Genomic DNA, 72,089 nt, shown 5'->3' with positions numbered 1-72,089 from the left:
GCCCACCACCTTTAAATTCATGGCCTCCAATAAGGTGGGAAGTCCTACCTTAATTGTAGGCCATACCATTCAGTCGGCTGGGCCCTTAGAGGAGAAAGTGAGCTTAGCAGTCATTGCTCTCTGCTTCCTAATTGACTACAAATGCAATGTGACAAGCTGCCTCAACCTTCTGCCACCATCAAGACATCCTCACCAAGTCAAGGCTTTTGTCCGGAGACAAGTAAGTACCAATAAACCATCAACCCATCACTAAGAACAAAGGCAAGTAGCCATACATATTGTTTCTACCTCGCCATGTCTTCAAATAGAAGTCAAACAGAATCTCCTGATTTGTGAAGTCCATGCATTATCTAATGTGGTTTAGTCCTGGTGACAACATCATATACAGAAACATTGAAAGTTTCCCCTAACAACTCTACTGAGGTCGGACTCCTTTCTCTCTCTCTCTCTCCTTTTCCTTTCTTGATTTCACGCAGTGAGAATTGCCAATGAAAATCCATGCTGTGGAAGGGGATAACGTGCGAGAAGACAAGAAGCACTTAATCTCTTAATAAAATGATTGTCTTTCCAAGAAAGTGAGAGGGAATTCGATAGAAGTGGGTGCAGAGAGGAGACAGGTGTGTAAGGTAGCTTGTTGGAAAACCTTTGAAAACATGTCTCTTTGATCTGTGTAGGATCCTTTTGAAGCCTCTGGTCTAACTCAATATGGTTCCTTTCTGGTACTCTAAAGGAAGCTAGCTGATTACACCTGAACATCAACCTCAATGTCAGAAGACGACCATGTATCTGTGGACCATTATTCATAAGTTAGAGTCACATTTTCATTTCTGTACTTCTAGCTGAAATGATAGCCCCCATTCCATCACCCACCTGGGTACCTGAGTTCCCTCTGCTGCTTATGTTGCCAAAATTCATTTCTTGCCTAGAGTCCAGCCTTTTTTCTAGGAAGACAAACACTGCATTCGGAGACTTTTGTCCATCACCTTGTCTACCATGTATTCTTTCTTTCTTGAATTTGATCCAAAATCCTAAAATATGATGGAAACTGCAATTAGACAAGGTTTCTCTAAGTTCTGCCCACCCCCATTCTGTATAAAGAATGAACTACTTGAGCTTAGGCATGTTGCATTGTCATGGTGAATTCAACACAGGTCAGTTTTCTATCTTGTGTTGACAGAACATTTTGTTTGAGTTTTGTGTTGGATAAACAGCTAGCTTGTGTCTTACATCTAAACATCCCTGTTATTTTTTAATATGACCTTGCACATTTGAATTCCTACAAACTAAATATCATCACATTGTCCCTAGAACCTATCAAGGGTTTTGAAGATACCTATATAAGCACTTGGAATTATAATTATGGCAAAAAAAAACTAGATCACTGTATACTGCCAGTGATGTCATGCCACAAGGAGACAGTAGAGTTTGGGAACATTTTATACCTTGGGTAGCTTTCACTTCTCTGAATTTCTTTGTTCTTTGTTTGATAAAACAAGTCATGTTCTGTCACTGAGTGTTAGCTCATGCTACTCCATCTACAGAAATACTCTTAAAGTTATTGGTTCTTTATCTGCATTGAGAAAATTTATGTTCCCTTGAATTTATGAAGGTTGGGTTTATGTGTAAGATATAAATTTGAATAGATAACACTTTACAGAGGAACCAGAATCCAGAAGAGTTCATATTCAAGGGAGAATCCCAAATATGCCCACCCTTTTAACTCTAAAGAGGTGCCACTGGAGATATCACAAACTCTCTGAGCCTGTGTAGGTGGGAAGGATGAAATACTTGCCTCTCTAGTTCTGAATGTGCATGAAGATTAGCAACATAGGAAAGCATTTTTTTGTGAAATGAGTGAACTTACTAAAATGGTGTAAATTTATATTATGAATATTTGAACCTTTATGATTTTAGGACACTGTTTTGAACTATTTATTGATATCTCATATATGAGCAACTTGGTTTTTAATTAGAAAGAAGAAATCATTGCACTTTTAGAAAAAAATCACTTAGAGCAAAAATATCAGCTAACTGCATTTGACAGTATTAAATTAATTAGCTTCTTGTAAACACAAAAGAGAAGGGAAATCAATGTAGAAAAAAGAAATTTAAAATAATTGCAGCATACAAGCTAGCTGTAAGTGCTGTTAAGGAGAGTTGATGTGTTTAATATACAAATTTGGACAAGGCCTACTAGTTCAAAAAGAATATATATGGCATACCTTTTGTAGACTTCAGGATTTGGCTAGCAAATTCTACATAACACATAACATGTAATGTTCCTCATGAACTTTTGGTTCACAAAGATGGTCAGTTGCATGGGGGAATGTGTCAGTCGATCCACATGCTTTGTTGGTAGGTTACTTTCCCAAGTCATGGATTATCTCTCTGACCTTGGGTTTGCCCTGAAGAGCTATTGGGGTGTCATACTATCTCATCAATGGACTGGGTATGTACTGACTCTTCAAGAGTCTGTTGGAGATAGGGAACCACTTGGTCCATTTACTTCAGAGTCTTTCTTAATGGCTGAGAACATTGTCCAGGATTACACACAGAACAGAACCCTGAGGAACTTTTTGTCATTTCTTTTCACTTCATACATATACCAAGTGCCCAGAGAAGATCTTTGTCTAAGGTCACATAATAAATCTGTTAAAGTTTGGCTTCCAGGCTCTGACCAGCTGTGAGTCTATAGAAAAACAAATTGAAAATGAAAGCTAAAGGTGGGACAGCCATGTTCTGTTTCACTGGCCACTTTGGTCCCATTAGCTGTGAACTTGCCAAGTTTTCAGTTTATCCTCATCTGTGAGAGAAACCTATGACATTTACCCTCGAAATGAACTTCTATTGAGTAAAATTGCGTTAAAGTTTACCCTATTTTATTATAGCAACAAAAATAGAATTCTGGAAGTCAGAAAGGTCAGCAATATTGCAACCACCCAAAAGCAAAGTCGAGAGGAGATTACTTTTTCTAACTTGAAATTATGTCAGTTTAGCAGGGAGGAACTGCCATTAAATCATCTCCCAGGATGATTTTCAGTCTGAAGGGGACACCCAAAGTCAGGGTAGTTTGAAATGTACTTAACATTCTTCGATACTCTTTCTTTCCATGGATAGGTTCTCATTTTCATCTTCTGTATCTTGACTTAGTGTCTTGCAAAAGAAAAGAACAAAAGCAATAGTCAAGTACTTTGGGAACTCAGTCATGGAAAAGGGTGTACTCTTCCTTCCTTACCAATGCATTTCTTGTGGTTTCATCTGGATGAACTGTATTTCCAAACTGTGAAGTTATTCAAGCAGCACACACATGAAGATCTTGTGACAAGAAACTAAGACACACAACTGATGGCCATTTAAATGTGCCACATTAGAAGCAGATCCTGTGGCCCCTGTTAGATGACTGCAGAGCTTCTTGATACCTGGCTTCCATTTGGCACATCACCCAGGGTGATCAAGCTTATGTGATTTGACTGAATGTCTGAATGTTATACTGAAAACCCAAGTTCAAAGAATTCTCTCAGTTCAGGCACATTTAGCTTGCCATTTTAATCTTTCCCAACATCCAGAAAGTGTGATGTAAGTGCTTCATTAAACTAGTAAGTCTAAGGCTAACATCATACATAGGAATAGTTCTAGAGTTATGGTTTACTCAAAACAAACAAGGAATCATCTACGTTAAGGTGGTGCGTGTCCACAATATAAGAACTTGGCATCAGAATTCTGTGTGCCTGTTAGGCTTCCACTTGACTCCTAGATGCTGATGTAAGAGAAATGATTCAAAAAGTCCTGCTATTAACATCCATTTTTCAAGCTGGTAGAAACAATGTGTTGAATATAATTTGCTGTGAAAGGGCTGCTTTTGATAACAGGATTACAATTACCCCTGGTTTCAGTCTTTCCGACTTTATGGGGGGAACAGACGATGATGCAGTGACAGAGCAGATGGATGAGATCAGTGATTGCTTTCAGAGGATGGATAACAGGTCAGCAAACATGCAGCAGCCTCATTTGGGGATGTATCTAGTGTTGTGCGGTGGTGGGAGCAGAAGAAAACAGTTGAAAGTATGTTGGTCACAAGGTCTCTGCATATTTACCCTTTCCTGTAAAGTTGCATCGACATTGGAAAGCCCAACTAATCTGCTACATATCCAAGCAATTATAACTAGAGTCTGGCAGTTTTTGAAGAGAGATGAGCACAAGGAAGACAAATTGAGGAGGCAAAGAACAGTCAGAATGAGAAAAGTGTTCGCAGCTCCAAGAGAATGACAAACATGAATAATGAACACGCCCCCTTCCCAGTTTACACATCGCTGCCAAGAAACACGATTATACAAATAACATGTCCATCACAGAGTCGGGGCATACCACAGTGAAATGATTAGGGGTGGCAATGCATCCCGGGAAGGATGGAATGTAGCAGAAGCAACAGATGGAAGCTAGTGGAAGAAAAAGAAAGGGAGGTGCTGAGAGCTTGCCGCTAATGTAAACAGAGCAGGAAGTCAAGGCATAGACGGAGGGCAAAGAAGTGAATCTTAAATAGCAAATTTTCTCTCTCTGATGCACACATTTACTTGGCGTAGGTTTGATTAGTTTCAATTCAGTTAAACTTAATTCAACTCAATTGAACATTATTAACTCTGTAACACACTCCATTTAAGCATCAACGTTACTCGGGAATGAATAAAATCGTACTCTGAGATTGTGAGAAACGTATAATCTAGAGTGCGGGGTGCCAGAGTAAACAGATACACACGAAAGTGTGTGGTGATTGTAACGGTCTATACTGGGAGGCGCCGTGCTTGCCATCCTCGGTGTCCTAAAAGATGTTTCATGGGATCTTCTCATTGAGTGAAGGCTAAGCATTCTGTGGATCTATCCCAACTGTTCACCTGCAAAATTCTCGCTGTTTTGTTACAGTTGATACTGAGTTGTTGCCTCAGATTTTCTAAATCACAGCTCTTTATTTCTTCAGAGAGAAATAACAGGAGAGTTTATTGGACGAAAACCACCTAGAGAAAAATACTTCTTTATGATATCAGTTATCTAAATGATAGCAGGTATTTATAAACATAAAGTTTTCGCTAATCCACATGATACTTATATGGAGTAGCTATTATTCTCCACAGTTTTGAGCTAATGAGAAGAGGCTGGGGCAATTTAAAGGAAGTAGCTGCCCAAGGTCACGCAGCAGTGATGGGTAAGCCTGTGACTATAGCCCAGGTTTCTCTAATCCCATTAGCATGCCTTGTTAAAATCCCTTCAGCTGACTTTTGAGGTAGCACAGAAAGAAAGGAATAAGGGCTAAGCCTATGTACAAATAAGCTGTAGGCATTCAAATTAAGAGACAATTATTTCTGACCTGGGGTTATTCAGTCTAAAGGCGTGGTGGCAAGTGAATGGGGTTTTGAAGAGAGATGAATTATAATAAAGAGCTGCCATTTGGAGATCAGCAGGAGCAAAAACATTAAGACACAAGCTAAGGGTATTTTGAAGTTGTGAATAACATAACATAATATCGAGTTATATTGAAGACTAAGGATATGATGGTTGACTGAGGTTCCTGTCCTGTCTAATCCCACAGTCGTTCAGTCCCAAAGAAACACAAAGATGTCTACGTTAATTATGAACTGCTTAGCCTATTAGCTCAGGCTTCTTATTAACTAATTCTTACATCTTACAGTAACCCATAATTCTTGTCTGTGTTACCTCTATCAGTGAAGCATTCTAATCTTGTGTCCTCTGTGTCTGGGTGATGACAGTAGACTCAGCTTTTCTTCCCAGAATTCTCCTATTCTCATCGGCCTCCCTATACTTCCTGCGGCTATTTAAAATAATAAAAGTTTGGGTTTGTATTTTGTATACAAAAAGGAGCCCATATAGTTGTTGAGAAGAGAAATGAAATGACTTTGGTTGATAGAAAATGGGGATGTGACATGTTAGTCTGGTTTATATCTTTTTTTTAAATTTGTTTTTATTGAGCTTTATATTTCCCCCCTCCCCGTTCACCTTCTACCCTCTCCCATAATTCATACACTCCCAATTTACTCAGGATAGCTTGTCTTTTTCTACTTCCCATGTAGATTAGATCCATGTATGTCTGTCTTAGGGTCCTGTTTGTTGGCTAGGTTCTCCGGGGTTGTGAATTGTAAGGTGGTTTTTCTTTATGTCTAGAAGCCACTTATGTGTGAGTACATACTGTATTTGTTTTTCTGGGTCTGAGTTACCTCACTCAAATAATGTGTTTTCTAGATTCATCCATTTGTCTGCAAATTTCAAGATGTGATTTTTTTTTTCCACTGTGAAGTACTCCCTTGTGTCTTAACATCTCGACAAAATACCTGACAGAAGCAACTTAAAAGAGAAAGGACTTAGCTTGTGGTTCCAGAGGGACTTTAAAAATGTGAGAAGGGGCAGGGATGGCAGAATTCTTTCTAACCAAAGTGTGGGGCAGAAGCATTGTCACTTGCTGGTTGACTACGACAAAGAGGAAGCAAGGTGGAAGCGAGAGCAGCAGAAAAGGATGGAAGCTGACGCTGATTGTGTAGCTGCACGCACGGTCGAGGACTGATTGTGTTATTCAACAGCTCAGAGAAGCAGCCTTCTGCAGAATTCAGCTTTAAAACTCTGAAATCTAGCAACCAGGAAACTGTATTGTAGAACCAGAGAGAAAGGTGGAGGGGAGAGGGAGAGAAGGGCAGAAGGAATGCGCATGAGGAGAGGATTAAAACTTGGCATTTGGATGGGCACATTTGGATGGGGATGAATATTGGGTGAGTTGGAAGATCATTCTAGTTTATATATAAGAAACTACAGGTGAAAACAGAACATTGACCTCCTATGATTATCATCTGAATTAAAAATACTGATCTGCAACAACATTTTAGGGCAAAAAGGCACAGACTCTGGTCATTATAATGAGCCTATATCCAAAGAAGAAGGGAAAAACATCTAGAAATAGTCTATACAGTTTTCTAGATACCTCATAAAATTAAATGAACACACATAGTAGGTGTTTTGGAGATGTGAAGGTCTATATTAAGACAAACGCTAAGCTTTGCAGGAAAAGGCTACAGATAGTTAGCCTAAAGGTCTATATTTGTAGCTGGCATTTTTTGATGACTCATCATTTCCTCTTTACTTATATGAAGACTGATTTTAGTATAAATACATTCTTTCTGAAATTTTGATGTTGTTCTCCATATAAAAAATTTATAAGTAGAAACAGCGTGTACTGCAAATCGAGAATATGTTTTATCTTTCATGTTAACTAAAGATATTTGGAGCTATCGTTTGGAAACAATCATTTTCATGTCACTTGGGTAGCATATTATTACATTATTTTAGCAACACTAGAACCATTTCTTTAACCATCATACTATTAGGTGACAAGAATAATTGTAATTAAAGTATGTTCTGAGCAAGTTTAAATGGGTGAGTGCTATTTTATGGCAAGAGAAAATATTCTTTTTATTATAGCTGTCTGTAGTATAACTTTGAACTTTTAATTTCTGAAGTATGGATATTAGAAATTTCTTCCCTTAGTGTCTAGATGTCCTTCTAATTACAAAAGTTCCAGAACCTAGCCTCTGTAGTTGTGGACAGCCAGGAGACAATCCAAACAATTCATCCTTTCTCTTGCCTGTCGCCTAGATGATTTCCTCATCTGTCTGAGGACACTTTTGGCTCTAGAGATGCAGCAGAGGTGTCTGTGGGATCTAGCTGCCTCAAGGATGGATGATTCATTCCAGAATGTCAGTGTCTTTGCAACAGAAGTAAAAGGAGAAATATCTTCTAGATTGCTTTAATGGGACCAAGCCTAACTTTCCAAAGCCATGTATTCATTTCTGTTTAAAATTGCAGTAGTAGAGCTCTCGCTATCACCAACCTGTTCACAGGACAGGGTTCACAGGATGCCTGGAAGTGCACATCTGTACCTCCCAGGAAGTGAGTGCTCTTGAGAGAGTAGTGGACCATGATGAGTGCAGTCTCTATTTTGTTCATGCTGAGTTGAAGGTTCGCTGGGCTTAGTTACTATGCCTACATGGTAAGAAGGCTGAACAGTTTGTGTGGTCACACCTGCCACCTTGAGTCAGTGATTTCTATGGGGTTACTCATCCTAGAAGAGTAAATTCTTCTCCAAAAATCATATAATATTTTAGTGACTCTTAAGCAAGACCTAAAGTCTTTAAAGCAATGTGTTTAGTATGAAAGCTATTAAAGTACCCTGAGCATGAGATCTCGTCTCATGAGAATAATTAAACCATAAGATTTCCAAGGAAACAAAAGCAAGAGCACTTGAGTTTGGACTTTTATGTCACACAGTGCTGACTTGAGGGCAGTTCTGCCATTTGCCAAGGGGAAAAACCTGGTCAAATCAACTGCAGAAATCCCCAATTCTCATAGTAACATAGTTACATCATAGAGTTGTAAGATCAAATGAGATACTGCATGGAAAGTCTAAGCATAAAAACTGAGTCTATGCGAGGTTTGCATCCGGACTATTCATTGTCTATGGGAATATTTGTGCATGGCAGAGGGCACATTCACATTATGGTGAGTAAACTTGGACTAAGGGAGCGTAGTGGTGTGAGGCAAGTGATATTCTGCATCCTCCCACTTCAGCGAAGATGGGGTCAGTATACATATAGAGAGATGTTCAGCTGCTCATTTACAAGTGTTGAGGGTAGGAATGTAGTTTTGTAAAGATGTATAGCTAACATAACATAACATTCCAGGGAAAAGAATAATTAAAAAGCTATTATTCAGCTCTCTCTCTCTCTCTCTCTTTCTCTCTTTCTCTCCACACACACACACACACACAGAGAGAGAGAGAGAGAGAGAGAGAGAGAGAGAGAGAGAGAGAGAACAAACCATGGTGAGACCAGGATATTGAAGAAGTTACACCTTCAACAAGGCAGACTAGGGTAGACCAATTTCAACACTGGCAGCGAGGAAACCTCCTGCCATACGGTTTGGGCTCTATGGGGTTCTCATTTGTTTACCAGGGGTTTCTAAGTAAAATTATCTGGATAGACACACAAATAGCTCACAGGCTTATCCAGAAGCTGTGTAATTGCCTTGGGTAGCCTAATAGGACAGGCCATCTTATGTTGTCCTAAGGACTGCAGTGTTAATGGCAGATCTGAGACAAGGGAAAGAACAGTCAAGAGTCCATTAGAAGACGAGGCTTATTCACAACTCCAACAGCTGCCTGGAGGATGAACTTAGGCGCCCGCATCCTTCAGTCTCTGGCATTGAGAAGGACCTGAGCTACTGAACAATTACATTGATCCCAGAAGCTCAAGGAACCTATCAGGTGGTGCATGCGATAGCCATTCTGTTTCCTTATTCTTTGCTGCATCTTCTGGCAGTTTCATAGGCTTCCCAACATAAAACTCCCACTTGTCATATCTTATTTGGAAATGCTGACTCATGGGTGCCTGAATCCATAGCTTCCAAATTTTAATGACTAAGATCCAAAAATAAAGTACCTTTTCCTTCTGTATTCTGTGATACTCTTGTTGTTGTTGTGCTTTTGTTGCTTCTGGTTTAAATTTTCTCTTTCTCCTTCCTTCCTTCCTTCCTTCCTTCCTTCCTTCCTTCCTTCCTTCCTTCCTTCCTTCCTTCGCTGTACCCAGAGTATTGTGAACTCTGGCTAAGTGTTCTTGCCATGTGTCCACCAAGCCAAGTTCCCAGACCACCAGAAAAATGAAGCACCTTTTTCAGTTTTATTTCACACTGTCTGAGTTTATATGGATTGACGTCTGCACTTGGCTTCTTCCTCCCTTAGACATACCTTCAACTATTTTATTATTTATTAATGCAATGAATATTTGGGAGTTATTAGTTGTACCCCAGAAGCTCTCCTAGATGCTGGGAAAATGCCAATGAGTAATGCTTCGTTCTCATAATATTATGCTTGTGGCTAGGAGAGAGGGTGGGTACTAGACAATCCAGAGACATATTAAAAATCAATAAATTTTCCAGAGAGATATGTACTTTGACAAATCCTTAAAGTTTGTGAAGAGTCAGTGATTGAAGAGAGACAGCTGAGGGAACAAGCCATGGTTAGCCATGGTAGTCAGGAAAGTTCTCTGTACACAGACAAGTTGGAGAAGGGAGGAAATAGAGGGAAAAAAGTGAGACTACCGGAGAGGTAATCACTGTGGAACCATGTCCCTGCCTCGGAGAGTAGAGATGAGCCGTGGCATGCCATAAAAGACACACAGAGGTGCCTGCATTCTCAAAAGTACAGCTGTGTTTGTGTCTCACTGTTTTTCTTCTAACTCAAAACAAATAAAGTCAGATGAATTTAGTAACATTTATCCCCTCTCCCAACTCCCTTCATTTCCTCCTAGCGGAGTGTATTGTTGGAGAAGTCAAATTAAGTAGAAAAGCAGAAACTGACAACATGGAACTCTGATTCTCCTGCACACACAGCCCTGATTATTACGAAATCTGCCTGTGACAGGTCTAATATGTCTCTCTTTGCTGGTAAATTATCATTCATCCTGCAAGGACTGGAAACACAATCCTTTGTATTTAAGGGTCTCAGAATCTGAGTACTGCAATAATCAGCCCATTTTGGTAGATTTTCTTAAAATGCGCCGGTGTACCTTTGCTTAGTGCTTAGGTTAACTCTGCTGACTGTGCCCATTTTTGTTATGTTTTCTTATTGGGAGCAGCCTTGATGTTGCTAATGTTTGAGACAGAGGTTTGTTGCTTGGTACCTCAATAAAGCACAGGCAAGTATTTCACTTACACTATTTCCCCAACTTTGACTTTCTTCACAGTTAGTATAAAATGTGGGAGAGAATAGAGATGTTTGAAGTCAGATCAATTTGAATTCTCACCATGTTGCCCAAAAATTATTCTCACTGTCCATCATTTTATGTATTTATTAGTTTATCTGGTGGAATTCGAAAAATCTTTATTGTGCAGAACAACTTTTTTTCTTAAAGAACATTTTTGAAAAGAAGTAAATCATGAGTGTATGAATAAATGGATATAAGTTAGCTCATAAGAAAACACTACACTTAACTCGCTACTTAATGAGGCCACCAGTAAGCTATTAGAGCTGCTTCAAAGGAATATTCAAAGTAGTTTCTACATATATATGATAGCAGTGGTCACCACTTCTAGGCAATCAGAAATGGCATGACTTCTCGACAAAATCTACATATGTATGGACAAGAATCATTTACATGGACTCTGTAAATCCCTCAACTGTAAAAGAACAGTAGGTCAATGAAATACAGATATAATCTGGAAGGTGGCTGGAGACAGGATGCTGGAATTCTTTTCTCTGTTTCCAAGTCCTGACAATGCCCTGGCAACTTACCCTGATGATGCACAGAAGGATTATTTTCACAATATTTATTTTGTTCATCAACTACAGGCATAGACTAAACAAAGACGTATACTTTCTTCCTTGCAGCCATTTTTGTTTCTCTTCCTCTGCCATCTAACAAGCTACTCAAGCCTAATTCAAGCCAGGTGGTGGTGGCACACACCCTTAATCCCCACACTCAGGAGGCAGAGACAGGTCGAGCTATGTGAGTTCAAAATCAGGAATGTCTACAGAGCAAGTTCCAGGACAGCCAGAGTTATGTAGTGAGACCCTGTCTCAAAAAGAGAGTGCTAATTCAAAGAAAATGGCTGTCAAGTGTTCTCATTTTATTCGGCTCACAAGTGAGGTACCACATTTGTGAACTGCAAAGATTTAACTGTTCTGCAGTGTATATACATTTCAAAACATGTTGTTGTACACAATGAGGATATAGAATTGCAATCTGTCAGCTTACTCCAAAGGAAAACAGAGCTGTTACCCTAAGGGGCTGCTGTCTTGTCTCCTTTACTTCTAGAAGATCTGCACTGGATGACTTTAGTCTCTGAGCAGCCTTCACACAATCTACAAATCAGAGTCAAGTAATATGGGTAAAAAGAGATGGTGGCTTAGGTTTGTCATTATTTTCAGAATCTCTATCTTCTTCAGTATCAGAATATACTCCTGAAATAAAAGGTAGGTATGAGTCAACAGCATTGAATCTAGGAGAGAGTAAGGGAGATAGGAGTCCCTTGAAATATTTTCTAATTATAAGCTTCATTGAAAAGATAAAAAATATTTTTCTCAATTAGTGAGGTTAAAAATGAAAGGTAATTTAATTGTCTTTCATACAATGTTAAAGGCAATGCTTCTCAATCTGTTTATCATTATTTTAGCCCATCATGTAAAACTGTATTTCTCAAAGTGGGGTCCATGATTCAACTCATTGTGGGGGTTTGAAAACAAGTTTGAAACTGGGATTTTGGGTAACACCACCAAAATCAGAATCTCTGGGGTGTGAATTTTTATAGAAGGCAATAGTTTTCTTTTTCAAATGATTGATGTTTAATTGGCACCAAGCTTATGTTGTTTTTCTTAGGTGCTTATGTGAAGCCAGCTTAAGCTTATTCAGTGGTGGTTCCTGATATTCACTATGCCATGTTTGAAGTCCAGTATTCAGTGACTGGATGGTGTTTTAGACTTTGTTGGGGATCGCTGAGTGGACACATGGGGCATCTGCATACTTTCAGATCGCTCTGTGACTTCAGTTCCTCCTGAAATTGCTTCTGTCACAGCTTCTCCAGCCATGCTCTGCTCTTCCCTGTCTCCTTTCTCATCATCTCTGTAGAAGCAGAGGTCAGCACATGCTATGCCTGTTCTTGGAAGAGGTTCCCGTACGTGTGCATAACTTTCCAGGTGGTTATCCGCAGTGCAATGTCAGATAAACTGCATTCCTTGGTGGAGCGTGGAACAGTAATGCTCACACGAGAGACAAGAGAATCTGTGCTATATGAGCAATCACATGGGGTGATGTAGGATGACTCTATGCAAGGCTGGCTGGTGCCCTGTTTTGGGGTTAGTCACTGGCAAGTGTGACATCGACCAGGACACTGCCTGGTAAAGGATCTGGTCAGGAAAAGGCCCATGAGTGGAGCTGCAAGCAGACTGTGACAGCAGCAGGTTTCAGCATGGCCTGCAGCTTGGATTCCTACAGGATAAGACACTGGTCTCAGGAAGACTTTGAGTGGATCCAGTGGCAGGAATGTCTGACCTATACCCCTTTCAAATGATTACACAGATGCTACCACTTCCCTTCTGTAGATAGACAGTTGCCAGGGAAGGCCAGGTTGCTGTCTCCTCAATGTGTTCTTGTTATAATACAAGGAAAGTGAAACCACCCTTTTTTCATTTGTTGGGCATTGAGGACTCTGGACACTAAGTTTCCCTTTAAGTTATGATGGAATCTAGAGCAATTGATACTGGAATCCCTCTCTTGGTGGTGCAGAGGGGCATAGAGGGTATTTATGTTTGCTATAGTATGAGAAACCTGTGACAGAAAATACATTTTTTTTTTAAAATCTCCAATAGAATTGTCATGGAAGTCCTACTAACATGGCCAACAGCTGTGTACCCCAACAGAAAGAGCAACTGCTGCTAAGGACAGGAGGGTGTATTTAGTACTGTCACAAACTAGAAGGTCAGTTTAATGGCCCTGCATTTCTTTCAGGTAGAGTATTGAAATAAATAGTCTCTGTGTATCTTCCAATCCTAAATGGGGTTGACTCTGCCTGTGTATGCAGAAGGTGAAACTTTTCTTCCAACAATAGCGCATTTGGAGAGCACCACACCGTTCTTTGAGTCCTCGCTAACAAGTCAATCACCCTGACAACAGATTGCTCCAGAGAAAGGCACCATGCGAGGTTCACTAATATTATTTCATGACCCATTAATTATCTTTGTTGTATTCATGGGGTCGATTTGTATGTTTCCTTTCGTTTAGATGTGTTTCCATTCTTTTCTCCTGAAAGGACCACAGCCAAAGATTACTTTTGAATTTCCTTCCCTGCAGGTACAGTGCACCTGAAAACTATAAGAGCATTAAATAAGAATGCGGGCACTAGGCATTATGAACAATAAAAGCCCCATTGTTCTTTCTGAAATAGACTGAATGGCCATGCTCGCCTCCCTTCTACTAGAGCTCAATTAATTTGGTTAGACTAATTTTTCTTCCTTTATTAACTGTCCTCTGTGTTTAATGGGACCAAATGAGAGATGGAAAGATGGAGTGCTTGGGTGTCTGAAGGACTCATTTTAGCATCAGGCCTGGTTGTGAGAGACTCAGAGCCAGGTGCACTTCAGCCTTAATGAGGTGGTCCCTTCTGGAGACTTTTGACCTTGCCCATTGTAGGTGGGAATTTGCGGGAACCATTTAGACAGCTTAAAGTACAGTTGACAGAACTGTCCGCATCATTCACCCTTGCTCATTTGAGTTCCAGCGGCACAGGCCAAATGCTATTCCCTGTGAGGAGTGAAAAACCTACATTTATTCCGCCATGGGATAGACACAAATGTGAGCTGACACCTCCTCTTGGCTTCCCTATCCAACAAGAGATCAGCATTAATAAATCTAAAACTGTCCCAGTTCTGTTTAGGAGTCTTACAGCAAATTGATAGGTTTCTCATGCACCACCAAGGAAGGGTAGCCAATGCCCGACTCCAGAAAATGTGTGGTAAAAGCCATTGAATGAGGCTGTATGTGTAGGGCAGGCTCTTTCTGGTCTCCCCTCACTATGTTCCCTTCTTTCCTCTTCACGAAGAAGCATTGATGTAATGCAGCTCAATATGAGAATCTCTTTGTTGTCCCAGGCTTTGTGCAGGAGAGACAGAAGATAGGCTGGGTTCTCTCATGACCTCATGGCCTTTGGGTTAGGAGCACCTCTCTAGCACAGCGTTGCTGTTAAAGCCTTGGTAGAGCCAGTGTAGTAGCGGCCCGTGTGCACCCGGTATAACAGATACATATTAGTGAGATGGTTCTCCAGTTTGAACAAAAAGACTACTCTTTTCTGCACCAATGTATTATGACGCATGAGCATGCAAATGCAAAGAGACAGAGATGGATGAAAAGGGAAAAAGCAACCGTAGCAAGGAATCACAGGGAATTTTCCAATACACGCCTTAAACAGCTCAAAGTAGGCTTGAATAAATATACAGTAATATTCAGCACTGACCTTTTTGATAGGACCCTAGAAATATTGAGGCTATATAAAAATGAGACTAAGTATAGGTAATTATAGGATTTTAGTAATGATTGATGGCACATAATACCACGACTACTAAGTTAGCAGTCCTCCAGCAAGGTAAGATTGGGAATTAAAGCAGAACTATACCTGTGTTTTATACTTATTAGGGCAGAAGCTCTCATGCCTGCCTTTTAAAAAATGGAATCATTTATTTTCATAGCATAACTGTCTCCTTGAAAATTGACTATCAGTAGAACAGAATTGGCCAAATTTGAGGAGCTCCAACTAATATGTGTACAAGAGATATTAACCTTGGCAAACTACAAAACTCACTGCAAGACCGTTAAGACCCAGTTGGACTTGGAAACAAGTGCCAGAAAAGCTAGAGAAGAGTTTGGTGGATACCCTAAGGTGTGACATAAAGTTTTCTTAATAAAACCAAGTATATGTCACAGCAGAGATCTTAGAGTGCAGTTTGTTTATCCTCTACCTGGTACCATCATGAGATAATAGCAATTCTATTTCTTCGAAAACACAAAAAGATACATCCGTATCTAGGTTTATCTTCTGGCTACCACGTAAGATAGTATTTGCCTGCTAACTCTTTCTTGCTATCGTAATTTTTTTACGTGATTTTCTGGTTTGTTAATTTCTCCCATGGGTGCTCATCTTTCTTCATTCAGTGATGGCCCATGCCTCCCATGCTCTTACTCTTACGGACTCTGGGTATTGAATAAGGGGATAAATTCCCTGATCCGCAGGAAACAAACAGAACAGAGGACGCAGAAATCTCATGTCATCTATTTCTGTGGATGAAAGATGCATGTCAGTATAAACTGACCAGGGGGTAATGAGATGGCGGAAATGAGACAGATTCTCTATCAGTCATCACAGCCATGTGGATGAAGTGTCTCAGCGGTGCTTCATCTGACACCTGAAATGTCATGGAAATGGGGCCATGTGTACCGGGACAAGAACATTTCAAGAAGAGCAATATGCCCCATGAGCTGACCCAGAGTTGGCAAGTTCACAAAATCAATAGAAAGCAAGATGACCCAGGTAGCTGGAGGAAGGTTGGCTGCAATGTGGTTTAGCAGTCTCAGTCTCTGGCTAAGTATGCAGAGATCTTAGCATGGATGCTAAGTATCCATGTGGGATTCCCCAGATACTTGTTTACTGCACACTGCACAATCTCATCTTTACCTCTGCTCTGACCTCTTAATTATTATCTATGACAATGTCTGCAGTTCTAACTGTGTGGACTCTACCAACCCTGTGCACTGCGAAAGTTGCCTCAGACTATATATGCTTAGACAATTTTCTCGTCCTTGTTTCCTGAACTACACAGTGCAGCTGTCATTTACATTGCACCAAATAGCAACTAGTTTATGGGATGATGTGCATAGGTTATGTGAAAACGATGAACAGCTATGGAAGGGACTTGACCGTCCACGGGATTTGGTGTCTGAGGTGGGTTCCTGCAGCCAGTGCTGCATAGACATTAGAGGATGTCTGTATTTCTGACCCCTTTATGCTGAAATATTTCCAAACAACTCTTTTTTTTTTTTTTTTTTTTTTTTGTCACTGGAGATTTCCAGGTTGATCTTCTCAGGATTTCATCCAAAATGTGAAGGAGACATGGATGAGAAACAACACACACTATGTGTGACAGAAAAGAGAACAACCATGGCTGAAATAACCATGCGTTAAAAAACACCACACACAAGGTAGCAAATGACCAGGGTGACTCTGTACCTCATACGACTGGTGTACCCAGAAATGAGTCTGGTAGAGGCAGACCTCTGGGAAATCCCCATGTGGGAGAGGGAGGATGGATGTGGATGCCGTGAAAGTCGCTCGCCCAATCTCCAAAGGCGAGCAGAGGACAAGAGGGCTATTTTAGAGGGACACAAGTTTTACTTTACTTTTCTTAGCAACAATACAAACTGAACCCCAATTCATCATTCAGACAGTTGTTTGTCGTACAAGCAAATCACAAAGAATTCTAAAACTCAGTGCACACTAGCCACACTGAGGGTTGTTCATCCTGGCTGGACATCTCTGCTGCCCTGACGACTGCGACCCTACCTATGACATTTTCCGAGGAGCCTGTCAGCTCGCTTCGTGGAGGTCTTTGTTAATTTTACATGTCACCAAAGCCCTCATTGAACTTCACGCTCAGGGTGAACAGGGAATTCCACAAGATTGTTTGCTTTGGAGGATTTGTTTTTAATCTTTTAACTTTTCTCCATCCCCTAACATCCATCATGTTGCCCACACCAGCTCTCTGAGGAGAACTGGGAGGCCATGAGGTTCTCAGGTTTTTTCCTAGAGGAAAACCCCAGTGGAGATGTCTGTGTAAGATCTCCGCTATTAATAATATTCATCTTGGAAAAGAATTTATATCACCACAGTAGCTAGGGGCTCTACAAATTGTTTAAGAAGAAACAATGAGGCTATAGAAAATAAAAGTAATGTTAGCATCATTAAGTACATTACAAAAATTGCCTTAAAACAGTAATTGACTAATAGGCTAATTACTAATGTTATTTTATTATTAACGTCTCTTCAGAAAAATGTAATCACAGGAATTTCCATACCGAGACTGTAGGCACCAACCTCCTTTCTCTGGCCTGTCACTTGATAATTTATGTCTAAGGTAGGAAAAACAGTTAGCAAACCCTGTAGGGGATCAACTATTCGAATTGTCCTTTAAATCTAAATGTGTGAGTTTAACTACAGCTCAAAGTGAGAGTCCTGGGGGTGTAGCCACTGAGAGAACTATGCAGCAATCCCTCCTATCCTCTTTTGCATATCCCATGTTACTGTCTTCTAACTATATTATGTACTTCTCTAGGGAGATTCTCATAGGCATAAAGGAAGAATTAATAATAATAATACCTACTCATATTATTTTCTGGCAATACTTTATTCTAACCCGCTGGGTGGGTCCATAGTAACAATGAATGGGAGACAGCAGGAGACAGTCCTGAGTAGGAAGAAAGTAGCTGCTCGTCAGAATCCCTGGGACGTGATCTAGCAGGGCTACAAATGTGGAGAAATGGTTTATCCAAATCGTCTGTCTCCCCTAAAAGGGTGGTTTCTGTAGCTTCAGGGAGAACAGCTTTGGTTTGCTGCATTCACAGGAGTGGCTAGCCACTTAACCACAGCTACAGAAAGGAGCCAAGGCAAACAGAGAGTGAGTACATTCTAAAGAACTTTATTTTGGATTTTCTAACGGGAAATGGGATCAATCTGACTTTTGTTCTGAAATACCCTGGCAATCATATGAAGGGCGTAAGTGTAGTGCTATGGCAAAAGTGATCTAGGAGACATGGGAAGCTTACTGAACTTTGTAACAGGACCAATGTGGTAGTAGTTGCCTGTAATGCAAGCATTCAGGAGACAAAGGTAAGAGGACTATAAGTTTGAGGAAGCTTTGGCTACATGGCAGGACCTTGTCTTAAAGAAAGCAAAACCAGGCCCCATTCCTAGATGTAGAGCTATAGGCAATTAATGGTTGCCGAGAGAGGGAAAATGAGTCAGAGAATCCATGTTCTTTAAGGAAAAGCCCCTTCACAGGTTCTCCAACCCCCAAATCTCAGCCCTAAACACATATGAATAATGCTAAATGATTGAGTAGGTTGTATTATATACTTACAGTTTATTCTGCAAATTTAATTGTGAGTTTAAATGCAAATTAAAGAAAAGAGGTCGTAAATTTGAAGAATGTTTGTGTGTTGGGGGAATAGGAGAAGATGGCGAGAAGAGAGAGGGTAGATGGTGTAAATACAGTGTCATAGATGAAATTCTTAAATATCAGTAAAAAATACTTAAATTGATAAAGCAGGCATGCAAAACATTTAAATCTTTACTTAGAATTTGATGAAATAATTCTACTACATAGATATTTACCCCTAATATTAGAAACATCCATGAGTATATCTGCACAAAGATATTTAAAGTAAAATATCCTCATTCATAACAGGGAAAAATCTGGAAATAATCTCAAATGTCCCATGACTGAATCTTGAATGAAACAATCAGAATGTGGGCTATTAGTACAATGGAACACTATTGGGAAAAAAAAAAGTAAAGCTACTGATGCATGCATTTAAAAAAAAAAGAAAGAAAACTAAAACTAAAAACAAATAAAAAAAAACATATGCACACAATGTAAATTGCGGGAGAATACCAGAAGTTAGAGGAGAAGTGATTTAAGGACTTTATATATGAGGAGAACTGTCAGGATGAACTGATCCCTGAGATAGAAAAAACCAAGGGCAGGAACACATTAGTGAGGCTCAGTTCTGTAAGAATGTAGGTCCTGTTGGTGACACGGGACATGCTAATTAGTCTAGGGTATGCTGTGTCAACAAGCAAGCTGCAATTCATAGAGACTTCACACAGCCAATATTTTTTGTTCATTTTATTCTGGCTTGTGGCCTAGGCACCATAGTCACTGTCCTAATTAGGTTTCTATTGTGATAAAGACCATGACCTAAAGCAACTTGGGGAAGAAAGGGTTTGGTTTTGATAACCTAATTCACACAGTCAATTGGTGGAAGCCAAGGCAGGAACCTGGAAGGATGGACTGAAGCAAAGACTGTTGAGGATTGCACTTACTGGTTTGCTAAGTTGTATGGTTATATATCCCAGGACCACCTACCTGCCTAATGTTGGCACCATCCACGGTAGGCTAGATCCTCCCACAACAATTATTAATCAAGGAAATGAACCACAGACTTGCCTATGGGCTAGTATAACGGAGGCAATTTCTCACCTGAGATTCTCGCTTCCCAGATATCTCTCTAGCTTGAGTCAAGTTGACAAAAAACTAACTAGGAGAGTCAGTAGGGGTTGCAGATTGAGAAGTTGCCACAATGTCACTGTTCCAATGCTTCCCTTTACATACTGAATCTGAGGAAGAGATAGGTCATGGAAATAAAAACACACAGGAAACTGCTAATATTTCATTATTGGCCAGAAGCATTACAAAGCCATCCTTGTTAGTAATGGATGAGAGGTATAACTTCCCATTGCCTGAAACTAAAAGGGAGCTAGATGTGGGTGAGAATGAGTGATGTTTCCCACCACTGCAGGAACAGGAGGAGAAGCAGGCAGGCATGGTCGTGACTGTCCTGATGGAAGAGATCCTGTAACTGGCATCAGATTGTTCAAGCAATATAGAAAGAAGAGAGTTACATTGTATACTGTGTTGGAGTTCACTTGTGAAACTATACCTATTCAACTTCCAGATAAAAAGTTAGGTACTTAATCGCTATACAGCCCAGGAGAAAGACCTAGGAGGTGATGGCAATTTCACGTCATCAAGTGTTAGGTTGCTTATAGTGGTGGAACTATACAGAAGCTTATAAGAATAGTGCATCAAGGGTGGGAGGAATTCAAACAGGAACGGGACTTCAGAGAGCTCCAACAGTTAGAGCTAGATAAAAAAGAACAAGATAATAACAATAATGACAAGTCAAACTCAGACAAATGGTTACTGGTCATGTGGGATGTGTAAAATATATGATTCGATTTTTAAAAAGAGAACATAGAAAAATATGCAATTATGTATTTGCCTGGGTAAAAAAAAAGACTTAAACCATAATTCTTCTTTGGATTCCTACAAACACGCCACACTCCGGTACACAGAGTCCCTCACTGTAACCTTGAAGCAGTTCCTTCTGTCAGCAGCAGAGTAGAGCTGGAAGAAATTAAATGGCTCACACAGTGAGGAGGCAATCTTGTTAAGCCAGTTTCCAAGTGACCCCTGACTGACATATCTCAAACGTGGGAAGTCTTTGACTTTCACAGTGTGGAGATTGAGTTTTAAAAAGTGGTTTGTCTTTTTGGAGTAATGATTACAGGACACACATACCACACGGACACCCCCCATACACACACCGGAAACTTCCAAAATGAAGCCTGAAACTGCTCAAAGTGACCCTTGGTGTTGTTAAAAAGGCAGTTACCCTGATGGCTAGGGGTGGCATGAGGGGTCGTGTGACTATTTTTGGTGGAGCCAAAGTTTTTATATTCAGGAGCACATAGAGCAGTGGTTCTTAACCTTTTAAATGCTGTGAGCCTTTAATACAGTTTCTCATGTTGTGGTGAGCCCCGGCCGTGTAATTATTTTTGTTACTACTCCATAATTGTAATTTTCCTACTGTTATGAACTGTAATGCAAATATCTATGTTTTTAGTAGTCTTAGGTGATCCCTGTGAAAGGGTCATCTAACCTCCCCAAAGGGGTCAAGACCTCCAGGTTGAGTACCACTGAGATCGAGCTGGGAAGCTTGGAAAAATTGGGTATCATTAGCAAAGTAGCATGTTTGTGATTTCTGAACTAGGACTTATTACAAATGCCATCAGCTCTGTGATAGGCAGCCTGATGGATTCTAGAAGGACCCATTCAAGGCAGAAAGCTTTGCTGTTCCTTCCCATCAGTATGCTTCTTAGGGCCTCAGAGACACTGACTTGCCATTCCTTTGGTTGGAAGTGGCTTGCTAATATTTTGCAGGTGATGAAAGCATAGTGGCAGGATGATAAGGACAGAAAGAAGAGCTTGTGAACGGAAGCTTTTATAAAGACATTGGAAAGGGAATGGTGACCACTTGGGGTAGAGTCCTTAATTTGTTATTGGGATCATTGTTTGTGAGTCATGGTAAAGTCTCTGCTCAAAGAGACTTTATGCTCACAAGGAGAAGGTGAACTCAGTGGGCACGCAAGAAATAGGTTACTTTGAATAAAGTAAGATTAGACAGTTTTCCTCTGATCCTCAGAAAGTTTTGGCCTGAGGAAGGCAACACACAGGGAAGTGTGGTTTAGCAGTGGATCTGGAGAGAATCAATCTGGATACAAAGTTGAAACCCAGAGTGTTCAAAGACAGTCTGAGTTCATTTAAAGAAGAGCAAACCACCACTGCATTGGTGTGGATTTCTAGTTTTGCTTTCGTAGGTACCAGAATGTGGTCTATGGTTTGCTACTCATGGGTTGATATCTTAGTTTGAATTTACAGCCAAGAGAGTCAGAAGCATGGAACAGAGTACCAAAAGACACCTTTCTCAGGCACTCCTCCTCAGCCCATACAGAGGGACAGGAGAGAAGATCTGGGCTCCATTGGCCCTTTAATAATTGATGACTTCTCATCTTCCCTTGGAGTAATGTGATATTCTCAGATATAAATCTTGGGACACAGGGATTCATCTAATTCTTGTGTTCCTCTTTTCTGCACTAGTTGGGCCTGAATTGTACTGATTCTATTTCTTGTGGTTGACTAGGCTTAATGTAATAAATGCTGGTTTGTTACTGTTCTCTGGACAGCATCTGTACCTGGAGACCTTCAGGGGTTGAGAGTGAAGGCTTCTTAACCTGCCTTCCAGCCACATCTGTTTAAGCTGGAACTTGATGAAGTGCCCACTGGGGCTGGTTTGAGTCTTCTGTCATTCTTTTAACAAAAGAAAAGGTTTCTAAATCCCTGATTAAAAAAAAAAACAAACACAAAACAGAACAAAACAAAAAACCCACCTCCCATGAGCACAGTGTTTGTCCAACTTGGTCCAATCTCTCTGCAGGAAGCCTTTATAGAGAATTAGTTCTATGCTCATTAACGATTTTTGAATCACCTTCTATCTTCTCTATTTTCTGTTTATTTCCTTATTGCCTGAAGGGCCCATAATGCTTTGTAACCTTACCACAAATTGATCATGAAAAATAGAGATGGAGGTATGAAGTTGAGATCAGAAACCCATTACCTTCAGAAGAAGGAAGGGAGTAGGCAGGGTGATAAACCATATTCCAACAGGGAAAACTTCTTGCCTGTAATGGGAAACCTTCTAGAGAGCTTTGTTTCTGCAGTGATGCCAGCACAAATATACTTTGTAATGAGAAACTGAGTTCAAAGTATGCTTCATTGACCACTGGAACCAAGACTGGGGGCGGGGTAGAGGGTGGGGATGAGAGGGGGATTTGTCTGAAATGCCAGGGTCAGTACTCACTCTAGACATACTCAGTGGTTATTTGATCCATTGAATTGATTGGACCCATAAGGTGTTCAAATAGTAACAACACTATTTTGAGTTTGTTTAAAATATGTAGTTTTAGATGAAATCAACGTTGTGATGGGTAGACAAGGTAGGAAGATTGCTCTCACCAGCTGGGTGGCTGCAAAGACAGGGCAAAGGAGAATTTCCTAGCTGTCTGAGTTTTCAGCTTGCTGTATTTGTTTTCAGTACTTGGAATGAAATTCTGTCATCAGCTCCCTAGTTCTGAGATTTTTACAGTTGTAGTGAAAATATAACTCTGGATCTCCTGAGTGTCTAGAAACTCTTGGTAATTATTTGCCCCATAATTGTGTGAACCAGTTCCTCATGTTAAAAGCCTTTCTCTACACACACACACACACACACACACACACACACACATATAATATCTCCACATATATGTATTATATTTATTTTTCTATCATCTGTATTTGTGTTATATCATATATACTACCAGTAATAAGAAAGCCCAGGCTGTTACTGAATTAGAGGCTCCAGGGCCCATAGTTTCTAGATTCCTGGAGAGGATGTTTAGAAAAAGATGTAGAAAGGTGTAAGAGTGAAAAAGGACAAAGGATACTGAAAATTTCTCTCATGACTTCCTTTGCATATGTTGATATTAAGAAGCTATTCCCACTGTGGCATAAAGAAATATATGCTTTTTTTGTTTTATCATCTGTCTATACATATCATCTTGAACTTCTTCATGGTCAAGACATTAGTGCAGGAGCCCATAAATGTGAGTGTAAATTGCCTTAATCTTTGGTTCTGCCTGCATCTTGCTTTTTGCCTCAGGTATTCTTTGCTAGGCCTTATGTCTAATATCTCTGGGGTTCTACTGGGTCATTCTTTTTATATGTGTAGAGCTACAAATGGTACCGAATGATGCACGACTTGACACGCAGTCAAAATCCCCCTATCCCCTTCTCAGGTAGATAGCAGCAGGAGAAAGCTAAGTTTTCCCAGGGTTTGTTGGAATAAAGTTATCACAATAAGGTACTGCCAGTGTTCCGTTTTATTTCATTTGCCTCCTTTTACCCATCTCTCCAGGTTCTAGCTATTGCTAGAGGATCACCTTCCTGACAAAGTAGCCCCAGGTAAGCCTGTTGTCTTTTCCAGCAGAAATCTAGCTGAGATATTTTTGATCTTAAGCCGTTCTCCTTTGCAGGGTGTAAGTATTTTACTCTCATTTTTGTGGTGCTTGATATTGAATCAGGTCTTTGTGTATGATAGGCAAATGCTTTATGAGTGGGCTCTATCCTAGGTCTTCTCCGTTTGTATCCTCTCTGGTGCAAAGCCTTATTCAAGTAGAAGTAACTCAGTATATTTTAATCAAACCATTTTTTTGTATCTATTTTATATTTGTTGAAAAGTGGCTGTAATATTTCAGAGTCCTTTCATATTCAAGTCCAGATTTTGCTCTTGTTCGCTTATTGTACTAGTATAGGCATAGACTGCTTGTTCATTTCCTGGCTGCCCAGACCTGAATAATAACACAGATACTATATTAAGTACAACACTGTTTGGCCAATAGCTTATGCATATTTTTATCTAACTCTTACATGTGAATTAATCCATTTCTACTAATCTGTGTATCACCACGAGGCTGTGGTCTATCAGTAAGTTTCTGGCTGACAGCTGGTATCTTTCTCCTTTGGCAGCTACATAGTATCTCTCTGACTCCACCTACTTTCTCTCTCTATCTCTGTTTGAATTTCCCACCTGGCTTTACTTTACTAAGCCATCGCCCAAACCAGCTTCTTTAATAACCAATTGTAAAAATAAATTCATATCATACAAAGGGGAATCCCATATCATCTCCCACTTTCTGCTTAAATAAAAAAGGTTTTAACTTTAACATAGTAAAATTACATACAACTAAACAGGTATCAAGCAAGAATTAAAGTTACAATATTCATGTCTATTTAATCTTTTATCATAACTAAGGAAAAATATAATTATAACTATATATTCTTCAACTCCATCAAAGACCCCTGAAGGATATAACATTACCTAAGTTAACAGGACATGCATTGTAAGCAGCTTTCAAAACTCTAGAATTAACAGAGACATCTCGCTGCCTAGACAGTCACTCAAAGTTCTTCTGTAACACTGGGGCATTCATCTTTAGCCTACAGGTTCACAGCATTCTGCAAATTTTCCATGAAGCAGGAAATTGGAAAAACTGTTTTGCCTCCATTGGCAGTTTGTCAGTTACTTTTGTTTCCTGCAGAATGTCTGACACACTCTTTTATGAAGCACAAACCCTCGAGGACTGTCTCACCTTTAGGCAAGTTCAGCAGTCATTTTTTTGTGGGTCCTGCATGTTCAATTCATACAGCATACCGTCAAGTGGTTTAGACAAGAGCAGTTTCTTGCTGAAATGACTAACAAACTCCATAAGGAGAGCCTCTTTGATGCCCATCATCCTCTTGAAGTAGATTGGAGTTGCCAGAAGTAGATGTGTCTCATTGTCACAAAAAGTCCTAAGTTCTTAAAACATTTTAAATACAGTTTGAAAGTTTTGAAGAATACCTGTTCACCTGAAATGTATCTCCATACAACTAGAAAACCTAACATGACTACAAGCTTGATAGTTATAGATGACTATCTATTAACCTGTTAATATACATTTTTAAATGAGCTGCACAAACACAATACCTTAATCAAGAGCAGAAATATACAAAATTGACCTTAAATTTGTATCAATAAATCAAGATCCATATCAATGCAAAGTATTCATCTCCATAGCATATCCCCCTTTAAATGTAAACAAACATTTGCAAACAATCATTAGGGAATTTGGGCATTGTTCTCTGGACTATTTCCTGATGATTGGGGCCACTGTTAATCTGGTCTTTTATGGACTATCCTGTGTGGTAGGTTTATCTCAGCCTGCAGTCCTGAAGCTGTCATGGATGTTGGGCCATCTGAGCCATTGATTTAGTGGGTTTTGTTTGATCAAACCATATTAGCCGGTAAGGAATCCATAGCTTTCTGTCCTTTATGGAAACAAAAGCAGAACCTCTTTGCCATGAATTTGCTACCATTAAGGGACCAATATATTAGATGTCCTTGGTTTTAACTTAATGCCCCTTTTCAGTGTTTCCAACCAATATCATTCCAGTGTATTTAGTATCATAATGCCATACGCACCTTTTCATGAATTTCCATGACAAGTTAGACTTTTTCTAACCTTATCCATTTTATTGTGTGAACAGAAGTCATATATCCCTCATGAGAAAAATAAGTTATAGTTCACCTCTTAGAGTGTATTGAGTAAATAAATTAATTTAAATTCTGCAGAAGAAATTGATAAATTTTATTTATGCATTTGTTATTTATTTTTATCACCATGGATTAATGTATATTTATTATACTCTGGGTTATAAAAAGTGTTCTGTTCTACTTTTTGCACAAGTAGTTTATTCTTTGGCCATTTGGAAGGCATTTAGGTGTATTATTTGTCCTTTAAACATAGATCCATCAGTGCAGGTTACACTATATTGAATGTGACATTAGAAGATGCCTCAGGTTCTTCTTGTAAATTTTCTCATGCAGTTTTAAGATCTGCCTTTTCTTCAAAGTGCTTTGTTCTTTATATTGGAAAGTTGCATTAGAAGTTAAGATACTGGTGCTAGGAATTTTACACAAAGCTTTTTGATTTCTGTATAAAATCTGATCTGTTTGTTGTTTGTAACACAGTCCTTCCTATCACACATACTTGCAGGCTATGTAATATCTGTTTCAGATAGTCGTCATCTATTCTTAGGATGACTTACACCCTCTTTCATACTCAACCAAATCACACTTATTTTCTAGGCATGAGATTCTCATTTTTTCGATAGAACGGGGATATATAGTCCCATAGAATTAGAAATCACTCAGAGTTGACTAGCCAATGAGATGGACAGTTAAAATTCATTATAAATTATAGATTGGAGATAATTTCTATGGCGTTGGGGAGCTATTCTCCAAGGCTCTATGCATATACTAAACCAATGGCTAACATACATAATGATGTCCCCTATGGCTAGAAGTACAAGTTGAGAAACTGTGAAATTGGGTTGATCCCTCTTACGATGTTTCCAAATGTCCTGTCTGTGCCATTTGTCATTACCATGCATGTATCCTTGGTTATTGTTGGCTTTTAGATTTTGGTTTTCAGGGAAGAGAAATGCACATGAGAGAATAAGCAAGTCTTTCTGGAATGCAAGTGATCTGTATTATGATGAAAAGCCAGTATATTAATAAAGGGAAGATTATCCATAAAACTAGAACTCAAATGGCTTGCTGAGTTGTCTGATGATCCTTCCATGGTTTTTGAAAATGGGGAATGGAAAATGATAGAGAGCAAGGCCTGCTGAGTTTAAGGCAATCAAGGGATGAAAGTTCCGAGGGAACAGATTGTGTTACATCATCAGGAAAATATCCTGAACAATGAAGTTTTGGCTTAAATGCAAGGGTATTTGAAACATCAGATGAGAATCAGAAAATAATCATATAAAGTGGGAATTTTATTGAGCTTATCAATATCCTAAGGTTTTGTAGTGGTAAGAATCAATTCAGGAAACAGACATATCCAAGGGGTTTGGGAGGTGGCCTGTAACACCTTCCTTCATTGGGTTTCTCTCTCATATGGCCACCTTGGCTTCAGCTGGGTGTGAGTTTCCTGATTTCTTCTTTAACCATTTTCAGTGATTGCCGCATGGGATGCTTGCAGGGGTTCAGTTAGCCTCTTTCAAGTAGTTGAAGTTAGAGTTAACCTCCCTTGGAGTAATCCCTAACCCACAATGAAATGAAATTTCATTATATTTCTAGCTGGTGACTACAATTTCATTCCCCAAATGCTGCCAGCTAAATCAAGTGTCTGTCATCTGAAGGGATGACTGTGTCGTTTCACCTTCTTCTATTAAGATAACTTTATTTTTCTTCCTGTACCACATTCTCCAGGTTCCCACTCTGCCTTTCTTGGCTTCTCTATCTTGTGAGCTGGTGATGTAAACATCCTGGCATTGGGAGCACAAAGGTCTTTTTGCCCACAGGTCACTAGGGAAAACAGGAATGTTCGTCATGAAAGGGTGTTTCCTCAAAGGAAGAAGTACCTGTTTTCCAAACCAGGCGTAGATAATGGTTAATGACTTGGTAGCCTTCTTACTACCTGTGGAGGCAGACCTCACCTACCTTTGGCTCTAGGCATGTCTCACCCAAATTCCCCACTATGCTTATCCCAGACTCTTCCTTCCCTAGACCATTGTCTTTAGCTCTCAGTTAATAAAACCCATCCTTAGGGGAGATGTCACATATAATGCTGACCAGTGTGTAGTCTCAGTTAGAGACCCTACTAGATTCTCGACCTTTCAGCTACAGTACACACCTATATAGTCATGTGTACATTGCCAAGGAGTTTCTATGTAGTCACACCTTAAGCTTTATTGTGTATCAGGAACTGGGATGAGCCTTGCATGGAAACTTGGAACGGAATGATTGTTACCTGGAAACATTTTCTCAGATCCTACTGTGTTTTAAATATGCCGACAATGAAGTACTTGCCATCAGACTCCCTGAAGTCTTGATTAAGGTTGATAAAGTTAATCTGAACAGTGTTTTCATTCCCACCCCTTTCCCTTTGAGGGCCATTTCCCTGCTGTGATCACCTGCAGGGTCCCCTCACCTTGGCATTGTGTTATACTTTTGTAGTAATCTTAATTAAAACAGGTGGTCTAAGGGGAAGAAAAATATGATTAGAAGGGTTTGACATTACAGCAGAAAGCCTCACTGCAGTTCAGAAACTAAGTTTGAATTTTTTCCTTAAGTTGTAAAACTGGAGAGTTTCTTTTTTCCCCTGCCCTGTTCCCTTTAGCAAATTTTCCTTATGTCCCAAATATAAGTCAGGAGTAGTGAACTGAAGGAAAGGGAATATAGAATCGTGATTGTAATAAGCTCATGAAGTCTTGGTGTATTCCAGAAATCCGTGAAACACTCATGTGTGTGCATGTGCATACATTTGAGTGTTCCTGTACCCCAAGCAGCGGCATTTGGTGAGGGAGGTACAGAATAAAGGGAATCATATTTGAAATGAATTTTACGTTTTCTCTCAATGATCTTGGTTCACATGAACGTGCTTACCATGAGCACTGGGCAGCTGTGTGACAGCAAGAATTACGTAGCTGTTACTAAATTGATCCATGCAGAGAGACTGAACCAGTGACACAAATCTGAGTTGAGGTATTCCCCATGATCCCTGATGTGACACCTGATGTGCCTAGCAATTCTTTCTGCCTCCCAAGCAAACTCAGCAACCCACTGCCATTTCCTCTGTCATGTAGGCTCATTAGCCTCCAAAATTGCCACTATATGGCACAGGCATCAGTTGCTTCAAAATCAGCTTCCAAAGAAATTATTCTTACAGCTTCCCTGGCATTTTGAGGCATGAGCAACCGACTTGTGATTAACCAACAGCATTAAGAGCTGGGGTCAAATGCAGTGATATTCATCAAACTGGAAGAACGTTTTATCAACTAAAAACATTTCCATGTGGCATTGATTTCATATGAATGCAGGTTATTATGAAAATCCATATACATGTCTTACAGAATATGCTTATTGGTATGGTATGCACACATACCAAAACATGCTTTTTCTTTTTCTATAATTGTGGCTAGGGATGAGAAAAAGAGTGCAAGCTGAGGTCTGTATATGTGTGATGTCTCTTAGAGAGAGATTGGGAGGGGTGACCTCTTGAACCTTTCTTCTACCATGGTCCTTCCTCAGCAGGCTTATTCTTGGCAGATATGTATTATCTTAGAATATGTATTCAGGTTATGTTATGTATGTCTTGTTAAAAAATAGCATTTCACAGCTATTCTCAAGACTCATCTTGCAGCTCTTATATTCTTTCTATTCCCTCCTCTGTAGTGTTTCTGGGGCTTTAGAGTGAACAGTGTACAAGTCTTGTTTATGGCTGAACATTCCTCTGCCATCTTCTTCCAGTGATTTTGCAGGTTTGGTATTCTATATTCATCACTGTTATTGGAAAGGGAGGTTTCTGTGGTGAAGACTGTAAATAACATTTGTGAATGGCTATAAAAACAGGTATTTAATTCCTCGTCATGGGTCTTCAGCAAAGATTAGTGCCAAGCATGAATGAATTCCCTCTCATGAAGCTAGCTCAAGTTTGACTCGAGAGCAGTTGGTTACCAGTTTCACAGTAATGTCACTGTTACACACAAATGACCCATTTTGCTCCTGCATCGGATGATCTCTTCTTGAGACACTATACTCTTTAGAACACTCTTTGGAACATTTCAATGACATCTTTGAGGAGATGAGTGGAGAGTATTTTTCTATGTTACTGTATGGAATGGGTAGAATAAAATTTCTTAGCTTCATAAAGTATTTAATACAACTTCTCTTGCATCACAATATCAATAACAGGAAAGTTAATAACATGATTCTTAAACACTTGTGTGAGGCAGGAACAAAAGCCATGTCTATTGGAAAAATAATAATATTCAACAGTTAATAAGATTTTCCTGCATTGTGGGCTCTGTTTAAAAATACGGCTTCATATAAAAATTAATTTAGTTTTTCTAACTACTCTGTGAAGTCAGTAATATTATTATGGGTTGCCTTTCATAGGTAGCGAAAGTAAGATGTAGATGATAGATAATATCTATACACAGGTATTTATTTCATTCTATGCAAGCATATCCAGGACCTCTTTCCTTCATATTTGACTTTCCTATCTTCTCTATTGGAGAAGTATACTTCTTTGTACATTGACAGCAGCACTAAATTCAATAAGGTGAGTAGAAGGGTTAGTATGTGTGCTTTAGCTAAGCACTTTAAGAACTGACACATGGCTGACCATTACCTTCCCATACATCTGCTACTAGGTTGTGTCTCTGTCTCAAGCATATTAACAGGGAGGCTGGTGGGTTGAGACAGAGTGCTTCCTAGCTATGACAGATCCTCAGTCGTAAGGCAGAAGCAGTGAGGAACAAACCTTCCTCCTGATAAGTCACTGGGATTTTTGGTGTTACAAGTATCAGCCACCTAACAGAAAGTTTGAACACCCTGCCCAAGGTGACATGGCAAATGTGTGGTGATGTTTAGATTCAAAATGAAGTCTGGTTTGCTAAGTCACAAACTTAACCAGATTACCATATTACTTTATGGCAGCTAAAGATGCAGACCACAGAGGTCATCATTTTAGCTTATACAAATCACACAGGCACTAAAGGTCTTGGATGATATGTTTAGGGTTTTTCAGGGAAGAGCTTTTGCTACCATGCCTGGCAGGTAGTGTACTGCTTCCATTACACAAAAAAGTTTGCAGCTCATTCCTTTGCTTGTGACCTGGCTGCAAAATGATTCTCTGAGGTAGAGCTGGAGTTATTATGCTCTCCTCAGCATTCAGGCCCTGTCTCTGCGGTCATCCTTCTTGGGGATTATTTATGAAGGATGAAGGAAGAGGGGGGCTGTGCAGTTATTTGTTTTCTGTGAACCTAGGGGATTGGAAATGTTTTAGAAACATAACTGGTTGACATAAAGGATAAAAAGTTAAACATACAGAACCCAACATGTCCTCTCTCGGGACCCCTATCTAGCTAACAACAGGATTCAATCCAACAGTGTGCTGCTCCCAGAATGAGGAAAAGACAACCCTGCTCAAACAAAGACTTGAATACAGTGATTCTGAAGGCTTCACACTGAGCTCGGTGTGGGGTTCATGAGAATGCAGCTCAAGTGCCGCACCAGATGTAAGGCAGACATGGAACGTGTTGCTTCGGGTCAGAAAGCTTCAGGAATGAACCCAGGGCTTCTTGCTTTGCAGCCTGCGTGGACATGGTGAGGAATTACAGAGGGCTATGCAATGACAAATACCTGCCCATCCTTCATGGCTAGCATTGTGTCCCTGTGCCTGGGTGTAGTCCCTCCCTCAAAGTCTATGGCAATAAAATATAAAAATGACAATTGCAACAATTTGTTGCAAAACATTTTCCGATTTTAACTTTTCTGATTTGTGTAACACAATAGTGAAGACTTCATAGTGTTAGATGATTTACTGAATATTGCCTAGCAGAATCAGAGAGTAATGGCTCCTTTCCTAGCCAATCTCTAACAACAGAGATTTTGATCAGACGATATTTATGACCTTGCAATGTACAGTGGACTTGCTTGAGACTGTGTTATCAACTAAGTAGCAAATTGGGATAAACGTGAAGATGTTCAGGGCAAGAAAAAAATTATCTATGCGTCCAAGAAAGCAAAATGCCTTGCCCTGTTGGATGAAGAATAATTTCACCACACAACACACAGATGGAAAGAAAAACCGTTTTGGTTCTGTGATAAATTTAAATTCAAATCACACCCTATGGAATTGGTCTTTCAAAGAAATGGAACCCAGAGTTCTGGTTAGTTGCTATTCACCAGGGAAAGAAGTTCTGTTGCTTACTTTTGCAAATATGGATCCTATAACCATGACATTACCTCTGCATTTAAGATAATCTTGGGAAGAGACAAATTTAGCCACCAGTGACAGATTTAATGTGCCTTTGCATTGGATCACATCTCCCAGGAAGCTGACGTGAAAACAATAGGTTTAGAGAGGACAAAAATAAAAAGAAAAAAAAACAAAAACAAGAACAAAAATAAAACAAAAAGCAACTTTCTAGTAGGTAATGTTTGTGAAGGATGAAGAAGAGGGAGAAAGAAGAATGAAGAACAACCCTTGGACAACAAAACAATTTGATACCCCTGGAAGTCAGTTTTCTGTAACCATAACAAGATAACTGAAATAATTAGCTAGCAAGGAGAAAAGGAATTTTCAAGGCCTTAGAGTAGTAGGCCTGTTTTTTGATTCTGCTAGGTAGGGAACATCTTCCTGAGGTGAGGAAGAAAAGACATAAAGAGAAGAGGCTGTCCTTTGAGGATATGCTCCCCAGAACCTAGGTACCTCCTCCTTGGGCCCCATCTCTTAAAAGTTTTCCTACTTGACAGTAGTAGCATCTCCTTGGGACCAAATTTAGCATATGGGACTTGGGGGGGGCATCTAGCATCTAAACTATAGCAACACATATATAAGCTCAAGAATGAAGGAGTGGGTAGAAACAACTTTATATGATTCTTTGGTTTTGTGAATGACTTGGTTAAAATTATGAATTGACCCATAACCATAATAGTCTGACAGAGGAATCTCATGGAGAGAAATTGTCCACTTCTAATATTTCCTTGTGATTAGTGCTTGGTTAAAACAGCCTAAGCAATCATTGCATGCTGTGAACATAATAGTGGAATAAAATATGTGGCTTATGAGGCTGCCAGCCATCTATGTTCTGTGAAGCAGGTTCAATGGAAGGGATACTGGACCTGTACAATTTGATAGTCTAATGGGTTTTCCCCTTTAAACGTCCAGCTTATAAAAACATTTATTTGTGGATTTAATCCTTTATAAGGCTTGAATTTTTGACAAGCACGGAAGAGAACTATAATTTAATGCTTTTATAACATTATTCCATGAACAATATTTTATAATAATTTATTAGTTATTACTATGAGAGGTTGTTGTTTCTGAACACAGTAATGAAAAAATGTACAATTTATGCTCTCATGGAATAAATATTCTCTGAGCTGGATATGGCAGATCTTAAATATGAATGTTTGAGAAGGGTTGACATGTTCTTTGAATAGAATAATGTTGAGGGTGTATTGTAGGAGTAAGTAGAATGTTTGAGCCAGGCTTTACCAAGGCAATGATATTTGGATAAAGATTTGGGATATGAAAATCCAGGATTTGAGCTAAAATTCTATTTGATATTCCCACACATCACAGGCTAGATTGTTGAGCCTTGGAAGCTAGATACTCTCTTCTTAGGAAGGCAGGTTTATTTCCTTACAGATATAATAAAGATGGAGAGCATCTTTCTCTCTCTAGAGACTTCCTAAGAGCCTCTGTGATGCCAAGAGTATTTTTTTGAAGACTCATTAATTAGACAATATCTTTGTCTTTGGAAAGGGATATTGGAGTCCCTTTATAATTCTGGAAAGAGATTCCTGCCACGGCCATATGACCACCAGCTACCTTGGAGTACCATTGCGAGATGTAGATGTGCAAATGAACTGATGGAGCCCCAACTTCATGCTACTTGCTAATCAATGAGTAATAGTTGGTCAAGATCATTTGGAGTTAAGTTTTTACTGATTCAGTATATGATAATTAAACCTTATATTCCCAGTACTGCTTAGGGAATGTTTGAGTTCTTAGATGGTATGGCTACTGATGGGAATAGTGTTCTGTACAAACAGAAGTGCCAGTAAGAAGCTGTCTTAGGTAGGGTTTCTATTGCTATGAAGAGATATCATGACGACAGCATCTCTTATGAAGGAAAATAACTACGCTTACAGTTTCAGAAGTCCAGTCGATTGTCATCATGGTGGAACACAGTGGCAGACAGGGAGGCAGGCAGGCAGGCAGGCAGGCATGGTGCTGGAGGAGTTGGGATTTTACAATTTGATATGCAGGAAACAGGAAGTGGTCTGTCTCACTGGGTGTGGCTTGAGAATAAGTGAGACTTCAAAGCCTACCTCCACAGAGACACACTTTCTCCAACAAGGCCACACCTCCTAATAGTTCTACTGCCCTTGGGGGCCATTTCTTTCATACCACCACACCCCACTCCCTGGCCCCCATATGCATGTGATGATAATGCAAAATGCATTTGGTCCAACTTCAAAAGTTCTCAGAGTCTACAATTGTCTCAGCAGTGTTTGAAAGTCCAAAGCCAGAACCTGGAAACAACCTAAATGCCCCTCAACCGAAGAATGGATAAGGCAAATGTGGTACATTTATGCAATGGAGTACTATGTAGCACCAAAAATGATGACATGTTGAATTTTGCAGGCAAATGTATGGAGCTAAAAAACATCATTTTGAGTAGGTAACCCAGACCCAGAAAGACAGTTATCACATTTACTCACTCATAAGTGGTTTTTAAAGGTAGGGCAAAGAAAACCATCCTACAAACCACAATCCCAGAGAACTTAGACAACAATGAGGACCCTAAAAGAGACTTACATGGATCTAATCTACATAGGAAGTAGAAAAAGACAAAATTTCCCGAGTAAATTGAAAATATGGGACCTTGGGAGAGGGTTGAAGGGGAAAATGGGAGGCAGGGAGGGGAACAGAGAAAAATGTAGAGCTCAATTAAAATCAGTAAAAAAGAAACAATAACAAAAAGTTCAAAGTCTCCTCTAAAATTCATGCAATATCTTAACTGTAATCCCCTATAAAGTCAAAATCTAAAAAACAGATCATATACTTCTAACTTATAATAGCACAGGATATACATTACCATTTCAAAACATAGGAAAGGAAGCGTGGTGAGAAAATACTAGACCAAAGCAAGACCAAAACCCATCCAGGCAAACTCCAAACTGCGTGTCCATGTCTGAAGTCAAAATGTTCTTCAGATCTCCAACTCCTTTCTGCATTATTGACTGCAACACACTTCTCTCTCTTGGAATGGTTCCATTCCCTGTTAGCATTTTTCCTGGCAAGTATCCCATAGATCTAGCATCTTCAACATCTTGGGGTTTCCAAGCCAATCCAGGCTTCAACTTTAGAGTTTTACACAATGGCCTCTCTAGGCCTCCATTCAGGGACACACCTGACACATGCCTGACCTCAGCAACTTACTTTCCTTAGTTACAGAAGCAAATTCCATAACCCCTTTCTTCTATCCTTAACTCTAAATCCAGAACCACGTGGTCAAAGCTGCCAAGTTTTGCTGTTTGCTGGGTCTGGAACATGGTTCACTTGTTCAATTACATCTTTATCAGCTTTCTGTTTTTGATGGTTACCTTCACTGCCTAAGCTTGGCTGGCCTTATATGTTTTCTGTAGATAAGGTTGGCCTCAAACTCAGGAATCTATGAGCCTCTGCCTTCCCAGTACTGACCTTGCACCATCACACCCTGCTCTAAGATTTTCTAAAATTCTTTTTCACAAGTTGGAAATTTAGCTGAGTAGGAACTTGCCTCAAGGTCACCACTCCCTGTATTCATTTTTTAAAAAAATCTGTTTATCTCCTTGATTACGGGACTTAACTCCATCCCACTTTTTCGTACTCATTCTTTTTCTTGAGCAGTTTGCTTTTTTTCTCTATAAATCTTCCTTAGAGTTACTAATAACCACACAATGGAGTCTATACGAGGCTGTTTCTGAGATTTCCTCTGGCAATGGAATTAATCCAAAACTCTTCACTTTAGCCTCAGGCACACTTTTTAGACAAGAGCAAAAAGCAGTGACATTCGTTAGCAAAATATCACAAGAATCATTTCTAGGCAACATACTGATATTCTTTTCCTGTGAAGTCTCTTGAACCAGCCCACACAGTCCAAATAACTCTTAGCATTCCTGTCTTCCATGTGCCTAATGATATGGTCCATTAAGCAGCACTTAAAACATTCCCTTGCTTTCCTTACAGAAAGTACCAAAGTTCTTATTCCTCCAAACAAAAACACTGTCAGGCCTATCACAAGAACACCCCAGTTTCTGGTACTGACTTCTATCTTAGTTAGGGTTTCTATTGCTGTGAAGAGACACCATGACCATGGTAATTCTAATAGAGGAAAACGTTTAATTGAGGTGGCTCACTTACTTTACAGAGGCTCAGTTCATTATCATCATGGAAGGACACAAGCCAGCATGCAGGCAGACATAGTGCTAGAGAAGGAGCTGAGAATTCTTACATCTACTCCCGGTGTGGGAACAAAAAAGAAAAAGAATTCTTACATCTAGACTCACAGGCAAAAAGAATTGATCAGTTTCACTTAAGCATACACGAGACATCAAAACTGGCCTCTGCAGTGACACACTTCCTCCAACAAGGCCACACCTCTTAATAGTGTCACTACCCTTGGGGGCCATTTCTTTCAAGCTACCACAGAAGCCTAGGATGCTCTATGGACTTTTGGCTACTTCATGCTTGGCAATATATAGAACTTCATTGATGATTTCTGAGCAAAGAAATAAAAACATCTTAAACTTCATAAAATGTTCATTTATATAATGCTCATGAAATGTCTACATGTAGAGATGGTAAGTTAGATGGGTAGATAAAGAGCCTTTTAATTCAAGAAATGGACATGAGTCAGTTACAAATCCCAATACATAAAAACAACACAGTAAGTTTTTTTTCTAACAGCTTTCTTGGGGTATAATTGAAATACAGCCAGTCATATATTCAAATGTAAAATTTATTGGAACCGAAGCTGTCAAACATTTATAGGTGCTATTTTTATTTTTCTCTCTCTCTCTCTCTCTCTCTCTCTCTCTCTCTCTCTCTCTCTCTCACACACACACACACACACACACACACACACTCACACACACATTGACTTTCTGCATTTCATCTTGATTGACTTCTGTTTATGTGTGTTCAAGTTCCTTAATCTTTTATCTGGAGTGCTGAGTGAGCCTTCAACTCCATCCTATATAATTTTCATTTTGCACATTGTGGTTTTAGCCTTAAAAGATCCCCTTACATGTTCTTATGGTTACACTTAGCATTTGGTTGCAATAGCTTTTTCATGTCCTTGCCTACTAATTCTAGCACTGACCTCCATTCTGGGTTTATTTTAAGCAGTTTTAACCCTCATTCCATATCCTAATTTCTTTATTATTTGTGTCTCTGATATTCTGAATTTTACTTACTTAATGGTTAGGTAGCTTCCTATTCTTACGTATATTTGAGCTTCGCTCTGGGTATAGGTAAACTTTCTTGGAATCAAGCAAATCCTTCCGATCCACCGTTGAAATGGGAAGGGTTGAAATGAGTGGTGTTTCTCTTTTGACTAGTCCCCATTGCCTTTCTGATAACTCTGTATCATGTGAATCGTGATGCCCCTCAACCTTAGTGATGGGAGTGGGTGTTGTTGTGGACCAGCCTGAGCTCTGACACCAAATGAAAGTGCTACTGAGTGGTTCATAATTAGCTTCCCAGTGACACTTCCCAGATCGCTGCTGGATTCCCCATGTAGTTGTCTCCTATTACAGTTTTCTATCCCAGGGTTCTCAGCACTAAGTCACTGATTTCATGGATCTATAAAGAACTTTGCTTGGATTTCTTCCTTCCTTTTATGGGTTATAAATCTCCTCAAAGTGTGGAGTTGGGGCAGTTTTATGCCCTGCACTAGTGGCTTTCTGTTTATTTGGCTACTCTCTAGAACTTCAATACTGTTGTTCCACAAGCTTTATTGTTTGGTTTGATCCAAATGGAAGGGGCAAATGCGGCGTCTGTTGTTCCAAGGGAGCCAGAAGTGTAGGTAAAATCCTTCTGTGCTATGCTAAAGCTGCCATACCAGCTGCCTGTAAGTAGATTGAATAAGAAAATACCTGAAAAACGAGAGAACTACATTGAACAATATCACTGTCATTTTTCTGACCTTAGGGTTTCTTAGGCTACTTCCATGAATGAAAGACAATGTGAACTGAAAAACCAAATAAGCTCTTTCTGATCCTTTATTTGAACTAGTTTAAGGTTATACAACTCAAGAGGTATTGGGAAAACCAGAAGTAATCCGTATTTGGGGGATTCTGAGAGTCTTCACTGACAGTTTATGTTTTCTTAATTCTGATTTCCAAGCTCGATCATTAGACAAGTGCATAGCACGCTTGATGGTGTTGCCACAGCAAAAGCAAGCTCATCTTTGGTGTCTCCCTGCTTCATCCAGACACAGATTTTTCCAATCCAGAAACACTGGCACACTTATCTTATGTTTTATAAAAAAATTTTCATTTTTAACTTTGTGCATGTCCATGTGAGGTGCCCACAGAGGGCAGGAGAGGGCCCTGGATCCACTGGGGTTGGAGTTAATAGGCAGTTTTTTTTTTTCGAGACAGGGTTTCTCTGTGGTTTTGGAGCCTGTCCTGGAACTAGCTCTTATAGACCAGGCTGGTCTCGAACTCACAAAGATCCACCTGCCTCTGCCTCCCAAGTGCTGGGATTAAAGGCGTGCGCCACCACCACCCGGCTAATAGGCAGTTTTGAACAAGGCAATGTCTTTTCTGCAAAACAAACTTGGGTTCACTGCAAGAGCATGTGCACATAGCCTCTGTCCATCTGTCTCTCCAGCCTGGAACACTTACTTTTTCTTTATTTTAGAATGTATTTATTCATTTGTGTTGTCTTGGCCTTCCTTTTCCTCACTTGCTGACTGACGTCTCCCTCCTACCATTTCTTCCTGTTCTGGATGCATTTTCTTCCTCTAACTGTTAACACAAAGCCCAGGGTTCTCTTCGGTTCTCAGCTTCTCGTCCAGCATCCATTTCAGGCAGTGTTACTGTATCAGACTTCCCTGTTTGTCATTTTAATCATGCTGCTTCCTTTTCTTAGCATTCAGCTCTCACCAAACTATGATTCTCATTCTCATTTATCCTCATGCCAACCCCATGTTTCTGTTTCATTAATGCAGAAGGAGACTGGTTAAAGAGTACATTTTACTGTACAGTGGATTGGGGATAAAGAATTGTAGCCAAATAGCCAGGCGGTGGTGGCATACGCCTTTGATCCCAGCACTCGGGAGGCAGAGACAGGCAGATCTCTGGGAGTTCGAGGCCAGCCTGGTCTATAAAAGCTAGTTCCGGGACAGGCACCAAAGCTACAGAGAAACCCTGTCTCGAAAAAAAACCAAAAAAAAAAAAAAATTGTAGCCAAATAAATGGGTGGGAGAGAGAGAGATAGAGATAGAATTGCCAAGGTAAGGAAATGTGTTAGTTTTTGTCAATTTGACCCAAATTATAGACACCTGGACAGAGGGACGCTCAGTTGAGAAAATTTCTCCAACATTTACTCTGTGGGTATATCTTTAGGAGCAATTTTTCGATCGATGTGGGAGGGCTAAGCAAGGACAGGTATTCTCTGGGTCTTGGTTTGAGGTTTCTTATCTGTCATTGTCAGGGAAGCATAGCAGAAGGAATGCTGGGGCAGCAGGAGTGTGAATTTGCTTCTCCCATCTCAGAGGACCAGAGAGGAGGGAAGAAAATGGGGATGTTCCAGTTGGACTCCTTTATCATTTTTGTGGTAAAGTCTGAACAGAGCCCAGGGGACTGTGCTGTCCCTGTTGGAGTCAAATCTTCCGCCTTCAGTTAACTATTTCTAGGAATGTCTTCACAGGCAGATCCAAAGGTGTGCCTTACTAAAGCTCCAGATGTTTCCTAATCTAGTCAATTTGACAGTAGATATGACTGACCATCCTAGATCCTAAGATCTAGGACATACATAAAATCATTCACCATGCTATAGTTTTTCCACACGACATGCAGGGTGAGGTTGAATGTTTATTCAGGGGGTTATGGAGGAGGAAGGGTGAAGGGGGCAGAGAGAGAGAGGGAGAGAGAGAGACAGAGAGAGAGAGAGAGAGAGAGAGAGAGAGAGAGAGAGAGAGAGAAGAGGAGAAAGAGACAGAGAAGGGGGGAAGCAGAGAAGTGGGGAGAGAGGCAGAAGCGAAGCTGCCTCTCTGAGAGTAAGATGGAAAAGAGAGTGAGCTCAGGCCGGAAGCTGAAGATCAGCCTGCCTCAGCAGATGGGGGAGGGAGTGGGCGTGGCTTGTCTCTTAAAGGGACCAAAACCATAACACCTATGATATTATTGAGAAGCATATAATTACTGGAATACCTTGCTTTATAAGTGAAAGCTTATGGTGATTTTGAGACTTTAAAAGGTTTATTTTGAAACATAAATACAAAAAGCATTTAAATTTAGTTTTTAAGAATCTTATCCTACTTAATTATAATTATTGAGTTTAAGTGCTCTTTTAGATGGCCTAGAGAGAGGGGTCACTGGGCATGGGTGTTTACTGGGCAAACATGGAGACCTGAGCTCAGATTCCAGCATCCGTGTAAAAAGCTGAACATGGCTGCACATATACCTGTAATTCCAGCACTGATGTGGGAAAGGAAAATCTTTGGGGGTCTACTGACTGCTGACTTAGCTTAAGTACTACCGAGAGACCCTCTTTCAAGGTATTAAACAGAGTGTCACAGAGATGGGCACTTAATAGTCTCCTATAACCTCCAAATACATGTCTGTATCTATATACACATGTACACACACACATTCACACATACACACTGATAGTGTGAGGTTGGAGATGTAGTGCTATGGTACAGTGCAGTGCTCCTCTAGCATATACAAAGATCTAGCTTCAATGCATGACAACATATATAAAACATGTATCACTATAGAGAATTATACACTGGGTACTGAATGTGATAGAAGGATATGCTCGTGTGTTTGGTATAATTTGTTCAATGGACAAACACTAACTGGATATCTTTGTGGTACATGCATTGTGATAATTACTAGGGACATAAGACATAACAAGTACTCTCAACTACCAAGAAGTTGACAGCCTAGATGGGAGACAAATGGATAAATTATTACAGTACCAAGCTTCCAGTGGAGGTCAGAGAGCATTAACGACACTGAGAAGCCAGGACTGTGTTGTGAGGCATGAGCATGAGGTATGCTTTTACCTCCTTCTTAGATGTGTGCCTTTCACAGCGTGTTTGGCCTTTCTGTGACGGGAAGGAAATTAAACCTGCCACTCAGAGTTCTTGTGAGTATTCTACATATTGTTTCGGTGATGCCAATACAGCTCCTATTCACAGCGGATAGGTTTTCAGTAAGGATTCCTGTGCTGTGGCTCACAGTAATGAATACAATGAGACTGATAATGAAGGAACAGAAACACAGGAAGACCGAGGAGGGCAGCTTAAGGAGGGGTATGGGTGGAAGACCTTTGTGTGCTTGTAGAATCTAGTAGAGTTAAGGGCCTGAAGAACCATATCCAAATGACTGGAAACATCACAAATGGCAGTGATATAGTTAACTCTAAAATAAGGATTATTTTGTTACCTTTTCTAAAGCATGCATCTAGAGGGTTATACAAAGTTAGCATCCACAGAACCTAAGTATCCTTTTCTATGGTCTTCTACGAATTATCTGAGGAGGAAAAGCATGTGTGGAAAACCTGCCAACAAGAAGTTTTATTTAAAGTTCTAAAGGCTTTGGCAAGCTTCTGCTTTCCACCCTTTAAGTTTTCTCTTTCCTAATGAGAACATGAAGGGCTTGAGTGGGTGAGGAACTTGTTGAGGTCACACCAGTTAGGTGGTGCCGGGCTGGAATTGGAACATTTGAGAGCTGACTGGATTTCACATTCTTTCCACCATGGCTCTGCCTCACTAATGAGAAAGCAATGCCTATTAGCATGCTTAAATTGTTATTATCGAAGCAGCATGTCAGATAACTTTATATCCCTATAACATTTTGAACTTTTCAAAATACTTTCACATCTGCTCTCTAATTTGATTCTCACAATAGCCTGTGAGGTATTTATAAAGCAATTTCATTTGAAAAAAAAATAAAATAAAATAGAGATAATGCTGCTAATTAGGGCAAGCCCCCAAGTTTGAAATGAGTGTTTCCAATCAGGCAGATGGAGAAAATGTTCACCATTCCCTGACTGTGACTTCCAGGTCAGAGATGGGGAAAACTGTTGACAGTCCGTTTTGTAGATAATGCCTTCCGACATGTCTTGAGATAGTCCCAACTGTCAGAATGGATACATGTAGGGTCACACTTATCTTCTGTTGCTCTGGTGTGCAGAGGAATCTTTCCTTTTAATTTTTACCTTTTCTGACCTTTTATTGATATGCATGGCTAGTTAATAGGGACAAAATTGATTTTAATATAATCTTATATGATACCTGATCAGCACTAAAACTAAAATCTTCCCCTTAGGTACTGCCAGACCTGTCTTAAAAAACATTTTGCCTGTCAGATTCCTTTATCCTGTGCAGTAAGAACACCAAGAAATAGGGAGGACACCTGTGATTTATAGTGGAATTCAAGATTTTTGGGGTCCATGGATGAAGGCCCTTTAGCCTTAATGAAGCATCGATTCATGCTCCCTGTCTGTTGGGTGCTTTTTGCACTGTTGGGATGGATGTGTGCATGGATCTACGATTGGTACAAATCCTTTTGGTTGGTCATTCCTGGCTTGGTTGTTTGTGAAAGGGATTTGCTGGCCGACCTGCTTTTTCGTGGTTTCTCATTGACATGACAATTTCCTCATGGCTCATCTAATACCATCCTGGGCAGGCTAAATAGCTCCAGGTGGCAGACTTCAGTGGGATCTCCAATTGTTCACCTCTCTCTTTATCCAGGACCTTTGCAAGGACTTTACCTTTTCTCAATTAAAGGCATAGACCCCAGCATTCAAGCAGTCCTGCATCTGCTTTGCTTTTGCACTGTGCCTTGAACATTCAAAAATGCAAGATGATTTTTTTTCATTTCACAAGGCAACAGTGATGTAGTGTGAGATCTGTGCACACACGTTTCTTCTTGCTCTGCTTTGAGTCTACTTGCACCATGAGGTGAGCCTTGGGTATGCTAACTTTCCATTAGTTTAACAAATACCCCCGATAACCAACTCTACAAGAACAGAACCCTACCTTGGGTCACAGTTTTGGTGGTTCAAGCTCGTGACTGATTGGTCATTTTGCTGTTTGCTTTGGGGTGAGGCAGCACTTCAGTGAAGAAGACATTGTGGAACAAGCTATTTACTTCAATGCCAAGAAGCAAAAATACTGAGTAAGAGCCTGGGGTCCCACAGTCTCCTAGTAATGAATACCCACAGTGGCTTAACAAATTCCCAGTAGGTATGGGCTCTTAACAATTCTCCATGCTATAAATGTAAGCTAAGGAACAAGCATTAACACACATCTTTTTGGTATATTCCAGGTCCAAATCAAAACACAGGCCCAGCCTTTTGAGGGGTGAGAGACACATGAACCAAAACTGAAGCAACTAACCACAGCAGTTCAACCTTCTTCCTAGAGTAGTGACCTTTGCTCTGAAGCCCTAGAGTATAGCCCAACTTAAGCATTAGATTCAACAGTGAGTGCTTCTACTTGGTTATTGTTTGGTTTCTGTAGTTTCTGTTATACTCAAAGCTAACAGAAGTACTGAGGTAGTGTCTTAGCAAATAAAGTGCCTGTTGTATGAGTATGCAAACCTGGATCTGGATTCCCAGTGTCTACATAAAACCAGAAGTGGTGACTTGTGTCTGTAACTCTAGTGCTGGCAGAGGAGGTATGGCTACTTTACATAGGCAGGCTCTGTTACTCCTTGGCTAGGCCAACCTAGTGAATTGATGAACTCTAGGTTCAGTATGAGATCTTGTTTTAAAACACAAGGTGAGTGATCAAGAAAGACATCCAACATGAACCTCTGGTTTCCACTTGTTTGTACACACCTGTGGACATGCACCCACCCACCTACATGTACATACACACAGACAGTATGTATGTATGTATGTACATCTATCTATCTATCTATCTATCTATCTATCTATCTATCTATCTATCTATCATCTATCTATGCACACAGGAACCATATGAATATACATATATACACATACATACAAATATATGTATATATACATATGTATACATACAGACCTAATTGATAGTCGACTTTGGCAAATATACAGCAGCCCTCTCTCAAAGTCCTTTAAGCTACTTTTGTTTAACATCAATATCTTTTAATTAAAGACCACAGGGACACACTTGCGGGTAAATGAGTTTGCTAGTAAGAACTATTGAGAACCCTATCTTATGTCAGTAAAAGGGTTTTAGGATGATTTTTGTAGGATTTAGGCTTCGTGGGCCAATCTGGAAGAGAGCAAGAAGGAAGCAAGGGCTCATTGCTCATTGACTACTGTCAGAAGTAGGGGAAATTCTACAGTCATTTCAACGATCTTAGTATGGCAGGCGGACTCCAGGAAGGCTGTCGCAGTAGATATAAAGCAGCAGTCTCTCATTTCTGACCTTGTTTGAATTGTGTTTGGTAATTCTTTTAGAATGTTCTTAATTTACACAATGTTCTGGAAGAACAATGGACTTACAGGACATCAGGCAAGCCTGTAATGGTACTGATAATTATGTTTTGCATTAAATCCAGACCCCCAAATTACCATCATGAGACATAGTCCAATGGAAAAGCAAAGTGTCCTTATGGTAACTTGGATTCCTCTGTCTGTCCATCCCGAGTGATAGCAATCACACTGAAGTAGTGCAGGAGAGACCCAGAGCTCATGGGAAGGGGATTTTTTATAGAGGCCAGGCAAGAAGGGGAGGGCTTGGGGAATTCCAAACATGAGAGGCGCTGCCCGTTCTTGATTGGTCTCTCTTAGTGGGGTGATGTGCTGCCTATTTCTGATCAGCTTCTCCTAATGAGCTAAGGTCAGGGGCAGACACGCCTTGCTGATTGGAAGAAGCTGCCTCCTGCTAATGCCAGGTGGAGGTCATGCCTCTAGACTAGAGGCAGCTACTTCTCTGCTTAGGGACTGGTTGGTTTTCCTGCTCAAGGATTGGTTGGTGGGGTCAGAGATGGCTCTGATTTGGGGGTCAAACTATCTTTCTTTCTCTGGTTCTTTTTAGCTATTAGACTCCAATTTTAGGGCCAGGGTGAATTTTTTGAACAGGTTTTGATTCTGGGGGTAAATAGTGTTCTTTTGGCTCTGGTTTCCAACTCAGGGTATTTTCCCCTGGCTTTGGGTTTAGGGATAAAGTGTTTCTTTCACTGGCTCATGTCCCAAATCCAGGGTGTGTTTCTTTCACTGGGTCTGGGCTTAGAGCCAGGGTACTCAGGGATTGTGTTAGAGCTATGGATCACAGACCTGCTGGGGCCTGAGTCTCTCATTCAGATATGTCAGGTCAGTTCCTTTTACCTCACCTCTGAGATTTTTCTATAGGACACACAATGCTTGCTGATTTCCATGAATGAATGCCCGACTTGGCCAAAGGAGATCCTGGGAAATGACTCTCTCTTATCTTTCCTCAGCATTCTAGAGTATGATACCTGTTATCTTAATGAAGGCACCTCTCAGTTGGTGTGTGTGGAGGCAAAGGCAGTGAGAAATTAACTGAAGAGTCTGGGGAGAGCCTGGCCCCTCTTTATACTGACTCCACCTCTGACCACTGCTGACCTCACCCCTGAGCTTGCAGGGCTTCTCTTCTGCTCCCACCTAGACAGAGAGTCCAGCATTCATTTTCTCTTGTTCTCTTCCTCAGCTCTAGGACTGGACAAAGTGCTCATTTTATGGTCACTTTATCTGGACACATGAGTACCATGTATCAGAGCTGCAGAGGTCTGGCTCTGTCCCTGGTTGACTAGATCTACTTTGTTTTCCTTTTTCTTTTCTTTTGAGACAGGATCCAACTCTGTACCCCTAGGCTGGACTTAACCTCACTCCCAAGTGGAGAGATTACAGAGGTACATTGTTCCTAATTCTATCTAGATGATATACATAGAAGAAAAATTTCCAAATATAGTGCCTGTCGCAAGAACCCATGATTCCTTTTTCCTCTACACAGTGACTTTTCCCACTCGTTCTTCCTATTGGGAATTTTCCGGGGTTATTCAAAGACAAGGTGGAATGGGAGAGCATCCTTGGTTTTAGACAAGAAAAGCAGTTGTTAGCTTTTCGCCACATTCAGTAATTCTATCACAGCTTGTAATAAGATGATCAAGGTCCTCCTGAGGAACCCCTCCTGCTTGACCAATAAGGATAATACAATTTCTCTTATTGTCCCATTTCTCACAATACTTAGGTCGCATCAGGTTAGAGAGTGGCCAGCGTTCTGTGGTCATTACAATGTGAAGGGTGAGCTAAGAAGATGAGCTGCGTGGGGCCTGCTTATGAAGGAAGTTCAGATAGAAAATTTACCTACCTTTGTTCTCCTAGCTTTGTGTGTATAGTTCAATTGTGACATTAAAATTGGCCCAGTGTGTTCATCGTGATGATGGCATAAATGATCCAGCAGCAGCCCACAGAAGAAGGTCTTATTTCTAGCTAATAAAAATCAAGAAGATACTTAGAGTTGTGACTGTCATGTAACTTTTTATCTATTTAATATGACTACTATTAACACTTTTACTTATATACTAAGTCTGGTTTTATTAAGCTAAGGGAGTATTTCCTGCTCCTTTCTGCAGATAGATCATAAATATGCCATCCCCCAATACTCTCTCTTCAGGAAGAGAATGATAGGGGATGAATGCGATGAGCATTTGCCCCCACCCCTATTTCTACAATTTAGTTCTCTGTAGTGTCTTTAACCCTGAAACCCACACACATGTAATGAAAGCCCATAATTATAAAATGAATGAGCAAGTAGTTTTTCCACGGTTCTTTATTTCTCCCATTATTCAAGAACTTAGACCTGGTTAAGTTGGGAGCTGCTGTGCAAAGTTGCCATTTTGAACACACAGGCATCTGCTGGAGACTGATGTACGAGCTCTTAAGAGGGAGTGGCAGGAAGGTGGCTAGGAATAAGTTCATTACATGAGGCCTGCCCTTTACAGAGCATGTGAGAAATGGCAAGTGGGTTTGAACTGACAGAAACTGGGAAGATTACTTACCCTTTGTGTTCATTTCCTACCATTGTCTCCTTGGCTAGAAGATGTAAGTACTTCTTCATATTCAGACAGTAGAAAATCTCATCAATATATTGTTTTTAAATCTAAATGATAATTGTTCTGACTACTTATTTTATGAAAAGCAACGTGGACTTTAAAGGTGATAAGATCATGTAGACGCCAGGAAAGATAAAAATCAAGATGAAAGAAGGATGCTTGGTACACCCTAGAGCTATTCTACTGAACCCAAAGTGGAGGACTCAGGGACCTCCATTTCACCTCTGCCCTTCAGTGGCAGTTCTGTGCTTGCTACTACAGAGAAGAACACATTTGGGGGTATTTTGATGGTCTTGGATTTAAAGGAGACAAGAAAGGCTACAAAGCTCTAAAAGACAAGATTTCTGCTTAGATTTGCAAGGCAAAACATAATTATACTATGATACCATTTAGAGCTAGTTTACATCACTTTGAGCTCAAAGGGGCTTTATATTCCATAGTATGAATGTCGTGATCTGCCTTTCCCAAGCCCCAAGATCCTTTCAGGGGTACACACACATGTACTGACATTTTGTAAGTAGAGATACAGTTCAACAGAATCAAACACAACAGAGGGTGAATTCTATAGTGAATTGTATAGTGGCAAAGCTTCCCTGAGGAGCGTTGTGGTTTCCAAGTCTGGGAGTTCGATGGGAGAAATGGAAGCAAATGACAGCTGTGTTTTCCTGGGTGTGGAATCACAGCATTATTGTGGATACACAGATCTGAAGCAACCCATAACAGTGGTCTCTGCAGTAGCGACCTGCAGGGAGGCTGTATTAGAGCTGATGCTTGCAGAGAGTTTTTAACTCATCTAAAAATTTATATAGACATCAATACACATACATTACTGATCTTACTCAAAAGAATGACAAGGTCTTGGATTTGCAAAAACAAAACAAAACAAAAAAAAACATTGCTTTAGGGTTGGGAAGGCTCTTCAAGATATTTCATCTTGTTCTATCCAACATAGCCCAGAGTCTTTCTATGAGATCATTGCTGTGCATTCTTCCCCAGACATTATGGCTTAAAACAAAAAGCTTTTGTGATTGTATGCAGTCTACAGGACTGAGTTCTGTGGGTCTCTGTATGTCTCTAGTAACCTCAGAGGGACTTGTTTTTTCACTTGTGGCTGTCTGATGACTTCCTGATAGTCTTGCTCATGGGTCCGATGGGTAGATGATGACCACCTAAAGTGATGCAGATAATCGTCTACCGCTCATTCAGCAGGCTTGTCAGGGTTATAGGACAATAAATGAAAGCCAAAGCTCTATAGCATTGCCCTTGATATTCTGTTATTTATTTTTTTTATTAAATTTTAAAATTTATTTTACATACCAACCACAGTTTCCCTTCCCTCTTCTCCTCATATTTCTTCCCCTACCTCCTTTCTTCCCCCAATCCACTCCTCAGAAATGGTAAGGCCTCAATGGGAGATAACAAAGCTTGACACATCAAGATGAGGCAGGACCAAGCTCTTACCCCCTGTACAAGGCTAAAGGAGGCATCCCGCGGAGGAATAGGTTCTAAAACGTCAGCTATTTTTCTGTTCTGTTCTATTCTATTGTATTGTATTCTATTTTTTTTCTTTCCCTTCTCTTCAAGTCAGCCATAGCCAGTCCATACTCTAGAGCATGGATATGATCCTGACTAAATTCTTTGGAGGAAAAAGATGCACACTCCTATGGCAAAATGTTTGATTATAGAAAAGAGACTGACTGTGCCATTTTTGCCTCAAGATGATTCTAATTACATTCTTGTCAAGGAAATGAATGAATTTGAATGACATCTTTTCCCGATCTAATGTTCTTTTCAACTTAACCAAATGGCTTTCTAACTCTGCTTGAGGATCACCTGCCGTAGGGAACCCTGCCTTCAATTGCATCTTACCTTATCCATTGAAGTCAATAAACTGAATTAAATTTGTTATTTTACAGTGTTGGAATTCTATTTATCTGTGAAATATTGAAAATATTTTCAGATTATACAATAGACTGGACAGTATGTTTTCTTGGCACTGCACACAATGTTTCTGAAATGCAGTTACTTCTCCTCATCTTTCCCCTTCTCTGTAGTATACAAGAGTCATATATTCTTGAGGATGGAGACACTGTAAGACTATCTTTCTATGCCCTGCCAAGTACCTGGAGGTTAGAAACTGCTATGCTCCAGTATGTTTTCTATATCCATTTTCTTACAGTGTCTGCTATAGAATATTTCTTGCTAATAAAGACATTGCCATTTCTGAAGGGCTTTGCAAGCATTCTGAGTTTCCCCTGTGGAAGTTCTGCGAGACCAGCGATTGCTTTCATTCTTTTCAATTTATAGGTAAAGGTTTAGACACAGGTGGTATGTCCTAGTTCACAGGCTATGCCAATGATTGAACTCGTGTAAAACCTCGAACCCAAGGCTCTGTCAAGCTTGTTGACCTGTAGTTTTAGTGCTCTGTGAAAGAGATTGAGTTCATGGGTTTGGGTTCTACCTTACATCTCTCACTCAGACGATAGTCATGACGTTACACAGCACAGTAGGAAGGGCACAGAGGGGCGTTTCTGTCTGGGGTGATGTGGGAGTGTCATATATCAATCTGTTGATTTCATTGGTTAAGTTATAATAAACCAGCTGCTTGGCCTCATGGCTTGGAACATAGATGGGAGGAGTAAACAGAATAGGATCTGGGCAGAAGAGGAAGTGAGGTCAGACTCTGCTCTGCTTCCGGAGAGACGCCATGCTCAGCCCTCCCAGGTAGACGCAATAGCTCTGCGCTCTGAGGCAGACGCATGAAGCTCAGATCCATGATGGACGGAGGCTAGAATCTTCCCGGTAAGCGCACCTTGGGGTGCTTACACACATCATTAGAAATGGGCTAGTCCAGGTGCGAGAATTAGCCTGTAAGGGCTAGAGTTCACGGGCCAAGCAGTTCTTAAATGAAGACAGTTTGTGTGTTGTTATTTCGGGCATGAGCTAGCCAAGCGGCAGGGGTGTTGGGGACGCAGCCCCGCCGCTCCTATTTCTACACTGGGGTCAAATTCTGATCTGATTGTGGAGTTTAGTGAGTTGTAGACAAGCATTTAAAATGGAGCAATGGAGACTAGATTTGAAAATGAATTTGATTCATGTAGTAAATGTCAATCAAATTCTCAATAGAAATACATGCATATGAACACACACAGGTACATGTATGAATGAAGGTATGATTCACTGTGGCATGTGTCTGAGAAGTTTAGAACTCAGGAAACTAAAATTCGTAGATGTGAAGTAGCCTCATTTAAGTCATCCAGATGGTTGGCTTGTGAAATTGTGTTTAGTTTTGGTATTTCCAGTTTTCAGAAGAATTGTGTATGTGGCAGAAAATACAAGTTTTGAGTCAAAAGCAAGTTGCCTCATTTCTTCTGCCCATTATATGCTCTTCGTGTAATAATAGATGGATTGCTTATCCTCACTGTATATGTAAAAAATTTCTCTGTATGTATGCATACAAAATTGTTATGCAACTTGCCTAATAAGACATAACATTTATTTTGGTAAATCTGTTAGAGCATAACAGGGATTTGTGGGGCTGAAATAATGACACCAATGATGTCATTTCCAAATTTCCAGAACTTTTCATACCTCCACGGTGCCACCTGCCTTTTGACCTCTTCCCCGTTTGTTTTGTGGGGTCTGGAAGCAGTAGACTGGCTTCATTGTACCTTAGCTCCTATTTTCTCAGGTGAGGCTGGTCTGGCACTGCCTCAGCTAAATCTACTATTGCTGAGTGAGAGCCTTTCTGCTCACGTGGAACCTCACTGGGCTAAGACTTGAATCTGATGCATGGGACAGGAGATCTGGTTTCAACAGAGGACAACTGAGGGTCCGGTAACACAGATAGATTTGGGAAGATATTAATGTCCACAGAATACTCCTGCTACAACATTTTGCTATTCCATTAATTAACATTTAGCTAAACAAAATGGGTTCATTATAATTAGTTCCATTATGACATTTAATACATTTATATCACCTGGCCATAGCCTGGCGATACCCTAGCCATAGCCCATTCTTTTTATCTTACCTTCTTCCTTCCTTTCCTTCTCTCCTTCCTTCCTTCCTTCCTTCCTTCCTCCCTCCCTCCCTCCCTCCCTCCCTCCCTCCCTCCCTCCCNNCCCTCTCTCTCTCTCTCTCTCTCTCTCTCTCTCTCTCTCTCTCTCTCTTTTTTAAATTGTTTATTTTGCATGCCCACAGCAGTTTCTGCTCCTTGCTCTCCTCCCTGGCCCACCCCTTCTTTTCTCACTGCACCAATCCACTCCTCCTCTTCTGTTCAGGAAAGGGCAGGTCTCCTATGAATAGCAACAAAGCATGGCATATCGAGTTACAGTAAGACTAAGCACCTCCCCTCTATGAAGGCTACATAGCCCATCTTTTAACACAGCAGATATTTATTTTATTTGATTCAATGAAAATTGCTTCTTTTTTTACTTCCTTTGAAGAAAGAATTAGTCTATGATTTTGTAAAAATAAGTAAAAATAATTGAGCATAGTGTTACATACGTGGAATCCCTTTGCTTAATCAGATGGGGTAAGAAGGCTAAAAGTCAAATTCAGCCTGGGCAAAAAAGTGAGATGTTGACTCACAAACAGTAAATAATATTAATAAAAAGTGAGGTAAACAATCACAAAACCGAGTAGATTAAATAAAAGAATTAGGAAATTTTTTATGTGAATAACTATGCAATGTAGGAAAAAAAATGTTAGAGTCCATGGTTATAAAGTTACGTAGAAATGTCTCTGATTGCTTCTCAACCCTAGCAGATTTTAATGGGGCGGGAGCTGAACTTCCATGATATACCACCTTGGTGTTTACAATTCCTTCTCAACCTTGTGTTGATTTGGAGATACATAGGTTTTAAATTATCAGCCTTAATAGAGATGCTAGAAACCAATTAGGGCTAGTCTCATCTCTCTGTCATCCTTATAGCACAGGAGCGTGTTGAACTGATGGCTTCAATGGCTTTAGATCAGTCAGCGTGAAATCAGTATTCACAATGTGTGGGATGAGCGTGGGTTGGAGCTGTCTGAGGTTTATGGGCTGATCATCTTCCCTGCTGAGTGCACACGGAGGAGGACTCCCCCGCTGGAACTCACTCTTGACCCTGCCAAGGCCTCTCTCAGACTATGCATCCATCACCTGGCACTTTGAGCTATAGACTAACATTTTTATTCTGCAGGGCAGGGCTGAGACCTCGGGAACTAAGCTTGTTTATGCTGTATCACTCTGCTTATGTCTTATGCCTGTCAACAAACTAATTTACCTTGTTTCTTAGTGTCTAGTTTTGGTAAGAGAAAGGGGCTTCCCAAGCCAGACATCTGTTCCTCCACCTTGGGGTCCTCCTCTCCTTGCCTAAGGAAGATTCTGGAAAAAGATCTTCACCTTGTTTGGTGCACTGTTCCTCAGACTGTCGCCACAAGTCTGACTAAAGAAGATGAAAGAGTCTGCTTTGCTGAGAATGTCTCTATGCCATTTAACTTTTAGGCCAATAAATGTCCCTGGGGTCCAACCACCGAGATGGATAACACCCGGCTTTAGCTATAACCTGCAAGCTGTTGGGGGCAAAGAGCAGAGGAAATTTAATTCCAGGCTCTGGATTTTCTGATCAGACTTGACATGTGCGCCTAGACAATAAGATTTGTGACCTACGCAGAATAAATGTAAACCCAATACCAATTAACATGTATGAATAGCAGTGCCCTGAATGCTGGCTTCAGATTTTGGACTCTGCAACATGTAGGAAGTGATAGATTCTAACTTGGGATGAAGTCCCTGGGTGTTAATTCTTCAGTCTTTTCATACTAATCCGTGCCAAATTCAATTTCCCTAGCTAAGCTGGAGAATAAAGGTAGTTCCTCTTTTATAATTTTGTCAAATTAAGCAAGACCATAGCATGATTAGGGCTTAGCTTTGGTTTTTGCATGCAATTTATGTAAGGTGATAATGGTAGTAGTCATAAAAGTAATATAAAGATTTTGTGCCTAATAATGATTATATGATGATATATTTTATCTATTTTCCATTCTCACAATAAGCATATTTGTAATAAACATGCTTTCCATTATCACTGTAAGTTGCAATGAGACAGTTCACCTAAGGTCACTCCTTACATGTGATGGTTTTTCTAAAGATATTAGGCAATCTATAGACACCACGTTTTTCTCACTCTCGTGGTACTATTCTTATTTCAAGGCCAAGGAATGCAGTGTATATCCTGCTCTGTCTCACTTCTTCTACTCACTCATATCAGCCATAGATGAAAGTCCGTCTACAGGAGAGAGTCTCCGATGCAATTAGAGTGAAGTTTTTCCAGAAGTCAGGGTGGGCATAGGGAAAATGTACTGAAAATAAGCTTTGGAGCTTTTAAGGATGTGGGACTACTTAGAAAATGTCATTGTCACTTTAGACTTACAAATCAATTCCAAAATCTTGAAACTTGTGCTCCCCCATCTCCTTCTTGAAATAAAGCAGGCATAAGACACAGAGCTTTGCCATATGTTGGGACTTGTGTGTGGTAAAGATTAATCACAAGTTGTAAATCTTTGTTTCCAGCCCTAATTCAACAAAATCTGTAGCTACTTGTGGAATAGTCAGCCACAGAGCTAGTAAATTTGTAAGAGTGCTAACATTAGGAATAGGAATTCTCTAGTGACCTGAAAAAAGAAAGAACTTATGTGTTTTTCATGCCAAACACTGCGCTGTCTCCTTCATAGTCTTAAACAAGTTTAAACTTCCAAGAAATCGGTGTTAGAGAAGAGTCAAAGTTGAAGAAACACCAAAGGCCATTTTAAGTCTTAAGAAAAGATTTAACGAGCACCTACCATGTGCTTGAGGGAATTGAGGGTATTGCCATAAAGAGTCGCCAAGAATCTGCATTTTGGTGCTTAGTGTCTAGCAATAAGGCAAAGGAAAATCCAGCTCAGCTGCAGTAAGGCAGCTGCAGCAAGGGCTAAGGCGAAAGTCCTTGCAGGAAGAAGAAATGTTAGACAATATCAAGGGGAAGCTGCAGTTTTAGATGTGTAACCATAGAAACCTGACTAAGAAGCTGACATTTGAGTCAGACCTACAGAAACTAAATCCACACATCTGCAGGAAAAGCTTTGGAGGATGAGATGCACAGCACAGCGCCCAAGCTGAGAACATGTCTTCAGTACGAAGAATGTGTGAACGACGAGAGTGACAACAGAAGGCTGGCATAGTCCAAGCGTTGCAACAGAGGGGCCAGGCTGTAGAGCCATGGGGGACAGGGTACTTCTGAGAGCCCGAGGACTAAACCAATGTGACTTTCTTTCGCATGCGTATGCTTTTTAAAAGTTTGGAGTAAGTTTCTATTTAGAATACTATTTTCTAGTAGCCCATGGTCACCATAGCGCACTCACTTAGTTTCCTCTGATACTTGTTCATTATATAATAATGGCACACCTGATGATACCAGGATTTAATCATTTACATTACCATCCACTTGTCTCTAGAACTATGTACTAAGACCAAGGATTACAACCATGGACGGCATTTAGATTAACATTTAGTCCTTTTCCATCTTCATTAAGTACTTCTCATAACTTGGTCCTAATTTCTGGGGTGTGAAGCATTCTATTCTTTCTATCTGGGGTGTTACCTTTTCACATGTGCACTAGAGGCTTGGGCCCCAGTATATGATACTACTAGGAAGTGACAGGAACCTTTTGTGGTGGTAGCTATGGGGAAATTTTTGGTCATTGGGTCAGTGTCTTTGGATGTCACTTTGTCTCCTCTACTTTATTTCCTGGCCTTCTTGAGGTGAGCAGATTTGCTCTATTGTGCGTATCTTACCATGATACATAACTGTATTGCCACAGGCAAAAAGTGGATGAACCAATTTATGGGTTGAAAACTCTGAAACTGAGCCAAAGTAGATCTTTATTCTTTTTAAGTTTATTATTTCAAGTATTTTATTATAGTAACTTAAAATAAACTCAAACTTCCCCTTCTTTGTAGTTTCATGAACACAAGCTTCTTTCTTAGTGTAAATGTCAACATATGATATTTTCCATTTCTTATTAAGTCATAAAAGTTCAGTTTTCCTTAAAGAACTGCACAGCTTCACTTTGATGTATCTAAATTACCAACGTCATCACGTTTGCATATTGAAGACATAATTAAATAAAACAACAATTACTTGAATGCAAGAACTTCGAGATAAAAATAGCCAACCTAATAACCAAGGCAGCTACTAACTGGTGAACAGGAAGGTAGCACATACAACATGGATACGGTGGACAACAAAATTATTCAGGTCTTAGTAAGGATGGAGCAGAACACCTCAAGATTTTCTTGTGCTACTCAGAGTAGGACACAGCTCACAATTACAATTTGTGGAATTTTTAACTTTATATTTTTGTTTCCTGACTGGCCACGAGTGATGAAAACCATGGAAAGAAAGGTCACAGTCAAGCCAGGACTGCTGTACTGTATCATGGTATCTAGACTTCGGCCCCCTGGGCTCCTAAGGAGGTTATTCTTGTGTCCCAGGACACCATATTGTGTTTATGTGTTATGTCTCTTTGATCTTTTACGGTTCTTCAGTATTTATTTACTTTTGTAACTTTGAGAGTTTTGAGGGCTACTGTTTACACTGCAGGATGTCTTTCAATTTACTTTTGCCTGTTTCCTTGTTATGGGACCAGGTTAATGGTGTTTGGGCAGAATCCCACTGAGAAAACCTGCCTTTCTTTCATGACATCATTCATGCGGCACACTTCTCACTGGTAATGGAAGCTTCATTGTTTGATGAGATTGGTCTCTGCATGTGTCTCCACTAGAAGGTGCACTCTGTCTCCATAATTTTTGGAAGGGGCTCAGTGAGTCCAGCCCATACTCAAAAATAAGTGAATGAATTTCTTTTGTTTTGATCCACTCTCCTGACAGGTCTTTATGACTGTGGTATTGCGATATTGAGAGGGACAGCATCTAACAATGGGTTAGAAAATATCGCACATATCTAAAAAGAGACAGTGGGGGGGGCATTGTGGCTTTGCAGGAAGGGGAAATGGCTGGATTCTCAATGTGTGCTGCAAGTCAAGCCTAATGTGCTTGCGGGAAGGATTGGTCAAAGTATGTAAAGAGAAGAGTCAGGGATGACTCCAACTACTTGACGGATGGAGGAACCATTTGCTGAAAGGTGGACTAGCATACCGTTACAGGCATAGGGAGAGTCAGACTGCCATCAGAGGTCTGAATCACAAACCCGAACTCATGGCTTTTTCTTCCTGTTTCCATAGCTCACTCTCACCATCTTGGAAGCGACTGCTGCTGAAGAGTAGCCTAAAAGTTCAACATATCCACACTGCATTTTCCCTCAGCTCCTTTTGCATGCAGCTGGTTTTCATCAGCAGGACCTTGTCCCAGGTGCTCAGCAGGGCTGTTTCCTCTTTCCCAGCAGGCACACAGACTGCCAACAGCAATACTTAGAATGGGGAGGACCTGGGGACTGCCAGCCCATTACGATTGTCATGGGCTTTTATTGAATTCTTTCATTATCTCCCTGTGAATGCAACAGCGTTCTTTCCCTTCTAATTAAACAACAACTTTTATTATCATTGATGGAATTATTCAATAGCACATGCCCTAAAGCACTTAGTCAACGCTGGTCAAAGTGTTCTGTGATAGCCAGCCGTCAAAGCAATGCTGATTTGGAGACCCTTAGCTATGTTGGAGGAGTTGATTTCACAGCCTAAAAACAAATTGATACAGAGACATTTGCTCATTTTTACATCTTCCATATTAGTCAATGTTTTTACCGTCATGAGAAAATAGCTGAAACAATCCTCTTCCAAGGATGGCAGATGGGATTGGAGAGATGGCCCTGGTTAGGAGCCTTTGTTGCTCTTCTGGAGGATCCACGTTTGAATCCCATCACGTACATGGCAGATCACAACCATCTGAGACACCAGTTCCAGGGAATCTAGCATGTCTTTTGACCTCTACAGGCACCAGGCATGCACATAGACATACATGTAGGCAAAACACCCATGAACATAAAATAAAACTCAATATTTTTTTTAAAAGGAGTAAAGGTAAGTTTTATCTCATGATTCTGAGGTTCCAGTCCATGGTTGCTCGGCCCTGTGGATGGAAAATAAAGTGAATGAAAAGGCAACGAGAAAAGCAAGAAAGAGCCAGCATCCAAGTGCCTTTCTCAGGGATACACCTGGTGACCCAACTCCTTTTCACTAGGCCTCCCCTCCAGAAAGTTCTATGTGGCGGTGGACAAGGCTTCAGCACAGTGTCACTGGGGACAATACATGTCTAAGATACCGTAGTTTCACACCCCTGGCTTTTTTAGTTTCTTTACTTTGGAAGCTCTGCAGTTGCCCTGAGCCCAGGTCCAAGTGTGAGACATTTTTCGCTAGCTACAAGCATGTGCTCGTGTGTACCTACCTGCGGCAATGTCACGGCGCTGTGTCTGTAATAACACCCAGACTTCTCATCATGATAAACAGAACATTCTAGGATCTGCTGCTGCTTATCTCTGTTCAGAGCTCACAGTGCCCAGAGCCTCTATCTGCCCCACACTCAGTCTCTCCTCACTCAATGTCTTTCTTTGCACTCAAGTCAGTTGCCTGATGGTCTATTGCCCTTCACCCCCTCCACTTTTTTTTGTACAGGACTAATTTTTCATTTTTACTTTTTCTCTTCAAACGTTGTCTTTTCAGACAGAACATCCCCTCCACTAGTCCTGAAGTTGGGAAGTTCTAGTGTTGTTACCTGACTCAGCAACCCATTCCCCTCAGCAGCCACTTGCCAGCCTGGGTCCCTAGCTCACGTTAACTCTGGAACTTTGTGTATTTTGAGACCATTGCTGCTTATTTTGTCATGACTTTGCTTGTTTTCTGGCTTCTTGGAGGATATTTATTTGCGCCTAACCAACCCCTGCGTTCTCAACAGCTGAGTAGAAACAATGTCTCAAAGTAATTGACCAGCACATGTTTGTTAAGAGAGTGAATGATGGTTCTGAGAATCTGAGGATTCAGGTTTCGGGTAGTGAACTCTACTTCATTTAAAAGGAGCACCCTGGAAATATATCCTGGGAAAAATAAAATTACAGAAAGCTTTTTTCATTTGAGGATTCATAGCACTTGGCTTTTAGGTTTTTTCTTTTCTGGTTTTGCGTGTGCATGTCCATGTGCACGGGCAGTGTGTGCATGTGTATGTGCATATGTGTGTATGGAGGTAATAGCTGGAGATTGATCCCAGTGCTTCTGTGGTGCCATTAATTGCTCTTCCACTAATTGGAATCCAGTCTTCGAAGGGCAAGCTTGAGCTGGGTTAGAAGAAGCAGCTAGAGAGGGCTGGACCAGGGTGCCAATAAGAGGAAACAGCATAATAAGTTGGAAGAAGCATAAGAGCAGAAATAGCAAGTGTTTCCCGATACGCAGCAGCCAAGCCAAGCACACCCAACCCTCAAGAGACATGGTTCTCTGTGTGCTCCTGCCACACACTATGTGCTACTGGAATCCTGAGTTGGTTTTATATGCTGTTCCCAGGGGGACCATCCAATAGCAGAGAACGGAGGACAGGAGAAGATTTGGGAAGCCAATTATCTTTAAAAGTTCATTTATTCACTTCCATTCCAGTCTCTTGAGAGCAATGGAAGAATTCTCTAATGGCTGTTTATTTAAATTTGGAAACCTAATGGGAATGTGGGCACCAGTAGCTGGATAATAGGAGAATATGATGCACATGTTAACAGTGAAGAGGCATATATATATATATATATATATATATACATATACTCATGTATGTATGTGTATGTAGTGATATTTTGTTTATAGTCTAACAAATAAACCTTGCCTGAAGAGTGCAGAACTAAGCCACTAGTTAACTGTAGAGGCCAGGCAGTGGTGGCACACTCCTTTAATCCCAGCACTCAGGAGGCAGAGGCAGATGGAGCTCTGTGAATTCAAAACCACCCTGTGCTACACAAGATCGATCCAGTCTAAAAGAGAAACAGAGCCAGGTGATGGGACACACCTTTAATCCCAGTACTTGGGAGTCACACGCCTTTAATTCCAGTACTAGGTGGGTAGAGATAGGAGTGATATGACTGGGTGGAGAGAGAAATATAAGGCAGGAGGAGACAGGAGTTCAGATGCAGTGTGAGAATGCATCTTATGAGACAGTCTGGGCATTCAGTCTGAGGATTCAGTCTGAGAATTTAGTCTGAGTGTTCAGTCTGCGGATTTGTAGAGACAGGATGGCCCCTTCTGTCTGATCACTGGTAGAGGTACGAACTTTCCAGTGGCTGGCTCCTCTGCTTCTCTGATCTTCCAGCATTAACCCCTATATCTGACTCCAGGTTTTTATTATTGAGACCAGTTAGAATTCGTGCTAGATGTGTATCTGCCAAACCAAGCTGATATCATTTTGTGTGCTTTAGAGGTTGTGGTCTTTGATAACAAGTCTCTCACAGTGTCCCTTTCTCTAGAGTCTTTGGCCTTTGGATATGCATCAAAATTTCTAAGTGTGAGAATGGAGATGATGTCCAGATATAATTCTGAGATATAATATTTGGGCTTCAAATTCACTGAATCTCATCAGGAGGCAAAGGTGCTCTGCGTCCAGAGGCAGGAGGGGCACTGAGGATGTCTCTATAACCAGAGGCTGTAAGTGCAGGAAGGGTGAGGAGAGAAGCTATATCCTGGCTCAAATCAGATTGCCCAAGAAGTCAGGGTGAGGACACATGTATGTCAAAACATAGTGGGGTTTTCTTTTCAGATAAATCATGGGAAAGAAGCAGAAGCATGGATGAGCTCAGGTTTATACTTCACCCATAGAGTTTTGTTCAATTTTTCCCATTCCCGTCTTTTTGCTTTCCCTCCCTCCGTCTTCCATTCCTTCCCCTTCCTTTCTCCCTCTCTTTCTTCTTTCTTTCCACTTAAAAACCTGTTATTTTTGACCTTCATTCTCTTGCGGAAGGTCTGTAAATGAGTCACTATTTCCCCGAAAGGCACACACAATGGAATACAGATAGTTATGTAGATGATATAGAGAAATCATAGATGCTACATAGACGTGTGACAGGAGATGCATTGGTGTAGTTGGTTCACACAGCTATGGAGACTCAGACATCTGACAACAGGTTGACCATAAGCTGGAGACCCCTGGGTGTGGTGGCATGGCCCAGTGTAAGCCTTAAGGTTTTATAACTGGGATAACTATCATACTGAGACCAAAGTCACCTGGGTATATCTTGGAGTCCTAAGGTCAGAAAGTTCACAGTTCTGAAGTCCATGGAAAGTATTATAGCTGCCAGAGAGAAAAAACTAACTCCTCTTTGATGTTTCTGTTCTATCCTCGCCTCCTGGGCCTGATGGCAACCACCCATATTGACTGCAGGTCTTTCCTGCTCCTTTAACTAGGATTACACAAAGATCTCCAGAAATCCTCTCAGCCTTGCCACCAAATAATGCTTTAGCAGTCCTTTAATCCTGTTAACATTGTCACCTAAATTAGCCATCACCTTCTCTGGTTTTGTTTTGCGGATTTACTTTGTAGATCGACTTATTTTATTGCCCTTTCCCTCTACCTAGTCCTGTTCAGGTTGAGCAGCAGCGTACGCCTCCCTGCTTTCTTTTATTTATTTTTTTTTAATTTTTCATTTTTTGGTTTTTTGAGACAGGGTTTCTCTGTGGCTTTGGAGCCTGTCCTGGAACTAGCTCTGTAGACCAGGCTGGTCTCGAACTCACAGAGATCTGCCTGCCTCTGCCTCCTGAGTGCTGGGATTAAAGGCATGCGCCACCATCGCCCGGCTGCCTCCCTGCTTTCTTCAGGCTCCTCCGTGAAACATGTGTTGTGCCTGTATTGCAGCCTATTTTCTGCTCTCCCTCCAACCCAGAAGAAACTTCAATGACATTTCACACGAAGGCGTTAAAGACTGGAGAAAACATTATTCCCAAGACAGACATGTTAAGAATGGAGAGGAGGGATGGCATTTTTGGGACGAGCAACCAGACAGCTTAGTTCCTGGCTGTTTATCACAGGGTTCTATTATGGTGGGGTTAGGAGTGGGAGAAGGGATAGTTGCATGACGTTGAAACCCTTAGGCGTCTCATCTAGCACCTCCTGCTTCCTGAAAACACCCATCCCCTTCATCCTGGTGTGTTCTTTGAGGATGTATCTCCCTTTCCATGAGTGATGTCAAAGAGCTGACAAGACTGCAGAGGTCTGGCCTGACTGAGAAGCTGCCCAGCACTCCTGCAGCCAACACAATCCCTTAGTTCTGCTGAGGCTGGAAGGTGAACTGTGCAAGGCTGGGCCCTGTGTCGAGGGTGGGAACACCTGTAGAGAAGTAAATCCAATCTGTAACCACAGTTGTTCCTGCCTCCATCCACCACATATCCCAGGGAAATAAGATCTGGCAGCCCAAGTACCTGAGACTGGTACACTGTGTACTTTCTCCTTCCTACAAATTAGACTTGTATGAGGAGGAGAGACAACAGCAGAAAAGGAGAAAGTCAGAAAAGAGGCAGGGACAGGTGGCCTCTGAGTCTCCCTGCTTCCCGTTCTTTCCTGTAGGGAGGAAGTTGAGTGAGAGATACCTTTATTAGAAGTCCACCTGCTTGCTTTGTTCCTTGCTTCCGAAGTGAGGAAATTAGCCAGGAAATAGATGTGCCCTGCGCACACTCTCAGAACCCTTCTGCTCAGTGGGTTATATGAGACGGGGTTTCGTTAGCATGCACATTTTGTGACATAATGTGCGCCTCTTTCGAGGGTGACTTCTAATTCTCAGGTTGCTGTCTCTGTGCGGTGATCTGGCATACTAATTTTGGTCACAAAAGCAGCCCAAGACCCAGGCTGCTGCCCTGAGACACGGCTGGAACAAGTCACCAGCATGAGGTATTAACAGGACCAGATGTTACTAACAGATGTGGACTCAGGTTGGATGGAGTTGGTCTGTTTAGGAGCTACGTAAAACCAGAAGAATTTGAGCAGGACCTGAGACCCTCTGGGCATGTGACGGGCTGGCAGAAGAGGGGTATCTTAAGGAGGAGGGCTTGGTCGCCAGTTGTTGAGAGCAGTTGATATTCAATCTGGCGTGGGATTTTAGAGAAACTGTTGGCATTGGCTCTGGCCTTTGTCCATAAGTCCAGCTGGATCTGGCAGGTAATTAGCACCTTCTCTAGCCAAGAGCTGGCGGCGCATGCTCTTGAGACGGCTGACTTGACATTACAGCCCATGGCTTTGGGGAGACACCGTGCTCTTCTACATCTAGAAGGGGCAGGGTTGCATCACCTTCTTTAGGATAACCTTTTCAGTGCTCTGCTAACGCAGACACTATGCTTGGGGTGGAACTAGTGTGGCACAAATAAAATATTCAGAGGCACTGCCCCCTTCCGTTCAGACAATTGACATTTTAATATAATAGTCTCAAACTAAAAATGAACGCCAAAATAGTCCATGGAGAACCAAATATCAAAATGTTCAGGAAGGATGGGCTCAGCATCACTGGCTCCATAGCATCTGAGTGCCGACCCTGTCATCATCATTCTGAGGACAGAGGAACCTCCTCCAAGGTTCCTCCCTCACCAAAGCAGGAGAATCCATAGCGGTGTAGCAGCTAAATTCAAGCTGGAGGCAAGAGCAAATGCTCCAAAGATCAATTGTAGTAACTAAGCCCTCTTCTGAGGACAGCTTTCTAATTAATTGAGCAACACAGCTATTAGCTGGCTGGGAACAGGGCTAGTTAATCCATCGGTGCTCTGATCCCAGCAGGTCAGAAGATGTGAGGTCAGTGTTTGCACGTCTCAGCTCTCTTACGTGGTAGTACAGGCTTTTGGGAAGACATTAGAGGTGAGGCCACAGGCAAGATCCCCTGTGCCCTGCAATGCAGATGGTCACTATTCAGCTCATTCCCTAACACAAAGGTTTAGGTGCCTTCTTCTTGTTTCACCTTTCGACCACATCTCACTGGTATCAAAGGTTCCAAGTCACAGTGCGAACTGTGGGTGATCTACAAGTACCCCTGGCTGGGTGGGAGCATCAACTTAAGGCTTTGATCTCTGCCAAATGGTAACAGTGCGTTGAGCAAGAAACAGAGAAGGCGAAAGCGAAACCATAATTGCTTCTTCCCACCAGTATGAAGAGTGAGCTATGAAAGTCTCATTAGCTGATATTTTTAAGGAGATGGTGGTGCCATTTAAGAATGTGTGGGCATTTTATTTTCAAAACTTGAAATAAAAAGAGTGTTGGCAGGGAAAGGATACATCTTTTGACTTAAACATGCCCCTCTTGTTGTGACCAGTGGAGGGAAGCAAGGTGTTTTGCAGATTATGAATTATTTCATAGGTTCATTGTGGGCCTTAGAGTAACTTTTCTGTGGTAGAAAGCAACGTGAATATTGTCTTCAAGAGAAAACTTAAGTTTGAAAGAGGAAAGCTCAAGGTTTTAGAGTGAATATCCAAGTAACAGAATTAGGGTGCAACCCAGGTAAAGTGACTCTATATTAGGGCTTATTATTTGTTGAATTATGAAGAGTCTCCCCCAAATGTTCAAGTGTTGAGGTGGAGGCTTGATCATCAACTAGTGTAGTTTTGTTGGGAGATGGTTGGTTGACCATGGGACCTAATCCTTGAATCAACCCAGTGATAGATTTATAGTGTATTTTATGTAGAAGAAATAGGAAAGAAAACCCTGTTAGCAGTAGGTCCCTGGGGGTGCTTGTCTTGGAATAGTGGGCATTGTTCCTGCTTCTCCCTCATTTGATCTTTGCTTCCTGGCTGCTATGAAGGGAGCAGCTTTTTCTGCCCTCACTACAGACAGTAATAGAAACAGCCAACCATGAAATCACAAAACTCCTGAAGGATCTGACATAATGAGTCCACACAGATGATTCCTACTCGAAGTTATTTTCCTCAAGTATGTTGCCAGTGCAACAGAAGTAAATGAACACAGGGCTCTTTAAAAATTCAGGCTTCTTTAAAACCACTCTGATGTATCTGCGTTCTCTTATCCCCACAGTTCCCTAGCTCCAGCTGGGAAGCTATTAGGTCTGATTCCTTCTCTAAATGGCAGCCCATCGAGACAACCACAGTTGAATAATGCCCTGCATCAAACGTGGCTTGCCCATAAGCCTTTAGTTTGCCTCCACAAACTGGAGCTATTTGCATAGGTTTCTTCCCTCTGGCGGCACTGTATTCCTGCTATGAAAATAGCATGTCAGATTCAGGAGAATGAAACTGATGAAAATCTGCCCTTGAGAAACATTTATGTATGCAACTTCTGAGGTTGGCGAGGCTGAGCCTTGAGACACTTATAAATTCCCTTCAAGCTGGAACTTTACTGCATTCGCACCTGGACATCTGGGGCACTGTGTGTACTCAGAAGTGTTAGAGCTGAAAGAAAAGCCTTGTAGTTAGTGTCTAAATTAGTCATCATATTGGGAGAGATGTGGCATGCCTAGAAGTATATACTGGATATGCATTACAAACTGGGGTATAACAGGACCAGTAATCATTATTTCCAGGTTAGGGATGAAAGCCTTCCAAGACACAGTGGGTGTTAGAAACAATGGTAGATAGCAATGGCCCTCTGTCCACTCTGTTTTGTTCCTATACATTCCTCGGATAGTACTTAATTAGGTATAGTTAGAGGTTACCAACAGTACGTAATACTGTCTGTAAGACAGCATGATTATAACAAGGTAGTATAGTAAAAGTTCTGTGAGTGTGGCCTCTCACAAAATATTGAGCTTTCAACTTTTCACTTAAAGGAAGCAGTTTACGGCTTCCCCATGCCATTTCCGAGTTGGTACCACCATCTCTCTTGCTCTTTGGGACATTAAATAAAATAAGGGTTGCTTGAACACAGGCATTGCAATACTGTGACAGTCAGTCTTATAACCTAACTGAGATAACAGCTAAGTGGCTAATGGGCAGGTAGCATGTACACTGGCTATGCACAATAAGGGGATGGTACACTCCCCTGCTGGGAAGGCTTTCTGTTTCATTCAGATGCCCAGAGAAGCATGCAATTGAGTACTCAGAAATGGTTTCCTCTGGAATTTTCCATTTTATATTTTCAAAGAACTGTTGACTCCGGGCAGGTGAAACTAAAGAAATCAATACTGTATAAGGGGAAACCACTGTCCACTACAGCATTTAGTGAGTCCGTCTTACCATTGACCAAACAGACTCTTTTGGAGAAATTATAAACTAGGCTGAGTTTTCTTGTGATGTAAAAGGAGTACCTCTTTTGCTATCTCCCTTTGAAGAAATCAAATACCCAACCCAGACTCTGCCTCCAAAACAAACTTCTTTATCCTCGACCTCAAGGTGTTCTTACATGATGCAGAACAGTAAAACTGGAGCAAAATGCCAAGTTTCTGAAAAGTAAAATGAAAGGGGGGATAAAAAATGGAAAAGTTTGTGAAGTTGCAGAATGGAGGTTACGCAGGAGTCATGGGGCTGGGAAAGGGGATGGGAACATGGCGTTACCCTCGATTTAATGTGGCCTGTGCCACAAACGAAGGGGCAGCATGTCCACTCCCTGCAACATAAGCAAGTTTTTCCTCTGCAAGACACACTCGGAGAAGGGTAGAAAATCAAAGTCACATGAGGCAGGAGAAACTTGAACTGTCTCAGCCTACAGTAGGTGGAGACACCGTGCCTTTAACGAGCTTGATAAATAGCTTCTACTCCACTTCTTGCTATATGGCAACACACACACACACACAATCCTTCATTATATTGCAACATATACTGCTTCCTCCAAGAAGCCCCTTCATAATGACAGACCTTGCTATCATTCTTTGTGCATGTATAGGGTTAGTTATTGATTGAACTGTTTTAATGTTTCAAGAGAAAAACATTTAATGCAAGGAGTGATTGTCTTAAAGACTCAGAATAATTAAGGATAACAGAAGAGTTAGGTCTATCATCGTTTTCTTATTTATTTATTTTATTGAGTTTTGCTTGAAACCTAATGCTATGTGAACACTTGGGAAGCTTTTCTCTCATCAGTATTGACAGAGATAAAAGGGTGATTTTTTTTTCTGTGCTAAAGGAAAGTATACTAATTGTTCACTTTTGACTAAAGGCTACTACATTTGACTGTATACATACAAAAACATAAACACATTATAACACACAAAAGTCAGTCATGTTAACCCATTCTGGGAAGACAATTTTTAGTTTATATTATTATTATTTTTTGAAACGCTGTAGTGCAGGGTGTCTTGGGAATCACAGGTAGCCCAGGGTGGCCTCAAAATCCTGATGATCTTCCTGCCTCAGCCTCCTGGCTGCTGTCAACTTCCTTCTATTTCCAAATCTTACCTGTGGGCCTTCTGTTTCTTACCCCTTTCCATCCTTACTGCCTTTCATACTTTTTTTTTTGTAAATTTTAGAACCAAAGCTATACATCAGGCAGTACCAACAGCCAGTGTGCTGTGTCTTCAGAATCTTCCTCATGTTCTGCAGCTTCCTGGACCAGGCAGCTCCAATGAGGTATTCTATGCTCAACAGCTAAACTATACTTTCTGAGGCTTGTCAAGTATCTGGATATAATTTAAGGAAAGGTAACCGCATAGGGTTATGCTATAATGTTAAAAAACATTATGTTAAAAAGTTCCTAGTAACATTTTTCATAGGTTTTGCTTTAAAATGTCTAGTCTGTTTCTTTCTTTTTTTTTTTTTTTTAACAGAACTTGCCTCAAGTTTATTTGTAAAAACAGCATTAGGTCCTGAACATCTGCAAATACTGTGTAGGTGTTCACACCAGTCCATCTGTCTTCACATTGGCAGACTGAGACCTTTTTTATGGGGCCTTCACAGGGGCCTGGGCACCTTTAGGAGCCTGAGCTGCAGCTGAGGCCTCTGCCTTGGCTTGAACCTTGGGCTTTGTATTTTGGAGCCTACGACCCCTGGCCAGTAGCTTCTAATCCGCTTCCCAAGCTTGGGGTGAGCAATTAAAGCCAGACGAGTGAGTTTGCGGGTGGGACCCTTTGGCACCTTGGGCTTCACCACCTGAGGCTTCACCAGGGCCTTGATGGCCTCTGCACGTGCACTCATGGCCTTTGCATTATTTGCCTGCATCTTCTTCAGGCCTTTCTTGTTGTGCTTCTTGGCAAAGCGCATGTTCCTCAGGAACTTGGGGTCAACCCCCTTGAGAGATTCATATCTTTGTGACCGGGGTTTCTTGATGCCATTTCTGTGCCATTTCCGGGACTGGTTGTGTGTGGTGTGGTTCTTGGACTTGGCCATGGCTGGACGGTAATCGGCCTCTAGTCTGTTTCTTAATAGATGAAAACCCTGTATTTTCCTTGAACCTCTGCTACAAAATGAAAGTCTTTGCCTTTAGTTAAGCCCATAAGAGATTGTCTTAAATTTGTTGAAGATCTCTCAGTATTTACACCTGCGAATCTTCATCTTTGCTACCGTTTCTTTCTCTTTCTCTCTCGTTTTTTCACTCGGTCAAAAAGGCACTGTTGTGAAGATTCAATGATTTTGCTCAGAACATTTTCCAGGAAACCTGGAAATAGAGTCTCTTCTTTAATAAGCTGGATCTGATGTTAGCCTCAGGGCAGCAGTGAAATGAAATCTCTTCCCTCTCCCCCTCCTCCGCCCAGCTTCCTCTTTGTAGCTCTTTATGCCTTCTGCTTAGAAGTTATTTTTCTGGTCTATTTCTTATCTTCCTCTTTTCATGTAATAATTGGTGTATTCAATCTATGTGTACCAGGCAGGAAGTCCAGAGCCGTCCTAGATTGAAAAAAGAAAAAAAAAAATCAGGGTTTTCAGTATTTCTAGCCCATTGCCTCCCTTTAGGCCAAGTCTCTGCAAAGCTGGAAGCATATGGCCTGTCAACAAAAAGAACTTAGATTTGGGGCACTGTGTCGTCATCCTCCCCTTGGTGATCTTGTTGCATTAATGTGTCACCACATAAAGTATCTCGCCATCTCTGCAGGTGGTAAATCTTTACCATCCTCTCGTATGATGGCAGGCATCTCGCTTGGTTTAACTCTGCTAATAGTGTAATTGACATCTGAGTGGCATCAATTTCTTTAACATCCGGAGTTACTGCTCAGGTTATCGAGGTGGCTAAATTTGAGAGATATAAAGTAATAGCTTCAAATACTGTTTCTTCTAAGATTTAAATAGGAAAAAAAATGTAGCATGATAATTTTCAAATGAGCCTTTAAAGCCAATGTAATCAGCGGTACGCTGGAGCTGGCTCATACTAGCTAGCAAGAGTTTCTTATTACATTTTCAGGAATTTTGAGAGCTTGTTATAAAACACAGACATTATTAGAAGCTGAATCAGAGAAACTTACAGTGAAATAAATTATATTAAAAATGGTAATAAAAAACTCATTACTCCCTAATTATTTTACTACATTTTGCCATTATCTATGCTTCTGAGGTTATTTAATCTATTGTTTATGTAATGTGGACACACCGTAAGATGTAATGCACTCCATCTCTTCTCAACTATGTGCTATGGGTTGGAATTAACTTCACGGGTTGATTTAATCCATAGAAATTTGTGACATACTGTGAGCATCCAGAAAGATGGTAAACAGGTATAACACACAACTCCGTAGAATTATTCTTTTCTTATAAGTGAGGGCTTGGGGATTAGGAAGCAAAGAAATCTTGAAAAGTTTGGGAAAATAGAAGTTTCTGTCATTATTGATCGCGAAGCACCTAGAACACGGTGAATATTTGGGTTACTCTGTTGACAATTAAGTATTAGTGGGAAGGGAAGAGATTTCCTTTCTTAATCTCTAGTCTCTGTTTTCGTTCTGCCGGAGTGTCTGCAAATACCATCTTATCTTTCGCTACCTTCTGTCCAGCTCGTTCCATAGCCACTGTAATCCATTTGCAATCCCCTGTTTACAAATATTTCGTTGAATTAAAGAGCTGCGGTTTCTTGAGCTGCATCACATCTAGACATCCAGATACTCTGGTTATTCCAATCAGGTGTGACTTAGTATTTCAAGAAGAGCCTCAGGTCGCGGTAAGAAATTTGGACACATCGGGACATGGGTGGATCAATTAGGATGGGCACAGGGAAAAACGGTAAATGGAAGAATCCAGGAACTCACAGGCATGCAAAGAAGGAGATGTGGGCTGAGCAGGTGTTTGTGATGACACACTTTAACTACTAATCCTTGTGCAGGGAGGATGCTGACTAAGATGCAGAAAGGCACCCTTCAAAGGGATGCTTAAGTATGAGTGCCGAGAATCCTTTGGAAGACTCCTGAATAAATTAGATAATGATTACTGTGGTGGTTTGAATAAGAAATGTCCCCACAGGCTCATGTATCTGAACACTTGAACAGATGGCTAGGCTTCTTGGGAAGGTTACTGAATCATTGGGAGCGATGTCCTTGCTGGAGGAACTGCTTCACTGATAGTGGAATTGGGGAGTTTTTAGCCTCATCCTGCTTCCAGTGTGCTCTGTGCTCTCTGTATCTGGATAAAGAAGTAAGATACAGACAAGTAACTTTAGACAAGCTAAGCAGGCTCTATTTATATATTTAAGAAAAAAATATATGTAACAACAATGAAAGGAAAAGAGCCCTTGAATTTAGAGAGAGCTGGAGGTGGGGGGCACATGAAAGCAGGAAATGGAAGGGGGATGTGGTGTACTTATATCTGAATTTGAAACTATTTATTTTATTTGTTTTTTTTTAAAGTTATACTCTGTCTGCTTCCTTTCCAGCTGCCTGCTGCCATACCTCCTCAACATTATAGACTTTCCCTCTGGAACCATAAGACAAAATAAGCTTTTGGGCATGATGTTTTCTAACAGCAACAGAGAAGTAATTCATATAGTAGCCAATTTATACAATCGTCACCATTATTCTCCTTTCTACTTCTGGGTAACTTTGGAAATTGTAAAACGTTTGCTAATAAAATTATGTGTGAACTGGATAGCACCTTTAACAATCTTGTTTATGAGCAGATTCTCTTAGGCATAGGGAAGACACTTTCCTCAAGATTCAGCAGATAACGAGAACACTGTGAAATCTGAATTGGTTTTGAACACCTACTCTGAACTAGCAAATACTTGATTTACATGGATCATCTCTAGGTGCTTTTACATATACCATTTTATTTTGCCTTGTTATGGTAATTTAAAATCCCTTCCTTCCTTCCTTCCTGATGTGGGAGTGATTTCTTATTAATAAAGAAACTGCCTAGGCCCCTTGATAGGCCCACCCTTAGGTGGGTGGAGAAAACAGAAGAGAATTCTGGGAGAAAGAAGCTTAGTGAGGGAGTCGCCATGTTTCTCCCGCTCCAGACAGACGCAGGTTAAGATCCTCCCTGGTAAGCCAGCTCGTGGGCTACATAGAATATTAGAAATGGGTTAGAACAATATGTAAGAGCTAGCCAATAAGAAACTGGAACTTGTGGGCCAGGCAGTGTTTGAAAGAATACAGTTTCCGTGTAATTATTTCAGGCATAAGCTAGCCATGAGGGTGGCCGGGTGCCGGGGACGCAGCCCTGCCGCCGCTCCTATTTCAACACCTTCCTTCCTTCCTTCCTTCCTTCCTTCCTTCCTTCCTTCCTTCCTTCCTTCCTCCCCCTCTTCTTTTTTTTTGTTGAGGATTTCACATATGAATAGTATATTTACACAACTTTCCACTCCTTCTTATACCTTCAGCTCCTTCCATGACCCCGTTCCTTCTCAGTGTCATGACCATTACCTCTTATTCTTTTATGTATATATATATACATATACATATATATTTATATATAAAATACATATATATATATATATATAAATAAAGCACAATCTTTTAGGTCTCTTTAATGTAGTTCATATGTATATATGATATATGTTAGGGCTGAGCATGTGGGATTAGACAACCTCTTAGGGGTTCATCCTTGGAGAAGATAGGTTCTCTATCATTGACCATTAATTGTCTGTAGCTCTTTATCTGGGGTGAGGGATTTTGACATGCTGGCATGTTACCTACTATTGTTGTTTTCATGATCTATTTAGGCAACCATATTAAAACTTCATAGGTACCATTCCCCTTTCACGAATAAAAGATACCATCTAGCCCAAATGGTCAGATCTTCTGGTTCTTACAATTTTTCTTCTGCCCTATTCCGTGATATTTCCTGAGCCTTTGGTGTAAGGCAGCTAAGTTCTACAAAGTTCATTGTTCTATACATTCTTACCAATTGTTGGAGGAGCATTTCAGGTTAGATCCAGTTCAAATTCTTTGAGTCCTCTTTCTTCACTTAGTAGTGAGGTGTTTCTTCTCCATGAGTTGGAGCACTGTATGTACTTGCTAGAAATTTATTTTCTCTCCACTTGAAGTTTTGTTGCATTACAGTCATATAGGGCAGAGTTAGTTCACTTTTTTCTGATTTTTTAAAGATTTATTTTGTGTCACATAATGTGGTCTATATTAAAGAAGTTTTGTT

At 40.7% G+C, this 72,089-nt stretch overlaps 1 pseudogene; it reads right to left on the bottom strand.

Moving 5' to 3' along the window:
- Positions 1-67,318: 67,318 nt before the first annotated feature.
- On the bottom strand, positions 67,319-67,925 carry LOC126504492 (60S ribosomal protein L29-like; annotated as a pseudogene).
- Positions 67,926-72,089: the final 4,164 nt, after the last annotated feature.

The sequence above is a fragment of the Alexandromys fortis genome, unplaced genomic scaffold, assembly GCF_014885135.2.
Source record: "Alexandromys fortis isolate MF-2015 unplaced genomic scaffold, M_Fortis_MF-2015_v1.1 scaffold_55, whole genome shotgun sequence".
Classification (NCBI taxonomy): domain Eukaryota; kingdom Metazoa; phylum Chordata; class Mammalia; order Rodentia; family Cricetidae; genus Alexandromys; species Alexandromys fortis.
This window is presented reverse-complemented; position numbering and strand designations above follow the sequence as displayed.